Source organism: Melozone crissalis, unplaced genomic scaffold, assembly GCF_028551555.1.
Source record: "Melozone crissalis strain CALT ecotype California unplaced genomic scaffold, PUWL_Pcris_2 ptg000042l_1, whole genome shotgun sequence".
In the NCBI taxonomy this organism is placed as follows: domain Eukaryota; kingdom Metazoa; phylum Chordata; class Aves; order Passeriformes; family Passerellidae; genus Melozone; species Melozone crissalis.
Window position 1 is genome coordinate 64,802,501 of NW_026535820.1, and position 64,877 is coordinate 64,867,377.

The window sequence follows — 64,877 nt, forward strand, 5'->3', positions numbered from 1 at the left end:
ACTGGTCCAAAACCACATGCTACTGAAAAAGCTCTGACATGACCAGGATCCCCTCAGAAAGTAAAATGATGCCACATTTTTCTTAAATCCAAATTGTCGTGCGGCGAATGTCCGTGTGTTTGGGCAGGGCCCTTTGCGGAGCGAAGGGAGTGTGCTGTGGTTGAACACACGTCGTGTCTCGTTTGAGATGTGCCGCGTTGCTTTGCGGCAGTTCTCAGCATGTCTACGCCTTGCAATTGGAAAGGTGCTTACAACACTGGGGAACTTACCCTAATTAGCATTAATTTGCCTAATCTGTGTATCAACAGCTAGATACCTGCATGATAAGGCAGTGCCAGCTTCCTAGCGAGAGTCGAATCGTTTTCCTGTGCTGGGGCTGGTCGGGTTTCGCCGCCAGGCTGCGGCCAAGGCAGGGCTTTGCCGCTGCCTCGGATGTGTCTCCGGGCAAGCCGAGAGGAGCGTGGGAGCACACCTGGGGCTGTCCCGAGCAAGCTGCGAGCTAGTAAGTCAGGTTGCTGGCTGTTTCTTCGGCCTAAGCACGCACACGCATTTCCACAACAAAGCCTCCTTCGAAGAGATTTTTTTCTTAAACAGGCAAACCTTCTTGTTCAGGCAAAGCTTAGCAATTTTATATTTTCTCTGTTAGATCTCAGCCAGCATTTTCCACCTGACTTTCCAAATAACTAATATGAATAAGAAGATTATTTTCAAATTACTTTTTTTTAAATTTTGATTTTTTAACCCAGAACACTAGACTTATATTAATAGGGAAAATGTTAATACAAAAGGTGGGTTTGATGGCTGCTATTACACACATCAGAAGCAGTGTGAATTTATGCTGATAAAGAATGCTGTATATAAAGCAACACAGATGTGAAATTAAAACCAGTTAAAGATGTACATTAATGCCAAATACAATGTCTGCAATTAATTTTGAGCAAGTTGAACATGTGGTGCATATTAGAGTTCATAAAATCTTGCCATAGGCAAATAATTAATGTTGCATACATCAAGTCTGGAGGGATAGTCAACTGAAAGTGATTAAATAATTGAAGAAGATATAATTAATTCAAATTTCTGTGAAGGTAATAAAGAAGTAAATAAGATTATGTCATCGTCAGTGAGCGCAAGTTGAGAAACTATTGTTTCAGAAAGGAATTTGAAATGGATCTCAAATTTGCTCAGAGACAGTTTTGATGTTCATAAAGATACTATAAGAAACCTGGCTTTGCTTCATGTTGCATAACTTTTCTCAGCAGAGCAAACCACCTGAAACTAAAGTTACCTGTCAGTCTAAATTTTAACCTGAAATTAGTTACGGGGTTAGTCCCCTATCTGCTTCTCTTCAAATGAGAATGCTGAGTGAAGTAAAATACACTTCTTGGTAACAGAACTTATGAAATGGATAATTTAAAACCAGGTTGTGCACTGGTGGGAGCATCAAGACCATTCATTCTCTTTGACAGAGAAGAACTTCATCAGTGAAGTGTAATTACTATGTCCTTCCATGCTAAAGAAGGTGATGCTAAAAATAATGCCCAAAGAAATCACTAAGATACCTGTCTGCTATTTGGTCAGATGCTTTTATCTCTCTCTCTGCTTTGTATGCTCTGCAGCCTCTGTGCTGTGTACTCTTTGTAATGGAAATATGTATTAATGGATCTGTGTTAATTTGCTGCCTTCCAGACCACTGCATGAGGGCCAGGGTTGCTAGAAAGTGTCTGGAGTACCTTCATGTAAAAGACCCTCTAATTGGACAGGTAATTTCAAAATTATTTCTAGAATAACATTGAGAGATTGAGAGAAAAAAAAAGAAGGTGATTTTCAGTTTGAGAAGTTGGAAATGAGGGAGATTACACTGGCAGATCCTGGAGTTTCGAAATGTGGGAAAAGAGTGTTTCAAATGGAATCATGTTCGGTCCAGTCAAGTCCTTCAGCCATCCTAATTATCTAAATCTGAATCTAAACTCCAGCCTGGCACACCTGTACCATAGCAGAGATGGGTTGTTGTTATGCCAGTTGAAATTCTATCTTCTTGCTGGCCTTGGCTCACCATCTAAGGGGACAAATAACAGCATTTAGCTGGTGATGACACATCCATGTGTCATCTGTGTCTTTGGATACAGATAAAATGGATATTCATTTTGCTTTTCAACTCAGGCTTCTGTAGCAGCAATGCATCTGCCAGCATTTCATAAACATGGGCTGGAGATAGAAAAGGATGTGTTGAAGAGCACTGAGAATGCCATCTGGAAATTCTTCTGTGGATTATCCCACTGAATCATCTAGTTGTGTATAGGATTAGTTACTTCTCCATATGGTGTTTAAGCACCAAATTGCTTCTGGAATGTTTTCCAAAGGTTATTTTTATGTTTTTCTGTACTATGGAATTGAGTTCAAAATTACATCATAACCTGCACCTACAGTGAAATATTTTAAAGAATCCAAAGAGCCTTATTCATTTTATTCCATGTTTTAACAGCTATAATTCTCTCTCAATTAGTAACCTTTGAAGGACTGTATATAATTCATTCGCTGCTATACATTTATTTCAGTGTGAACAGTCTGTAAGCTTTGCAGAAAGGGGTGTGGGCGGTATGAAATCATTTATGCTGCTAATTGACAATAGTGCAGTTGCTTCTACTTTGAAACAGGAAAAAAAATCAATGTAGACTGGCAGGTTAAATAAAAAAGGAAGGGGAAGGCAGAAAATTCCATTTTTTGCAACCAGTTTGTGTCATACTATTTAAATCAGTCTTAGTTAAACTTGCTAAAACTAATCAGTTTAGCTACAATTAAATTGTTTTATTCTTGCTATTCCATAAATTAGCTATCAAGTTCTGTCAAGATGACATTATAATTACATGAATTACAGATCAGTGCCTATTCCCATTTGTACCTACGCTTGAGTGACATGAGTAAATTAGGGTAGAACTTTGGTAGTATGCATTAATCTTGAATACTTCTCAAAATGCTTTAATAAAAATTTTGAAAGGTGCCTTATTTATCCCATCTTATGTAGCTGTTTGTAATAAAAACATATTTAGAGATGGGTAGTTTACATATAAAGAGTGAAGGAAGTTATTTAGAGAACTCTGATGTCTTTGCTAGGAAAGGAGAAGCAACGTGTCTCTGAGAAGAGTGGAGAGAGGGATTGAGCATAGGGACAAGGCAGTGAGAGCAAGAGCTGTATAAGGAAACATAAAATTGAAACTGACTGCTTGGAAACACTGCATACACTTCATGCTTCAGCTGCCTGAGTTCCTTCACCAGACACTTCTTCCTACATTCTTAGCTGTGCTGATGGATTGCCATCCTCTAAAGCTCAGCTCTTCCAATGTAGCTGAGGCAGATGTGGCTATCAACATCCCAAAAGCTGTGAGCTCTCATCCTTCTGTGTGGCCACATTCTTCTCATGGAAAGCCTGAGAATAAGCAGCCTCTCAAAAAAATCTTAGAAGAATAAAATTAAAGCATCTTAAAAGAATAAAATTAAAGAGTGGCTTAGTTTAAAAGTGTTCTTACTAGTGCCAAAAAGGAAAATCAAGTAATAATTTATTGATGTCACCAATTAAATAAGTAATGTCCTTTATGCATACCTGCATACCTTACATGCACTATTTGTTATGTTTTAATTCAGTAGGCAGCACAAATGGAAGATACATTAATGAAATGAAACCTGGGGAGGAGGGAAGTGTTCTTTATCAAGCGGTACTTAGATCTTGTACATTTAGAAGTGTCAGAGCATTTTCAAAAACAGAACCAAAGTTTTATCTTTAAAACCACTTACAGGGTCTGAAAGCTCTCTGGTGTGTTTTTTGCTGTTCTGTCCCTCCTAGATTTGAAGATATGGGAAAAATAGTGAAACACAATCCTAAGTGGTACTTAAAGTTCTTCTGCAATTCCTAAAGAAAGAGCTGTTGTTAAATGAAAGTGTATTTATAGTAGCTAGAAATGGAGTTTCATGATGGAACAGAACAGAATGTGGGAGTGCAGCAGAGAGTGCAGCCTTAATGTAATGACCAAAGTATAATGATCTTCAGTGTAATGGCAGCCACCTGTTCTCACACAAGCAGCCCCTTTTATCCCCTTTCCCCTCTCTTTTCCTATGCTTGTTCCTTCCCTTCCTCCCTTTCCCCACCTTTGGTTCCTCCTCTAAATGTGCAGTGGCAAGTCCAGCCAGAGGCCAGATGCAGAGAACCTCTCCAGCAGCAGGGTCATCCACAGGGACTCACAGCTGAACAGCAAGGCCAATGGCTTTCCCAGGGAAGCTTTGGGACAAGTGTTTCATTCCTGTTACTGGGCTACAGGGATTCCCCATCCTGCCTCTGTGCTTCTTGTATTTGTGGGGATGAACTGACCCTCACAGCAGCCACCATTGGACCAAATAATACAATCCACTCTTTGATCTCTCAGTGTGTTACCTGCAGGCCCAAGAAAACCAGGACACAAAATCACGTCGTTGTCTCTGCTTCACCAGCCTTTTGGTAACCAGGCTGACATCTTGTTCTTTGTAAAGGACATGGGGGACTTTATAGTTATGCTGGGAAACCAAAATGGGGAAAAAATTATCATACCTATTAAAAGCTGCTCAGTGTGTAACTTGAAGGACATATGCAACAATGGAAGTAAAACAAGTTAAGACCCTCAGTGAACAGAAAAACCCAACAGCTGAAAGCAGACCACATGTCTAGAGCTAGTACACTTGCAGGGATTCTGCATTCCTTAACCTTCCTCCTGCATTCCCTGAATTTTTCTCTAAGGAGCATATTATCAGTCATGTATCCCTGTGAAGCATGACCAGCTTCTGAATATCTTACCTATGAGCAGAACACTGTGTGTTAAAGAACATGTGAGACTTTGAAGGTACTATTTCTACAAAAGCCCTAAAGACTCCATCTTGGTCCTAAAAAGATGCAAAAGCAGCAAACAAAGCAAACTTATTCTTTCCAGAAGGCACCAAGGGCATGCTTCCAGATGCAGTGCAGGTAAGGGAGCAGAGGACTCAGGCACGTGGGTTTTCTGGCTGGTTAAGTTAATGTTTGCTATTTTTATCCTGTTTATTATTGTGACACACGATTTTTATGTTAGTACTGCAATTCTAGTATTGCTACTTAGTCACTAGAGCACTGCCAAGTGGCAAGGCATCCTTAGTTCTACTTACAGATTTAGAAAAACTCTAATTTTCCTTTTCTTTTTGACTCACCATTACTAAATGTTCTTGTTACTGCTCATAGAATAACAGCAAATGCTCACATGCCAATGCACTCATGTGCATTAAAGTCATCAGCCAAAATTGAGTTGTCCAGAAGTTTTGCCATGTACCATTTTCTGCAAAGTCTAGGATTGTTTCCAACATCTGATCAGTTCTTTTTCCAGGAATGGGTAAATGCAAGGCCTAAAATTAAGGTAAATGTACTTCAAAATGAAAGTTGAATTCATATATATTTGAAGTTAGCATTATCACATTCAGTTGATCAGTATTATGTGTTTAATACCAAATCAGAGACATAGAAAGGCTGAAGTGCTACAGCAAAGCAGAAATGCTCTCACAGGAAGTGGCAGATTATTTCATCTGTGTTAATTAAACCTTGACATTATCACAGATTGGCTTGGGCTGAAAAGGACCCTAAGAATTATGTAGCTCTAACTCCCAAATTACTGGAAGCAATTAATTCCAAACTGTTGAAAGTAATTAATTCCAAACTTCTAGAAGTTGATAGCTGTCTGACTGTATTGTTCAGTGAGTAAAAGTGAGACAAGTAGAGTGCTGTCTTCTGATTAGTTCAGGGTGGGTTGCTCATCACAGGAATTAAAAAGCCCAGCTGAAGCAATGTTGAGACTTGGTGTTATTTTGGTAGCTTGTGAAGGATTGGGAATGTACTGAAAGATTGGGATAGTGGGCAGTGATTCTTTTGAAGAGGAGCAAAGGAAAGAAATAGGAATTTTTATACCAATCATTTTATTTTGATTGTTTGGGGAAAAATAAAACACCCTGAATCAGTCATCTGACATTATTTTTGAGTAGCACCATGACAGCAAGCAAGAGTCAACAATAATTTTTTGCAAATGCGTGGTGGCATACATATGTTATTTTCCTTCACCAGAGCAGAGACAAAGAAAATTTGAGTTGGACAAAAAAGACTTTTCTAAAGATAAGACTAGTGAAGTTTTGGAATTTATTGCCTAGGGAAGTTGAAGAATATCCACCAGAAACAATCTGGCAAATCTTTCAGAAATAGTCTATGAAAATGTTTTCCAAGCACATGGGTAAGGATTCTCTCCCTTGGGAGGAGTGTGAAAGCTTTGATGATTTCCAGAACCTTTTTCAGGCTTTTTTTCCCCCTGAATCTCCACACAGTCCTACAGGCTTTGTATGGGGCCTTCACAAACAGGGCAGAGACTGCTCTAAGGGGCTTTTTTTGGAGTCTGAAGTACTCATGGACAAATCTGGAGCAGCTGGAAGCACCCTTCTTCTGGCTGATCCTTTGCCAGTGACCACTTGTAAGTGTCTGCTGGAAGAGAAACCTAACAAATCAAGCTGCTGAGATTTTTCAGCCTTGCTAGGCATTAAAACCCAAAAGTTTCATTTTCAATCTCTGAATAAGACCTGATCACCTCAAAAGACAGCACAAACAAAACTATTTCACCTCTAGGAAATGGTCTACATTTGAAAGCATTTTCTAAATGTCAAGACCCATCTCCCACATTCAAAACCTCCTAGTTTTCATCCCTTTCTAGCACAAACTCCTTACTGCCTATCCAATTTTCTGCGTGACAACTTCTTGTATTTTAAGATGTAGTAGAAACAAACTGGGATTACATATCATAGGTATTATGGCCTCAAATGCTTCCAAGGACACAGACACTGAGGATGGTTTTTACCACGTATTTGCAGGAGAAATTCTGTTTGCTCTTGCCTTGGGCACGCTCCCCCTGTGCTGCAGTGCTGTATCCACAACCACTGCAGCGACCTCCTGACATCACCATTCTGCTCCACAAGGGTTTTTTTCAAGAAGAGCTAATGAAAACAGTCTGTTCTAGCAATGCGACGCAGAGGAATTAGAGATACTATGAAAAAGGTGACAAATAACAGCGTATAATTCATTTCAAGAAAATTAGTTATATATCCCTTCCTTTCTCTGTTGCGACTGCAGCTGCTTGAGTGTATGACTGACAGCAGTAAATCTTGGCAAAAATCTGTGCTTTGAGTATAGTTATAGAACTGTTTTCTTCAGAAGAACATATAACACAGGTCTGAGAAAGCACAGTGCAGAAAGTACATTGTTGAATAAAATTATCTCAGTCTCAAAAAACATAATCTGATTAGCTTTCCACACTTATGCAGTGGTTTATGTGTTTTAATGTAGGACATGGCAAAATTAAATAATATTCCATTTACAACTTACATTAATTATTTTAAACAACTATTAAATTGCTTAAATTAAATAAAATAAATTTAAATACTTTTGTAACAATTTAAATTATTCTTAAAATGATTGTTCAATGATTTTATTATGTAATCTTAAATGTCAAGAGGCGAAAATCAGGAAGGTTTTGAAAAAGCATCATGACTAAAGGCAGTTTAGATTAAGAGTCTTTTCTAGTAATATTTATTATTTACTGAGAAGTTATCCTTGCTGGGTTTCTGCTTTGTTTCTGCATCATGGTTTTTATAATCACCTCAGCCATCAGCAATTGTAATTAAAAACCTTACATTCTTTTGGGAAGTACAATGCAACAGAACAGACATTGAGGACTTCATCACAGTCTTTTTATCCTGTTTAGCCTTTTCCATGTACAAGGGAATGAATCATTAGCCACGTCTTATCAATTGTGAGGTATTAGAGTTAAGGTAGTAGGACTCCTGATGAGATTGGTATGTTATTCCTGAAATGAAATACCATTGAGTGTTTTGTACACAACGTGAGATGTCCAATAAATGCTACACATTCCTCACAGCAGATTTATTAACTTTGAGAGGTTATTTTTAATTCAGAATTTGTCATCAAAAGGATTATTTTTCAAACGATGAACATTCCTTACTGAGGTCAGCAATGCAGTGGCACAATTAAGGAATATATTTTTATTTTTTGTGCCTATGTGCTGTTGCCAGTTTACCCTCTGGTCCAAATAATTTAATATGTGGATAGACAACAAAAAGTAAAAAACTTAAACAGTTATAAATTACCAACTGCATGGAGTTAAACAGTGACTCAGTTTCGTAGTAGTAAGGCTGAATTTCTACTGAAATTTCTTGATGTCATGTCTGCAATGAAACCTAAAAAAAAGGAAATTTTTCTCATTAACTTGTGTTACTATGCTTGTGTTTGAAAATAATTTGATATAGCAGGGCTGGATTGATAAGCCTATCAGTAGAGCTACTAACTAAATCTTGTATTGTTTTAAGAAAAAAAAATCAAAGCGCATTCCTTGTTCCTTGTCAAATGGTATTTTTTGTGCCAATGACTATGAACTCATTGACCAGTAAGAGTTGTATTCTATGAAATCAGTTCTTTCTTGGTGTTATTGCAAAGAGCACTTTTCTGTTTCAACAGCTCTCTTGGTTTGGCCCCAGCCAGCAGCCACGCCCTATGCAGCCACTTTCTCTCTGCCCTTGCAGCAGAACTGGGGAGAGACTTGGAAGGGTAAAAGCTGGAATACTCATGATTGAAAGGATGACAGTTTAACAGGAAAACCAAAAGCCATGTGCTCAAACAAAGCAAAACAAGGAATTGATTCAGTGCTTCCCATGGGCAGGCAGGTGTTCAGCCATCCCCAGGAGACCAGGACCCCATCACATGTCACAAATTGGGAATGCAAACACCATCACTCCAAATGTGCCCCCTTCCTCATTACTCCCTCCAGTATGTTTACTGACCATGATGTCCTGTGGTCTGGAATATCCCTCTGGTCAGCTGGGGTCGCTTCACCTTTCCTGGCTGTGTCTCCTCCCAAGCACCCCCACATTCATTGCCAGCATGGAAAGCAGAAAAGGCCTTGGCTCTGTGCAAGTCCTGCTCAACAATGACAAAAACATCTCTAAATTATCAGCCCTGTGCTCAGCACAAATCTAAAACAGTCACACACCAGCCACTGTGAAGAAAATGAACTCTATCCCAGCCAAACCAGCACAACAACTTATTATGTAAAATTTTTCTTAATTAGGATTTAAGTAAGTGAATACACAATGTAAATAATATTAGACAGATTTGTAATAGGTACACTTCTCCAGTTCCATAATATATAAGGTAACCTGAATATTTGTTGTTTTAATTTGAAAAAAGAAAATTAAAAGCCTCTGTATCATATCACATGTTCTTTTCTGGCCTCTCCTTAAGCAACAGCAAGCAAAACCAGAGATAACTATCTGAAAAGTTACAGGCATGTAAAAAAAAATGTTTCAAAGCCATATAATTCAGATACTTCAAAAATTATTTTCTCTATCAGAAATATCAAGTGAATTATAAACCTGAACAAAAATGAAGTACAACTGAACTCCCTTTCCCCCCTAGAGAGAACCTTAAAAGGACGTGACTAAGATTTTCTCATTAAGAGATAATGATCTGAAAAGTCAGCCTTTTAAACTTGGAATTAATGATACCAGGATACACTCATGTTGAAGTAGTCTGGCACTAAAAATATCAACTTCTTTAAATTATGAGTTTTTGGATCTCTTGTAGAAAAGAATCTCACAGCAACATTGTTCACTTGCCACTGAGCTTTTCAGCTTCTGCATTGTGGCCTCTTCTCAAAAAAGAAAAATAAAAGGAAAAAAAAGTGTTTAATGATGACATATATTTCTTTTCAGGCCTGGGCACATTTTAAAGTAGATATGTATTAAGGGCTTTGGTTATTATTGTCTACATTTTTTTAGCATTTTTAACAAGATTAAAGGCAGGAGATATTGTCAGGATTTTAAAGTGAGTGCTCTGTACAGTAGATCATCTGGCTGCAGAATTGCAATGGGTTTTATAAACAAATTTACTGCTGTTCAGTTCTTAAAAAACAACATGTCTCTGATACCTAAAGCAAAAATGTTTAATTTTGGAGAAGAATAAGACTCATAAGAGGTAGAGTTCCACTCTCAGTTAAAAGATTTATTGCTATCTGGAGTCTTTGATCTTCAGTATGGAAAGTAGAGCTGGCAACTGTTTTTTCTCATTCTCTCTGTTCCAACAGTGCTGATCTTATCCAAAAGATTTAATTCAATTGCAACAGAATAATTTATTAAAGTTGCAGGAAATATTATTTTCATAGGTCTGAACAGGAAGCTCATAGAGTTGAATGGTTCCCTAAACTGACTCATAAGAATGAAAAAAATGAAATGTGGTGTTTGTTATTGAGAAAAGCAAGCAAAGAACCTGAAAGTCCAACAGAAAAACTCTTTCATTCTGTGGAAAGCACAGTATCACTCAGACTAGGGCCACCTTCTACTTCCATGAATTAAGTACAATAAATCAATCACACAATTATGTTCAGTAATCCCCTCTAGTCTGTTGACAATACTTTGCTAAATACTTGAAAACTGAAGATGACTTGAGAAACTGAGATGGCTTCTAATACTGAATTGCAATTGTACATCATCTGTGGTATAGATGCAGGCAATACGAAAGACAGGAGACCTTACAGCACCTTCCATTACCTGAAGGGAGCCTGCAGGAGAGTTCCTCCCTGGAGAGGGACTTTTTTAGTGACAGGACAAGGGGGAAATGGCTTTAAGGTGAAAGAAAACAGGTTTAGTTCAGGTATTGGGAAGAAAACACTTCCTGTGAGGGTGGTGAGGCACTGGCACAGGCTGTCCAGAGAACCTTGTCCAGGATGTTCCATCCCTGGAAGTGTTCAAGGCCAGGCTGGGTGGGGCTCTGAGTGACCTGGTCCAGTGCAAGGTGTCCGTGCCCACAGCAGGGGTTGGAACAAGGTGATCCTTAGGGTTCCTTCCAACCCAAGCCATGCTGACTCCAACTACAAATACATATGTGTACTGGCATGGCTGTTTTGGTACCATACATAGGCAGATCACTAAAACCAGCTGAGGAACTATCAAATCCAACCTTCCTTTCCGCAGATTAAAAGAATCAAAGCATTTAAAGGCAGAATGATCTCACATAACAAGATCTGTAAAATTTATAAATTCAGGTGTGAATTTAAGTTTTGACAAAGTGTTTTGATTTGATGCTTTTACATTTTGCTGTAAGACATGATTAACTCTCAACCTACCTAAATCTACTAGAATTTTGCAGTAAAAATAGCAGTGCTGAGCCATTTCCTGAGGTGCAAGAACAATCCTACAATTCCTAATAGTGAAGGGAGATTTTTTTTCCTCCAGTTAAAACAAAGAAATCACTGAAATAAAGAGCAGCCTTTAAAAATTCTTGACTGGTAGCTCTTAAAATTGCCCTCTCCTCCCCTCTCAGTATTAAGAAAATTTTATTTTCCAAAAATCAATGAAATTTTGCAGTGAGTATTAAATGCAATATTTAGAAAAGAAATACCTTATTTTAGATGTTCAGCATTAATGTGTACATATAATTGATGCATTTGAGTTTGATCCATTTTGTGACAGGCTTTGACAGCCAAAAATGACAGAATTAGCAGTGCTACAGTAGAGCTTATGACAAATAAGAAAAGCATCAGTAGTGGATTGTATTGTATCACACACAGAAATAAAAGAAAGCATATGGTCCACTTCCATACCTGCTTTTACTTCACCTAACTTAAATTTGCTCCAGCTCCATAGAGGTATTGAAGTTTTAGAAGCTTGAGGATTTATTGCAGAGAATTTAATTGCCTCTGGTTGCAGCTTACCATGAAGCAGCCACATAAAATGGAGACAGATATCATTACATAGCAGCCTGTCTTGTTTCTTCCAGGTACCTGGAAGAATCAATCTATGTGACCGTCAAGCTCATGACTTTGAAACTAAGGAAATAGAAAAATATGAGGACAGAATCAACAAATAAATGTTGCCTGAACATGACAGTCAAAGAAGAAAACTAAATTTGTGCCAATCTTTTACTATGTACATTGACAGAAAATGTCAGGTATTGCAGCCAGGAGAATAAAGGCATTACAAAAAAAAAAAAAAGTTCAGCCACGACCTGATTTCTTGATCTGTTCTTCTTCTCTATAAGCTTTTTAATTTATCAGTAAATAAGACACATACAAAACCAAGTGTGGGAGATGCCAAACTGCAAACTTGTAAAGTGCGACAAAGAACTAGACTAAGACTAATAAAAATATTTTACAAGAAATGAATGCATGTTATCACCTGCACAGAATGGTACTGTGTCTTTGTAGATAAGGGAATTTTTTTGGCATGGAAATATCCCATTTAGATCTAAATAGTACAGTCAATTGAAATAAAACCAGAATTGAAATACTGAAAAACCTCGAGAGCATGAAGACAAGAAATCATATGGCAGCCATGCCAAAACACTTGCTGCATCCAGACAGGTTTGTAATTACACAACAAACATATGGAAAGTAGCTTCATATTTATTCGTTTGTATATTAATTACATAAACAAGAATAATAGAAATTAAAACACCTGTACCTAAAAATAGGGGCTTTTCACTGTTCTTCCCATTATGGTGGTGGCCATAACAAAATGCAACAACCTGACTTATGGAGAATGCAGTCCTGGACGTCATTTGTCAACTGGACTCCTGGAACAGGACAGGAGAGGACTGCGCCGTAAACCCAGGGTAAACACCAGTAGTGAGAGACCTCCTGGCAGAACAAGCTTCCCCTTCCCAAGAGATCCAAGTGTAGCTTTGCTGCATTGCAGTCATGATAAGACCATGCATGCACAAAAATGTACCTGACTGGAAACCCACTTTTTCCAGCCAGGAACACATAAATGTTGCAGTGGGGAGTCTGGAATCATTAGCAATGCTGGCATTGTCCTACTTGCAGCGAGGGTGCTCACATTCCCTGATACACTACTTGGCTACACTTTCCCTGTGCATTTGTCCCACATAAATTAATGTGGTCCTTTCCTGAGTAGCCGCAGGGCTAATCAGAGCGTGCAGTGGGAGGCTAAAACATGGACTGTGTCTGCAGACAGAAAAGTTAAAGCTGCCCAGCATTACTTGCTATAAGATAAAGTTATGATGTGCTGTGAAAGCAAGGGAAGAAGCCCTGTCACAGTCCAGGATGCCAAAGCTCACTGCTTTTTCTGGCTCCTATAAGCCATCAGCAAGACGCCTTTCACAGAATGGAATAATCTGGAGTAACTTTTCCCCCACATTCACAGCAGAAACATAATCTACTACATCAGTCCCTTCTAGCTTCTTTTATGTCCTTTCACTACAGATGTCTGGTATATAGAAAGAGTCGTGGCACTCCTCCTAGATATGGAGTATGTTCTCCTTCAGTGGCTATCATGTCACTCTTCTGTACTGGAGCGTTGAACTTGCTCTGTATCTCCATGTTCCAACTGTCCAGATTACAACAAGCCAAGTTTGCATGTGGTTTTGTTGCTGTAGTTCAGAGCCCATATAAAAACAAACTGATTCTGGGTCGATTTTCTGTATGAAAGATCAAAAATTACAGTACAGATAATGCACTGCTTGTGTTATCTTCAACATTGCTTTCAAAATAGGATGTGTCAGCAAAATTCTGTCTAGCACCTCCTCGTATACACAGATGGCATGAGAACTGTAGTGATACAGCTTTCTTTCTTTCTTTCTCACTTTCTTAGCCTTGAATTTTCATCCTTGATTTGTCATATCCATGTCTTTTGAATTTTTATTTCATCAGACCGTGTCTATGTGTTTGCATGGCCGTTTCTTTATTAGACCTTTAAAAATACCTGTCTTATGTTCCTTGCTATTATGATTTTCTCTATTTTTTAGCTTGTCAAATGACTCCCAAGCCTTCCTTAAGGAAGAGAGATGAGGCTTTTTCTCAGAGTGTGTGTTTCACTGTCTCACCTGTGAATACATGGATATTTGTCTACTTGAGTGGAGGTACTGGACCAGGTAAAAAACCATCAATCCACACTAAATTGTGCCTAAGCAACACCAAGTGATGGAAAACTATCTCATCTCTTATCTTCTCTGTGATCATCTCTGACTTCAGACAAACCTTCCTTGCTTTTTAGGAAACTTTCCAATGCATTTCTTTGAGAACAGCCTGACATGAAAATCTTTGCTTAAGAATCAGCTTTGTTTTTTTCTCTCAATCCTGCAAAGTCTGAGAAAACTTTGAGACAACTGAGATAAGCAATGTCCCTTCAGCCTGACCATCTTTTTCAGGCCCACAGTCACATGCTTTGCAACGACTTGTAGTTCCTACTTTCCGAATGCCAGGATTCATCTAGGGAGATAGTTTGAAAGAGGCTGACAGGGAGCCAGAAAAAGCACACAGGTCTGAATTTGAGGGATTCACAACCTCATCAGTCACTCATAAGTAAAATATCTGTAATAATTTATAAAGTTCCTGCACTCCAGCTTGGACACAGTAAACAACTCACTGGAGAGATGACACCTTCCTGAACTTTGGCCTATATACATCACCTCCAATTGTGCTCAAGACTTTAAGGAAAAACAACCACATGAAAACACACGGCCCCCCAGTGATCAGACCCCTGCCAGAGCAGTTTTGCCTCAGGAATCAGTCACACAGAGCTAGTCTTGAAAGCTCCTTCAACACCACTGCTTTTTCAGAAGTATGTCTTTGCCTTGAGCAGACCAGCTAATTTTTCCAGTATCACTTAGATAAGGCATGTGGCTGCAACTAAAACCTTCAGGAGTGCAGAAAAAATATTTTCAAATTTCTTCTAAATCTCTTTGCTTCCTGATCAAATATGAATCTTCAGGAGCTCAGTCACTATGTGTAAGAATTGTCATAACCAGGACTGTATGAACATGTAAATGAGAAATTCAAACCAACCCAGATCTATAAATATTTGAGTTTCTCATAAGTTTTATATTTATCTCAGGGTGTAGCTGCCTTAGTAATCATGTCTAACAGATGGACACTGAAGGAAACATGTTGGTTTATATTGAAGTTGACGAGCTTCAAAGTGACATCACTGGTCTTTTGATTTGATTCTATTTTTACCTCTGTTTTTTTAGTTTCCCGAAGGGCTGTTGTAAACAAAGAATTCTTTAAAGCACAGATTTTAAGAATTCCAACCAGAACAGATGTCTATCTTTTTACAGTTAAAATAGGGATAACATGGTAATGATCCTTTCACCCCAGATAACACCGAATGGTCTCTAGTCTTCTCTCTCCTTCCTTTTCCACCAAAGCAATTTCATTGGAAATGAAATTTTATCTAGGAATTTTATCTAGTTTGAGTTCAGATATTTTCCAGGATGGCATCATAAACAATACAGAGATCTACTTCTGTAAGTCACCCCATGAATCTTGTAATCACAACTTATTTTAAACAGAAAATTATACAGAAGAAATAGAGCATTACACTTTGCTGTATTTTACTGTACACTTTAGAACTGCTTAATGTGTAAAATTCTTGCAGAGGCTTTGAACATTAAGGATACTGGAGTCACAGTCCATACCAATAGAGATATTTTATTCTGCAAACTTCAAGCACACAACAGAGATGTTTCACCCTGTAAACCTGGAGGAGTAAGGGGACAAAGCAAAAGCAAAACAACCTCGTGTGAAGTATTCTGTGTGCAGGGGTGCGCAAGTTAGGGAGCTCATGTCAAGAGAGGTCTGTGAGAACTCTTCTCCCTTCATCCACAATCATGGTAGGACTTCAAGGAAAGGGAGATCCAACTGCTGGGTAAAATTTCTCAGTAAAGTCTCCAGCAAAGAGCCAGGCTGTACAAAAAGCAAGAAAACCTTGAGAAATTTCAGAGAAAAAGACCCTTTTCAAATCAACTAAACCAAAACAACTGCCTCCAGCTTTTCAAGTAGCTTTCTGACATGGAGTAGGAAATGGAACTGTGGGGATAAATGGAGAACTGAGTGCCAGTGACTCAGAACACATGACAGAAGGAAGAATTTTGCGTTAGCTAAAACAGAGGAGTGAAGTAAGCAAGTCAGCAAGATGAGTGCTGGAATTGTCTTTCTCCATACTACAACACTAAATACACAGAAAGTGCAACACAGAAATACTAAGATAATTATTCCCAACAGAGAAGATCCACTGGATGTAAAAAATCCCCAAGTTGTCATTCAGCTTCTACAAATGAGTGGCATGATGTGAAAAACGGTGATATCTAAACATTTATCATCAGTTGAACCACAAATAAGTTTCTTTAACTTCATCCAGGTTTAAAATGGTCTAAAGAAAACATCTGTTCTTAAATATACTGCCTTAGCATAAATTATTTCTTTTAAAAACAATTTAAAAGTATTTTCAGCTGCTGAACGCAACATCATTGGAAGAGGAGACAACAAAACACATGAAACTGCAAAAATGGCTGCAGCAACACATCATTTCGAAGGAAGACATCACTAAGAACCTAACCATTGCTTTTGAGCTAGAACTCAGACTAGCAGAATGATCAACGGAGACGAGTTACTTTCCTGGAAATGTTCTTTAAAATGGCTTACCTGTTTGTACATTTACACTGAGATTATCTGTATGGAAGCTCTCAGGTAAATTTTACCATACGAGTTTCCTCAGTATTGTACTTCAAGCCTCCTGCGACTGCAGCGACAGTAAAGACAGCAAAGCATCCACCTCTCCTTCTCAAGCACGTGCTTATTTGAAGAAGCAGAAGTGATGGACTTTAGGAGAGAGGCTGTGAGCATACTGCATATACTGATAACACAGCCTGAAGAAGTTAAAAAATTGTAATATGTTTTTCTTTGCAATATTCTGTTCTTCTTCTTGAAGTTCACAGAATCACAGAATAGATCTGAAGATCTCCTAGCCCAAGCCCCCCGCCAAGGCAGGGTCACTTAGAGCAGGTCACACAGGAATGTGTCCAGGTGGGTTTTGAGTGTCCCCAGCAAGGGAGAAGTTCAAAAATCTTCCAAGGGTTTTGAGAAAGGGCCATGCTTATCAGCATGCTCTACCAGCAAAGATATGAGGTTTAGGAGGCTGCATGCCTGCAATCATGAGAGCCTCGGCACAAGGAGCCTTTGAAAGAGATGGCAATTAGCAATTTGACAATATTACTGCAGTGAAGAGACCAACAGTACGTGAACCTTTCTGACTTGGATAGATGGAAATGAGGATCTCTGCAAGAGCTCAGGTCTCACAGTACATAAGTTAAAGCCTTCTATCATCTAGCATGGAAAAGAGTTATCTTTGCAAAAAAAAGCATAGGCAAAACATTTTCCTGAACAAAGGTAAGAAAAAGGTAGCTCGCTGCCATGAAGAATTGTCCAGAGCTGAGTCTCACTGGCCCTTCTGGTATTAACAACAAAACTGTCTTCATGGAAGATGTAGGTCAGAGAGTCCAAGCCACAGGAGGGCAAAAACCAAAAGAAACACAGCTTGATTCCACTCTTTGGAAACACATAAGAATTAGACAGCAACTGTAGTATCACAGAATTCTTGCCATTCTTTACCCCATTCCTGTACTAATTAAGAATCTGAACAGTGGGACTACACACACGTTTCCCACACCCAAAGTATAGAAGGAAATGGGAAAATTTCATTAATGCAAATTAGCAATAGTCCAGAGCAATAGATAAATTATTACAACACAGAGTCAACTTGGAATTTATCACTAACTCTTGTTCTACACCTTTTCTTAAGACAGATGCTTATTGCCTTTGCTTTCTAGGTTTTCAGATACTTAATTTAATACTGTGATAAAGTAGATGTTTTCTAGTCCCTGTGGATTGATGACCAATGCCAAGAATCAAAACAGTGATGCCCAGTTCTGGATGTACAAACTTCTGTTGCCCAAGCTGTAAGAGCCAGGCAGGAAATCTCAGGACTGGCCCAGTGCACTGGGGCACAAATCCCCACAGAAAACAAGTTAACTCCTTGTCCACATTAGCAGGTAATGCAGAGCCACCAAAACATAAGGACAGATCAGAACAGCCAACATTAAGAACCCCCACATCTTCAGAGGCAGATGCACACCCTGCAAGCAGCTGCCCCAATCCCAGTCCCACTGGTTCCGGGCCTGGGGCTCAGTCCCACTCCAGCCGCTGGTGCCTGGAGCCACACTGCTGGCACTATGGACACGCGGGCATCCGTGACCGGTGGTCACACTCCTGCTGCTGACACTCGAGTTTGCTCACTCTCCTCTTTCCCCTTGCTTCTCCACAGACCCACAGGACCTCCCTGCTGTGCTCTGGCTCCAGCTGCTGTGCTCAGACAGCCCTGCAGCCCCAGAACCAAGTTCCTTAGGCAGGAAGGGATTTAAAAATAAAGGAAGAGGCTGTGCTGGGCACAGACAGACTGGCACACTGATTGGTCTGCTATTTATAATGACCCACTCTTTTTATCTCTTTATTCCTCTATTTTCCCATGCTCACTCCTCTCCAGGTCACCTAAACCTCTCCCTTTTTCCCTTCACTGTGCATCCCACAAGTTCTGCATCTTGCAGATGCAGGATTTAAAGGCATATTCCTATCTTCTTCACTCCTCATTTTAAAATCTACACAAATATATCTGATATTCTATAAAATTGAGTATCATGTGCCTGATTCTTCAACTGTTTACACAGATTTTCTGCTACTGGCAGGTGGGAGAGCTCTTCTAATTTTCCTAATTGAGCCAATTAGAAACACATTGTGAGGATGCAGACTTCATCTCTACTGAGAAATCTTTTAATACCAATAAAACACTGCAATCATGCATAGGAGCATATCAGTATGGTTTGCTCTGGCTTTTTTTTTTTCTTCTTCTCAAGAGAGGTAATGGTTTCAGGTACCAATTCAGCTCAGAGACTAGGGATTTAAATCTTATTTTCAAGAAACTCTGAGGAAGACTTAAGGGGGTAGGTTTCTTGAGCACTACTGGATTTTATTTGCAGTCCAGGCAAGTTGACAAAGGAAATGCTATGCCAACATTTCTTTTTTTTTCAAACATAGAAGACATAGAACAACTCCAGTCACTCCAAGACAGAACTACAAGACTCAAAACCCCAGCAGCCCATCATGTTGGTAAGGAGGTTTGCAGTGTGAGATTTCAGTTACCCTTCTTCAGCAAAAAAATACACACTGTTTGTTCAAGTAAAAAACATTAGGGCTTAGCTGCATAGATAAAAAAAGCTAGTAAGAGCACCGAGTGAGAGATGTGGAATTTCTGATTTCCTATTTAAAAGGAATATATTTTCTGCCAGGACCACCCTTATGCTATTCTACAATTACTGGGTACATGACTGTGCATCAGTTACCAATGTCACAAAAATTGACAGAAGGAAATTACTAGAACGTACTTGGTACTGAAGAGAAGTGGTTTGTTTATATATGCTTAGTTATGCTGCACCTATAGAAAGTAGGTTTTGGATGCAGTGGGTATTAAAAACAATTTCTTTCAAAAGTCCCACACTTTAAAAATTAATTATACTGTGCAAAACAGCCAGCTGAAAGTCTGCCACTCCCTATGCTGACTTGCAATCCAAACCAGCACGCAGATCTGAATTCAGTGTCTCCTCTAAAATGATCCTAAAACATCCTCACATTTAAGTTACTTGTGGTAATTGTTTGTGGTTTATGAATTTTCAGTTGTTAGGCTCAGTCCCTCAAAGCTTGAAATAGAGAAAACTACGTCATGAAAACTAAGTTTGGTAGACAGCAACATTGTTATGTTAGTTCCAGGCCACCCATTTCCTCTACTACCAAATGCAGTAGAGGGATTCAGGATTTTACTGAGTTTTGGTTGCTTGCAGGGGTAGCAAAGGCTTTCCTTTAGCCACTCATGGGAGAGGGATGTGTTCTCACCAAAATAATCATAGCTCTTGTAAAAGCATTTGAAAGGAACACAGTATTTTGGTGTAGCTATAGGTTTTATCTGGACACCTTATAGCTTCCCATTGTGGAGAAAGTTTGCTGAAAGTAGTAATTTTTGGTAATTCTGTCTGAGCCAAAACTGAAGGATGAACCTAAACTCAGATGAGGGGAAGATGTTCTATTTTTGTTGTGTCTAAATAGCCACTTTCCTTCAGAAATGTGACACCAGCCTGAAACACTGTTTCTGTTTTGCACAGAAACACTCCACTCCAACACAAGCAGATTTTACTTTCAGTTATGGGATGCACTGAGGTGCTGAGCTGCCTAAACAGACTAAAATAGACTACCTGTTATTTTTATGCAAATATAGAGAGAGAACAATTTGTCATTACTAATTTTGTCCAGGAAATCAGAGACACAAGCAATGCTCCTGCACCAACATTACTGTAGGAGGCAAGGAAGAGCAGGTACTTTAGCACTATGTACATACTGCACAGATGAGGTGGAGTGCCTCAGCAGTAGCAAATTCTTTTAGCATTTTTTTACTAGAAGAAATTCCTTCTGAGGAAAGGAACTCACAATAAACACACATATTAGCAGGTAAGAACATCACACACAAACCTGTATCTGCCTGCAACTACTTGTTCTGAAAGACAATTCACGCATTTTGAAAAAAGTTATTTATTTTCACTGCTTTAATCTCTCTACTGTAGTGTTAGCACTTAACATAAGCATCCACTCTTCTACTGTCCTATTTACAATCCATTGAAATGTATACTCTACAAATACAATACATATTTTCAGAAATGTAAGGGAAATGCACAATTTGGTAAGGTTTAAAAAAGTGACACTCATCTGTACAGGATCCTCAAATCATCCAAAAAGTAAAATTTACAAGGCAGTATCCACACAGCTATGTAAGGGCAGGTGCTACAGTGACAAAGCAGCAAACTTGCTAATACAATAAAATACAGAAAATTAAGTGTTTTGGGGCACCAGATAATACACTTAGTACCACTGAAGTTGTAAATTTAGCAATACTCATATTTCTAGAAACATATAACTGCAAACCTGGAGAACATTCTTAAAAATATTAAACATTATATACACATGAGGTAAATGTACCTTGGTCTTTTAAGAGGTAATTTGAGTTTAAAGCAACAGATATAGTGAAGGGATTTTTTTTATTTGCTTGTTTTTTTAAACAAAATGATTAACATCTTGCAATCATTTCAATGGCACAATATAAACAAGGAACTAACTAAAAGGTGAATTTCATGGCAATCACACTCAGAGCCATTACTGAAAAAATAAAATAGCCTCTTACTTCATTTGACACCTTCATGTCCCCATACAGTCGATACCAATGTCTTTACTTATATACAAAGTCTTTCTTAGGATTACAAGCAGAACCATAGGAGGGTGACAGTGTGTCATACTTGGAGAGTCTGCTTGAGAAACATCCCAGAATTCCAGCTTTTAAGGCTGGAGGGTCCCTGAAGAATTCCAGCATTTCAAAAATGACATTTCAGGCTTTTCAGCATCAGACTACTTCCAATGCTCCTTGTTCTCCATGTCCATATCCATCTGGTCACAAGTCTGTAAACCAAACTGAGGCTTCAATGCTACTAAAATGTAAAGTTGATTAAATCCACAAAACTTAAGTGAATGTGTAATGCATGTAATATTTACAATAAACATTTGCATCAATATTAATCAGAAACTGTTTTGGTATATACTTGAAATGATACAAAATTAATATTTTGAATGCTAAAATATTTTGGTCCCCCTGGATTTCCAAGAGCAGATCTGGTGATATTACAATCTTAGTTTAAAAAATACTTATGTGTACCTGTGTCCATATATATAAGATATGATCTTACACAGGTAACATTTAAAGTTACATAATATATACAGACACAGCCTTTGTAAAAGGTGTTCAGTTCATATAACGGAAAAGAAGAACAAAGCTTGAAGTTGTGGTGTCAGAACTGAGGATACATATAGCTCTATTCACAATTTTCTTGTTCTGCAGCCTAATAGGAATTATAAGGTTGCTCTAAAACACTGTTCCTTAGGTCATAACACAGTGTCAAGCATCCTTCTGTGCTTTGTTTTTGCAAGCTTCTATTACAAAGCTAAATCTTGAACAAAGTAAGAGCAATTCAGGAGAGCGAAGATTTGCAGGTGGTTGATACAATATAACACACAGTTATATTGTTGACAGAACAGTTATTCTGTTGACAGAACCATCTGCATGCCATGAAGCTGTCCAGTCGCTGTATATTCTCTTTAAAATGCAACAGAACTGTTCTGTATATTTTAGGAAATTAAATGTTTCGCTGATAAGGTTTAGTGGGTGCTAAAAAGAGCCATGAAAATTTTTTGATTAATGATACTGTGAACATTCCTGTTACTACCAAAATTACTATAGAGATCTGAGGCACACCAGGAGCCTGATATTTCTGAAGTAGGACCTGTACCATTCGTATCTGTAGTAAGGACCCCAGGACACCTATGAAAACTTGAAATGTAACAAAGTTACAAAACAAAAAAAGTTGAATTGCTAACTAGGAAGCCTTTGAAATTAGATGGAGACCCTGATCTATTTTCATGATGACCTGTTTTTTAAAAGTATCTGTACAGATACATTGAACTTGCTAGAGAGGCTGCCAAGAAGAGAGGCTTGGAAGTTATGTTATATTCAATTTTTTTTTAACATTTAATTGAAAAACTCTGTGGTGCACAACTGTTCATGCACACAAAGGCATATTTTATTTAAAATACCTACATGAAGTAATTTTTAATCCGGCTTTGATTGACAGAGGCCTGAAGCACATAAGCCTCACTTGTCAGATAATGCCAAACATAAGTGTGACAGCTGCATGTATGTTTAAGCCTAATTGGTTTCTAAGAACCTCTCTTATTTTTCCCTTTTCTCCTGGATACTGTCTTCCAGTAAGAACAAACTCATCCATTTTGTTGTTGACAAAGCATTTCATTATTTGCAGTTTGACCTCTGAAGGCCTGTAATTCTGACATAGTTTAAACTCACCTCCAAGCAAGCAGTAAGAATACAGAAATAAAAATTAACGGTTAAGGCTTTTCTTGGGTAAGGCTCGTGTCACCTATGTAGCATCTCCTTCCTGGGCCTCATTCCTCTTCCTGCTTGAGCTGCCACACATCACCAGGGCACAGAACTCGACTGTGCTGCTGCCAGCAACCACCCTGCCACTGCCACCCTCTTGGTAACAAACTCTCAGTGGGTTCTATGCCAAGGGATGAACGGGAAGCTGAGTTAAAGGTTGCCACATGTGCTGCGTAATGAGATGGGCACTGATGTGTTCTGAAGAGTGGCAGGTTAGGCAGCATATTGATTACCAGGCACATTTACATACTGAAATACTACTGTTTTGGACATTAATGAAACCAAAGGCCAACCAGACTCTTGCTAAAATTGCAATTAAAAAAATATCCTGGTAACAACAGGTTTTTGTTGTACGTTGGGGCAGGACGCAATTTAATTTCTAAACAAGTTTGTGAAAATACTACGATACTCTTAAAAACTCAGGGAAATCTTGACTAAAGCCATGCATATTCTTCTGTGTTCTTATGACAACACAAGTCACCATAAGCTTTGTTCTTTTAACAATGAAGAGGATTGCTGGAATCCCCTGATATTTGTATCCAAAGACCTACAGCTCACCACCTTCTCTAGCTCACCACTTTGTGTATGAGGCACACACAACATACATGCACATAAAACTTATAAGCAGCTTTGAACTGTCTAGTACAAAAGCCCAAATAACTTCTCTAATGACAGGTGCACTTAATCATTGTGTAATTGCAAATATTGTTCTTTGAGCCTTAAGACTCAGCAGAACTGCACAGAAAATATGCTTTTCATACTTATTTAATGAAGCAAAATCTCCCTTAACATTTTACTTTTCTTGCTACTTTTCTGAAGTAGATAGGTACTTCAAGCATTTTAGAAGTACCACTTGATTAAAAAAAAAACCCAAATAATTATGACTCATAACTTGACAATTACAAAATATGACAGTGAATTTACTAGCTTACACTATTTAAAACTCCTACAGTGGTTTCAAGAGTCAGATTTTGGTAAAATTGCAGATATTTCATCAATTTTGTACTCACTGTTGCAATGAGTGAGATTTAGCACTTAGCTAGGCAAAGGAACAACTTTTAACTTGTATTTTTGAAACCAAAAGTACCATAGGCTTTGTACATCCCTACTATTTTGCATTAAAAGACTCAAAAGTGGCACTTACTGGTGTAATACAATCTATTTTGAAGGCAATGTAATGTTCTGAAAAAGTGGAAAAAACCCAGTAATCACGTATAAAGTATAGTTGCATAAGTTATGTTCCCACAACTGAATGAGGTCAATTTGTAAGTCAAGGTAAGAGTCCAAAAGATGCACCACCTTAATAGCTATCTCCAATAGTATATACTCCAATATTACTCCAATAGTACATTCACAATCTGAATCAAGGACTTGAGACAGTGGTTCAGAGTAGTCAATGTACCAGGCAGGAATAAAGTTGCTTTAAGAGCCATCAATGCACTGTAGAACAAAATAGCGAACCAGTTTCATTTTAGAAGTGACCTCCTACTTTTAGCACAGTTAACTAGCCAAGACCAGCTATCAATTTCCCAAATGAAAAAATTACAGATTAATGAAACTAGAGTAGATGATGTTTTGCAAATAACCTGGGAAAGAGGTTCATAGTGCACAGAAAGACCCAACACAATTGTTTAGCACATCCACAAAAATCCTAAGTGACGTTCCTATGAAGTACTAAAAGGCAGCAATATCCTTCTGTTCCCCCAGTGAGGTAGAACAATTAACCTTCTTAGCACGCCACTCTGGTGCAGATAGGGATTTTTACAGTGTTCTTCGGTAGCAAATCCAGGATTACATCTTGATCCCCTCCTGTTGACTAAGTTGTGATAATGTTTTCTTAATGCGCAAAGCTGTCAGCCGGGCAGCTCCGTTGGCATACCAGCATTCCCGCATAATTTTTGCCATCACTCGTAGTGCCTGCAAAGGAAACACAAGTCATTAGATGCACTGCTGTTCCAGTGTAGCCCATGTAACTGCTGCTCTGTCTTAGACTCTTCAGGCATTTCTGAAATCCATTACTAGTACTACAGGTGCATAGGAGAGTGTACTGTTAAAAAAACCCCAAAAAACTTACTTTATTTACAGAAAAGCAAAACTCTTTAAACACTGTAGAGCAAACCTGATATTTTTCAGTAGATTTTGGCCCATGAAAATAATATTTTAATGAAAAATTATTAGCTTGTCTGTAACTGTTTTCTGAATTTTCACATTGGACAAAAATACCCTTTTAAATTGTACTTGCAGTTAAGGAGTTACTTCAATGCATAGCAATTAAGTTCATGAGCTGTCTTCCACAGATTGAAGCTATGCAAGGATTCTAAAAATTTTTCAAGTATTTTTATCCTTCAGAGAGCCAGTCTTTGAAATCTGAGTCCTTCTACATGTTCTTTTTAACAAGGCAAATAACAAAAACGGCAGATTAAATACAGTAACAGCTCCAAAGTACCATGAAAGCTGTATTACCTTAGTCATTTTAATCCTGATAACTACCTGTCTCACAGTTTGTTAGTGCGTTAACCACCTTTCTCTCCTTCCTGTGCACTCTTGCCCAACTCTTAGCCATGCATTCATTCCACACATGCCACAACCCAGGTTCCCTCCTCTATTCAAAGCACCTCATCCTTATCAGTACCTCACTGCTCCAGCAGTGCACTGAAGCTGTTGCCCCAGTCTGTGAGTCACTGGTTGTGACAGAGCAATGCTATGGAATATTCCCTCTGAGCAGTTTGGGTCAGCTGTCCTGGCTCTGCTCCCTCTCATGCTCTTGTCCACCCCCAACCTACCTGAGAAATGGAAAATGCCTTGAAGCTGTGTAAGCACTGCTCAGCAACAGCTAAACCATCAGTGTGCTATCAGACTCTTTTGGCCACAAATCCAAAACACAGCCTTATGCAGCCTGCTATGAAGGACACTGACTCAATCCCAGCCAGACACAGTACAATGTATTTACAAGGATGCTTCCTGCATAATGTAATTCAGACTAGCTGTAATTTATAATAGCATCATCTATGCTTCACAGGAAGGGATCCTAGAATCCTCCATGCAGAGTTAGCTATTAATTTTTATGAAATTACATTTAAATACTTATGTATAACCAAGGAACAATGCTTTTAATAAAACCATAATGATTAGAATGAAATTAATTAAGTTCTCCTAAAAGCAGCTCTTCTCCCTTCAACAATAAGCATGATTTTTAAGCCACTGAAATCACTAAAAGCTCTAGTGTCCATTAAAGCAGCTTTAGCAAGGTTAGTTAATACCTCACAGCTCTGCCATCTGTTTGGAATATTGGGCCTTAACTTCTGTTCACACACAACTTTCCTCATTTCTTCAACAGAAGGATCTGAAGGAACGAGGTCATAGTATGGCAACTGGTAATCTTCGTGGATTCCTGTAACAGGATGAAAATAGCTTTATTTTAGCTAACACTGGATTATGTATTCTTCACTTTTTACTGTGTTCCTTATCAGTACCCTACCAGTTCTTGGTTTCATTTTTAAAAGCTACATCGCAACAACTGACAAATAAATAAACAAAAATCTTTAACCACACCTTAGAAGTGTTTACATTACCCTTAAAGGATCTAAAATTTATAAAATTGGAAGAGATAGAAGCTACATCAAATCTTTCACATGCTATACTAAAAACATGCTTCTTCAGAGCACATGATTGATAACAGCATGCTTCATTTTAAATAAGATATAGATTTATCTGAACACATTATAGCTAGATCTTGTGGTGTTTGCCTCTTGCTCACAAGAGTATTAAATTTTACCCTTTTCTCCCCTCTATGTAAATATTTGGAAAAAAAGAAGAATATTTCCTATTTTCTTCAACAAGTATGGTCTGTCAATTTAGAAAGAGGTTGAATAGACCAGTTATCATTTACAGGATTAACAACTAGAAAGTCTGAGATCAACTGGCTATTACTTTGCACTGTTTTTTGAGCAAACTGTATTCAGAACCTGAATAAGTTTAAGTAAGTTCCTCATAATTCCCTAATATGTCCCATTTTATAAAGATTGCCACATACCACCAATTGAACACCGCCGAGCTATTTCCCAAAACACTAATCCCATTGCATAGATGTCTGCTCGTTTGAATGACTCAAAATGTTTCATATTTATGGAATCATCTAAGACTTCAGGAGCCATGTACCTGTGTGGAAAAAGAAATTATTTCATAAACACTTAAGAATATAAAAAATTCAGCACTACTGATCAGCTCAAATACAAAATAATGTATTTTTGTGGAAAAGGAGATAAAAGAAAATTCTGCTTCATTAAGATTATCCAATCAGAGACAATTCAATGTAAAGGGATAAGTAAACTAAGAGAAACAAGCAGATAAATAGGGGGAATAAGTAAAGTGTAAAACAATAAACTAGAGCTATAAACCTGACAGAAAAGGCACAACTGAGACAGTGACAAAGACCAGAAGTCTCCAGTTCTTCATTGACAGGCTATTAAGAAACTCCAGGCCTAACTTTATAGAGGTGCAGTCTGGACCTTGTGACTGCTAATACATGGGAAAGAAGAACACCACAAGGATTGAGGATATTGAAGGAAGGCCTGTGCAACTACACTATGCTTATCAAGGAACGTTCAGGACACAGGGAACAGAAGTGTGGCAACAGATAGGAAAGGGTAGCAAAAGGGCCTGTGGCATAAAAGGTTGCCAGTCTGCACATGCTCATCAGTATATCCTATTTAATTAAATCCTAACTATTCTGTGCAATCTCACTCTCAAGCCCATGTGCACATGCTCTCTAAGAACTGTCAGCAGCTGGAGGCAGGCATGGGTCTGTCTGTTCAGGTCTAGCAACTGCAGCAGCACAAGGGATGAAGCTGAAACTACAGAGAAGGAAGGGTCCAACATCAGTAGCTGGAAGGGGAACTACAGGTCCTAGGAGCATGTCTGCAGATGGTAAGAGCACCTATCTTGGAGCTAGTGGTCATTCTGTGAATGAGTTCTGGGCCAGCAACTGTAGTCTGATAGAAGGTGAAGGAAATCCTGGTACCAGCAACTGGAACAAATAAGTGGGTCTGCTTCAGATACTGAAATAAAACCATGGATCACAGGCTTCATAGTCACAGCTTACAGGCACTAGCTAGAGCAGAGAAAGGGGATGAGAAAAACAGAGTAGGGGTGTTGGATTTTGGGTGCTGTTTAGATGGTCTGGGAAAAGCCCAAAGATGGCCTTGGGCCCCCGGGTTCGAAAGGACGAGAGGAAGCTTCAGATTTGTTCTCGGTCTCGGTGTTTATTAATTGCTTATCTAAAAGATTTTCTCTTGGCCTGACAGAGTTCTGCTCAGCAGTCAGCCACGGGCACACACTGCGAGCCCCTGGGGCGGTCGTCTATCTTTATACCCGGAGTTACGTATACAATATTTATCATTTTTCTCCAATACCCTCTACCCTTATTAACCAGTGTTCCCCTAGTAAGGTCCAATCCCGGAGTGCCAACATCACCACAGAAGATGGAGGCCTAGAGGAAGAAGAAGAAGGAGAAGGGCACGCCCCAATCCCTCCATCTTGCCTCTCTAGACCCCCCTGTACAGGGATCTTAAACCCTGTATCTCACACTCCAATTAACTTGTCCCTTCACCATTCACCCCAGTGAAATCCTCCCGTCCTCATACTGATGTCATCTCCCATGTGGGATCAAAGTCCAGCCACCAGACATTTCTGGCAGCATTCCAGGACTCCTGAGCCCCCCAGTTCTGAGAGACTGAGATCCCACATAGGGGTCTCTCAGCACCAGCAACTGGAGTGGGAGTCACAGACTGCAAGGTCTGTGTGCCTGGGCACCAGCTGCTGGGCTGAGAAAGAAGATTTGCATTTCTCCAACCCTGCACAGCTGGTGTGCAGGACTGTAATTAACTAGCAACCTTCAAGCTGGTCTAGCCAGCATCCAGGCAACCCAGGCAGGGATATCTGCCAGGACAAGAGCCCATGCGGATATTTGAGGGAATCTATACAGGTAGGCATGCATACAAATACATCAGCTGTTTGCTGCTATGCATTAACCCAGCTGGTGAGTATGAGATCCATGGAGTTCAGAGCATTAGACACAGCAAGCCTTGGATAGATGGTTGAGCAGCTCATAAACATGCATGGAGTTGTGAGGCTGCAGAAGGGAGTATGCACTTTCACTAATGAAGTTCAATCCTGATCAGCTGAAGAGAAGGCAGGAGACTTGGCTGTCTATAGTTATGTTGTATACAAGTTCTGACAGTGTTTCATGTGGGTGTTGAAGACAGCACATGGTGCACAGCAATCTGTATAATCAGCCCTATCAGTACAATACGTGTCAGTGTATGACTGGTTGGATCCCAAGGAAGAAAGCAGCAGCCATATCCATGGGCCTCAGATGAACAGAGTCCTGGCCCTTTGGAACACACCAGCTGGGCTCCAAGGGTCAGGCTAGAGGAAGCCCCACTTCCTGTAATCTGAAAAACTATAGCAGCCACTTAAAATATCCCTTAAGAAGCCTAAAGCAGGAGTAGACAAGAAGTGCTGGTTAAGAAATCAGCACTGTTAAAAATTTTTTGACAAAAGCCCACTATCATTGCAGTACCCAATTTTTCATCATACAGTTTGCAAATCCCACTGTAAACCATGCTTTTAAAAAAAATTAGTAAATTATGTGGGTTACAAATCAACAACTGTGCACATCAATTTGGTTTATCCACAATTCCTGCAAGGAGAAACAGCTCCTTGTAACCAAGTTTCTCTTAAGAAACAAGGCCTGAAAACCCATCATGGCATCCAAGTGATTGTTACCTTGTTTAGTAAGTCTGACATGGGAACACCAAGCAAAACATCAGTGCAGACCTTACTGCAAGAGCTACTGACAGCAGCATCCCTGCTGGCTGCTGGAAAGAGTGAATGTTATTTGCTGCATCAAGTCAACATCAGTGGCAGCACTGCTCTCTCATTCTGATTGGGTTCTGGCAGCTAAATCCAGTATGTGATGTTTAGCTGAGTTCAGTGTGTTTCTCCACATCACCACCCCAGCAGTCTCAGGCTGACATACCAATGAAGCAGGCCAACAGTCACACCTGGGCTTTGAAGAGCAGTGTTGAGAGGTAAAAAAGCAACAAGTGCAGAATACTGGAGTGGAATACAATGCCAGGCAATAGCTCTACCTCTGGAACAGTCACAGAAGCCTAGACATAGTTTCATTTAATCAACAGCATTTTCTTTTCCAGTATCAGGGATGGTAGGCAGAATGCAAGACACACTGCTTTTAAGAAATTTCAGAACTCCCTCAGTACTACAGATATTCTTACAGAAATTACATAGATAGAAGGAAGCAAGGACTATGAAGATATGTAAAAAATTGCAACAAATAGTTGCATTTGTTCTGAATTACCCAGAACTTCAACAAAGTTTGCTGAGATGAGAGTTCTCCTAAGGCATACAAATTCCTCACAAGTAATAAACACAGCACAAGCAGAGGACAACTGTCTGAGTTGAGTGTAAGGTTTACTTTGACAGTATTTATTGAATGGAAGTGGAGTATTAAGTATTGTTGCAATCTTTGATATGGGCGAGGTTCAAATTGTTCTGGTCCACCCAGATCAAAGATGTTTTAATCAAGAATGGAAGATTGTGGTGAACACCTTAATGCTCTCCAAGGATTCTGCATTACGGGATACTCTTATGGTACTTCATGTGCTTGACACTAAGTGATTATCTTGGAGCCTAGCAGAAAGAATATTTGATCTATCTTGAGATGCCATGAGGATGAAAAGAGTGATGGACCTGAAAAAACAGTAAGTAGAAACCCCAACCATGGTGCAAGATATCAGCCGGAAACACTAAAAACGCAGTAAAGGAGATTCTCTTGACTTCCATGAACCATCCAAAGAACAAGGTTTTTAACAGGAAAGACCACAAGAGGCCTGAATGTGGCAAAAAATCCCCCCTCTACGTGAGTTCCATTGGCAAATTGACTTACTGTGGTCCTCCATCAATGCATTTAGATTGGCTTTGGCTTCCATGACACAGAATGGTGAATGACTGCTGAGAGATTACTGCTGGAACAAGAGACGCGAAAGGCAAGGAGGTTGTGCAGTGAGGTCAGCAGCTCAGCCATTTCATGGCTGTTACACAAAAGGGAGAGAAGTAGGCATTTCCTTGTCAGATTATGTGTTGGAAATGCATTGCCTGGCAGAAGTGGTATTTCAGGTTCTGGAGAGAGCAACTCTGTTTCATAGAGTAACTGACCTTCTGAGCAAGGTCTGCAGCTCAATATCATCCAAGAACAAAATGATAAGTCTACAAAGAAGGGTATGAAGTGTGTTGAGCATGGTCTTGACAAACTTAGGGTGCCTGCTGACCTCTTTCTCCCATCTCTTTTAGTCCAAAAGCCCAGTACTAGTTGTCTGAATTTCTTGTACAACATATAGGGAGCTTTGTGTCATCAACTAGACCCATACACAAAATGTCATGTGGCATCTCCTTTCATCAATCCTATACTCTACAAGGTAGAATTCTGCCCATATTTTGTTTAGGTAAACTTCTAAGAAGCCCACATGGTAAGAATTTGCTGCCAAACTTCTTTTAAAACACAACATATCTGAACTATCAAAAGTAACAGCTGGGCCACACTTCTAAAAAAATAGGAGGAGAATAAGGGTTTTTTACTTGCCTCAGGGAGTGAGAGAGAGATTCTATTTCCTTCTCAGTTTAAAGCTCACATTCCCTGCTTTATGTTGCAGGCTGAGCTGTGAAAGCACACAGTTCACCCCTCTGGTAAAGCTAAGCCTCTGAACAGAAAAGAAATAAAGTCAGAGAATTCAGTCAGAAAGAGGGATCATCAGTTTGACTCAACACCCTGATCACTCACACAAGAGTAAGTCTGCTTGCTCCCTAGACATACATTTTTACAACAATCATTAGAAAAACAGACTTCACCAAATCTCCCTGAACTTGTACACAAAGCTTCCATGTGCAGAAGAGGTACCAGCAGTGGCAATCAGTAGGAGTTACAACTGTCACTGAACAGGTAAGACTTGAACTGTATTATGAAAAATTAATCAGAGGTGCAGTTACTTACCTAAGAACGCACAAGAGGAAGAAGAAGGGTCTAAGTCTTTTACAAGAATGAGTAATTTTCAGAGAGGTAGAAATGACTAATGTCTTTAAAAGGGGAAACAGATTTAGTTCTGCTGCCCACTGCAGCAAGCAAGAGTTCCTACAGCTTTCCCTTGTGAAGAAGCATAAGACAGATGAACAAGCAATTTAATAATGCCTATGCAAGAAAAGATCCGGTAAGTGGGAACTGCAAACACAGCTGAAAGGATGCTTTCTCCAGTGCCAAGACTAAAGAAAGTAACTGATTTGTACGTCATTTTCCTTTGCATGTAGGTGTAGTAGAAAATTCAAAAATCACACGTGGCCTGTGCCCTGCATACAGCTAAATTTGTAATGATGAATTCTGAAAAAAGCCCACTACTGGACACTTTGAGAAAGAATAATACTCAGTTCCTTATAATTTAGAAGTAGTTCAGAAAATAAATCTTGCCTGACCATTTGTGTGGTATTTTTAAAATTGGCAAAGGACTAGTATAGCAGAGCTTTAGAACAAAGTAACGTCACGGTGTACACATCAGTAAAATAAATTTTCAGTACATATTCTAAAAGCTTTAGTTAACTGAGCCTTCAAATAATGTTTAAGGGTTTTTTCCCTTCCACAAAGACATAGCTCAAGGGGCATCCCAGGTCACTGTAAAAACCTCAATCAACCTCCCACCTCGCAGTATCGCTTACTAAAGGGATATAGAAAAAAAAGTGGTTGTGATATATAAACTGGAGATTGGACAACATCAACACAATTTTTTCAAACACTGCTAAGCCATATGGGCTTGCTTAGCTGTCACACATTCAGTGCTGTGTCAAACTCCAGTTTGACACAGCACTGAACCTCTAGGCATTAGAAGAATGAAAAGCTGCCCACATCCAAAATGCTTGCTGTGGTTCACTGTTAGCGCTGCTACGTCTGTATGCCGTATAGCTACACGGATTACTAAGGGAAATTTATTTATAGCTTCCAGTTATTACTGCCTGAAGGTTCACCAATGATAAATTACTCACAGCAAGTTTTATTGCACTTGTGCTGACTCAGTTAAACAGCTCTGAATTCTTCTAGGGGAAGAAAAATCTCTATTTCCAAATTCAGAAAAAGCTTTTAAGACAGACTATATTGACTCATCCACTTAAGATTCTATTTATGCATTAAATGACAAAGATGACTGTTTTAACTTCTTGCATTTCCTTAAAAAATGTGATTTCAAGACAGCCCTGTGTCCAAGACTCTGCACCTTGTATGTTCTTCCACACAAGGCTTCACACTGACAACCACAGCTTTTTACTGTCACTACCAATATCCTGTTTTACACTCCTGATTTCCATGCAATACACGGCAAGAAGAAGAAAGAGAGCACTGAAGTCTCTAAAACCATCAGTCATGAAATCTCTTAATTGTTTGAGTTAATATTTGTGCCCTACAACACTTACCAAGTTTTCAGTATTTTACACAAGCCAACATTGAACGTGCCTTTTAAGCGCCTACCATCTAACTGAAATATCAGCTGACAAGGAAGTGCCTAAGAACTCTATCTGCCATTACATTTTCCTGCTATTTATATTTCTATCAACACAAATTTGTATGGGACAAGAAAAACCAAAGCATTTTATCATAAATGTTGCCAGATACATCACATAAATGATTTTACCTTTTTGTTCCCACTCTGTGGTTTGGGGCGATGTCAATTGTGTCTGTAGCTGAATCATGCCTAACCGCTAATCCTAGATCTGCAATGCAGCATGTTCCATTCTTTTTCACCAATATGTTTTTTGATTTTAAATCTCTGTGGGCAATTGCTGGTTTGCCTGTAAAGGAAAAAAAAAGAGAATTTGTAAAAAAATTCCAAACCAACCTCCTTTTATTCTGAGCCTGGTGCAAGCTTCTGTTTGAAGGAACAGAATTCCTTCCAGTTCTGACACTTTATGTGCATCAGGATACCTCCTGAAATCATTTACTGTAGATTGTCTGGGTGTTCAGGAAAGTGCCTTTCATGTTTACTGTACACCCCACTTGCTCCTTTCCCTCTTCCTGCAAGTATTTATTGCACACACATCCTACTCAAACATTATCTCAACTCAAAGTTAAGAAGATGCTACATGCACCATTTCTTGGTGCCTTTTAACAGGTATTTTGTACGAAGGATTGTTACATCACAATACCAGAGAAAAGAAGGCAAAAAGCCTTTCAAATTAAGAAGTTCTGTGAATTTGGAAATCATCACAGAGTAGAACGAGGTACTTATGTGTCATTTAAAAAAACCCAAAAAACCAACCAGTAATATCCACATGATAAGCAGAATAATTGTAAGATTACCTTGTGTGCCAACAATTTCCATGTGTAGATGAGCAAGACCACTGGCAGTGGACAAAGCTAATTTTATCATTCCTTCCACTGTTACTGTATACCTGTTCAGGTAATCAAAGAGTGATCCATGCTCGTGATAGTCTGACACTAACCACAGCTGAGTCCATGTACCATTGTCTGCAAAATAAAACTGGCATGAATACTACACATACATACACATATATGACAAATAAACAATATATTCTACTTCTATACAACACTTATGAAGTACAAATTATGGTCTGCAAGTAACCTCTATAAATTAGACTCTTACTATTAGTCTCAGGCTCTTCTATTCCTGTAACATTTTAATGCCTCTGCAAAGGTTGGTAACACCATGGGAGAGTTTCTGAAAAGCTTAGTGAGTATTCTTGTATTTAAATTAAAACACAAACCATAGAAAACGGGTGACACTATAATTCTGAGGTGTATATTCAGGGTGAACTGTTCAGGGTATTAGCCAGGCCTTGCCTTTCCCTAGGTTTCCAACTAGAGTGGGGCACAGGGAACAGTGCTGAATGCATGATCCAAAACTAATCCCATCACTATCAGTCTAGCACAATATTGTCCAGCTAATCACAAAAAAAAAAAAAAAAAAAAAGTGTTTCAAACTTTGCTCCCTGATTCCTTCACTCTTCCCATAACCTATCAGTCTCCTATCAGGAGACAATTCCCACAGTGAAATGTTTTTCCTCCTAGAGTAGAAGAGTAGAAGCTTACAAGCAGCAATCAGACACAAAGTTAAATCCCACCTCCGATGACCTCTAAATTACTGGCCAAAATTGAGGTTTCCAGGAGACACACAAGTAAAGAAAGCAAAAAACACAGAGGAAATCAGTTTGCTTTGATTTTTGATTGAACTATGACAAACAAGATGTGCCACAATACATTTGTAACTATCCCAAGGCATACAAATGACATATAAGAACTTAATTGTTCACATTATTAAAGCAGTGACACAAAATACCTTTAAGTTTAAGCCACAGAAAGAAGACTGTCAAAGGAATTCAAATCAAGATGGGAGGAAAAGTATTTTTTACCTAAGAAGTAGAAATAGGAAAGAACAATCCTGCCACTGAATAGGTTTCCCAGTTTTGTTGTGTTATAAAAGCACCTCTCCTGTGGCAGACTTGAAAAATGTTTTTATAGCCAGCTAGTTTTACAGAAGAATTTTTTATCTCTTTAGAAGAGCAGTTATCCCATAAAAGACATCTGTTGGACTTCTAGTCTGAATTATATAGCCCTTATTCTCTCAGAACAAGTGAGAACACTCAGCACAAATCAAAAAGATGTCTTATTATGTGAGAGTCCCTAAAGATTGCTCAAGAATATGAAGAACATGAAAAAAAGGAAAGAAGTTCAGAACTTACTTCCTATTGCAAACATACTGAAAAAAATTTACTTACCAAAGAACACTCTTGTCTACAAAAGCCAGAAGTACAAAATGCTTGCTCTAAAGATTGAAAGAAACCACCTTTATAGAAACACTTGTGCTTATCTTTAACTTAACTCTTTGGTGGGGGTGGGAAAACTTGCAAACATCCCTTTTATTTAGATGCTTTTAGGGAAGTCAGTGATGACATTTAAAAGATCTAAAAATAAAAGATAAAAATAAAAAAATCTACCAAAATTAAAAAGACTCCAAATACTTCAGGGTAGGAAAAATACATTCAAACAATTCCCATAATGGAAAGAAAACGCTGGCTTGCTACATGTACAAGACTGGTAAAATGCACTACTGCTGCAGGAAGAGTCTTTTGGGATGCCTAAGTGCTGTTTTTTAAAAAGGAACACAGATATTAAAGATTTTAAAAAAATAATCTTAAGTTATTTTTCAGTTAGAACTGCTGCATGTCTTGCTACTTGGCAATATCCAAGCACAAACTCATAGAACTCAGCCCAGTATTAAATGTGACTTTTTCCTAAGAGAATTATGGTCTCTGAAGAATCAATCCAAGAGTATTGGTTTCACTAAACAGTCTTACAGAATCACTAGAAACAGGTAGGAGTTCACAGGCACAGAAAAGATGCTCTTAAATATACAAAGAGCTGCAGAAGTTCCAAGTAAACTAACCTTATCACGTGAGAATATTTTCTTCACTCAGTTTTATTCTACTGCTTCATTAGTTATGATACTACACTGCCTGAAATAATCCTCTCCTGGGCATTAACATCATACACATTCATTACTTAGTCCTGTATTTTATTTCTTCTCCTGTTTCTTAGGGTTGGGATACCTCAGCAAGTGTCTGTACTTGACACCTAGCTGTATGGAAGGAAACAAAACTAATTTTAATTAGTCTACCAGACCTATTGTCTTTAAAAACCTCTATGAAAGATGTCAGTTTCTGAAGAATTATCACAGCTTTGATTCAAGACTATGGTGCCTTTGCATAAAGTTCCTCCCCTCTCAACACTACATTTCCTCCTAAAAGGGGAATATGCTGCTGGTTACAGACTCTTCTGTTCAGCTTTATCTTGTGTATTACCTGCAAGTTTTAATATTCAAGCTCTAACTTCCTTCCAAAGAAGGAATATAAACTGGGCTTACCATCCACTCTGAGAAGAACCATGACTCTTTCCTATTATGTGCCATATTTGTGACCCTTCAACCAGATTTTAACAAGGGACAGTGTTACATCAAAATCAATTATATAAATAATTACAGGCAAGCTGAAATGCAGCAATAGGTCCAGTGTCCAGCTATCAGAAGGGACCTACTATGTTTGCCTTGCCATATTTGACAAGCCATACATTTGTTTAGCACTCTAAGTAGAACATGTTACAATAAACTTAAGTCTTCTTATTCTGTTGACAGTAGTTGATTATTACCAAGTAATAATTAACCTGACCTGTAAAATAGCTGAGTATTTTTAGCTGCACAGTAAACAGCATCTGCCATAAAGCTTTCAATCACAGGATTTGCATTATCTGGTAGGAAAAAGTAATTACACTCAATAGTAATTACATACAGTAGCCCAGCTTTCCATGATTAGGCAATCTAATTTATTTTATGAACTCACAATGATCAAGAATCTCAAATAATTTCAGAATATTCAAAATTAACAAAAAAAATCAGATGTGTTATTTGAAACATATTTAAGAGATTTATTATGGTTATTTCAGCTATTTCAGGACACCTGAAAGTATTTTATACCACCAAGGACACTCAGAACTAAAAGATTTTAATTTTAAACTCCAAATAAACATCGAAATTCTGAGAAAAGAAGCTTTCAGATTTGTTGTCAGGAGACTGATTACAGTTCGGGGAAAACACTACTAATGTTCAAGCAAAATCCATCTTAGTAGAGCTGACTCATGAAGAAAGGAATTTATACAATTGCTATATCAAATATATAATTGTTTGAATTAATATTTGTTGAATTGTTTGAATTAATATTTGTGCCCTACAATATCAAGTTTCAATTAAAATCAATTGATTGGAATCACCTAAGTGAAAAATGTTTTGTTTTTCCACATCAACACTAGCGAAACAAAAATGTTTTCTGTGGTGTTATGTAGCAAAGTGTTTCAAAGCAGATATTTAGCCTTTTTTGGCACACTGATAATGTAATATTAGGAAAAAAAAACAGGAAAAAGCTCTGAAAAAAATCAGATTCAGATAAGATCTCCCACTAGAAATCTCTTAGAAAGGAGATATTCAGGGAGATAGCACTTTTGTCAGTGACTAGAGCATGACTGGTGTCTTGTTAGCATAACAGCTTGACTCTATCATGTTGACACAGTCATCTGACTCAATGATGAAAAGCACTTGAGCTGTGCAGATTCCCTCTACTCAGGCTAAAGCCAGTTAAGCTTACAGCCAGCTAATGCAGAGAAACCTTTAGTACTGTGAACTATGGTTGCTGACACTACTCTTTTGTTACTAGAATAGTACAGTTAAGTAGTCCCTGACACACTTTACCTTGAAGTAACTGGGTTAGAAAGAACAATACAAAAAACCATGCACAAAAACTGTGCGTTTAGATGGCACAAAACAAGACAACACATGGCCCTGAAAGTAACTTCCCTGACGCAGCAGAATTTGGAAGTTAGCACACACTTGCTATACAAAGAGCTACCCAGAACACAGAAGTTGTCAGGCAGACCACAACTGCAATTAAAATCATTCATTGCTTCTCAGCCCTCAAGCTGCCTTAACTGTAGCACCCATTTCCTAGTGGATTACAGGATGGGAAGCAGACAGATTGGACCAGCTCCTGTAGCCTTCTGAACATGACACAGGTCTGGGGAAGCAGAAAAGAAGAATATGCCATTAAGGCATATGGACAGTCTAAAGAGTGTAGTAGAAAAAGGAGTGAAAACAGCAGTTCAGTCACAAGCTCTAATCCAAACACACCCTCCTACCCAAAGGAACCCCTTCCACCAATTTTACACTAAATAGACAGCCAGATGTTCCTCAGCAGTTGTGAAAAACCACAGTTGAGGTAAGAGGAAAGACCTTATTAATGCCTTCAGCAGCAGCAAGAACTGAAGCATGCCTTGGTTCTACTAGCTCTTTTACTAGTCCTTTGCTAATTTTAAAATTACTAGTACTCCTGTATCTCAGCAGTATACTCTACTGTATCTTTGCAGTACCTCAGACACACAGATTCTTGCAGTCTAATGACTTTGTGCATTCCAGCCAGACTGCAGTAACTTCTGAATACATTCAAAAGTCAGCCCTACAGAGAAATGGATGCCAACCCTCTGCAGACATTGCTGCTGTGAATGAATACATAATCTTGCACCTGGCATCACATGAACATTCTTCAGTTAGCACCAGCATCTACAATGGAGGACTGTTCCTTAAACCACTGGAACACTTGGTGTTCTTAAGCCATTGTTCTCTACAGCCATGCTGCGATACATCTTCTCCTTTTGGAGTACCATGATGGTGCACCTGCTAAACTGGGAGAACTACTCCCATAATGGTCACTCTATGTTCTCTCATTTAATGGGATACAGGCGGCCTGAAGTATTCCAAACAAGAATTGAAGTTTTAACCTCCTTCAATATTCAGGACTGAATTCTTAGTCCAGGGAGTAAATTGTGTGTGAATTATTTCCTCACTGAGAGAATATAGATGGTTATACTATGAATTAGTTCTGCACTGATGGGTGAAAAACAACAACACAGATTTCTGCTCAGACAGCAATACTGTTAGAAAACAGTCAAGAATAGTGGCATTTTCAAAACACATTTTTATCTACTTTTAAAAACCAGACACCAACTAGTTCTCTTTAAAGAACAAGAGCCTTACTCTGAAGACCCAAAACCTCAAATAGTGCCATGACCTATCAGTTAAGGATTTCTTCTTTGTACATAAAGCATATTAACAGAAAAAAATTTCATATCACATTATATTATATTACAAGAAAACTAAAGATGACCAAATCAAATGCTATAGCATCTGAAACACAAACCAGCAAGCAAGAAATTATCTTAAAAACCCACCCATTTAGGAAACCTTTCTCATACCTCCTCTTTACAGCAGTCAAATGTATTTTTGGGACAAACTATCTGGAGGTTTCAGGCAAAATGAGACACTGGTATACTTACAGAGGATTTTGTGAAAAGTTACATCCAAGATATTGCAATATACCCTTTATGCTTTTAAATGAGAAATAGAAGCTAAAGCTTCTGCAGAGATAGCTCTTCATTTATAGCTTTAATGCAGCTGATCTAATTTTAAACCCAGGCTCCAGATACTCACTCCCCTAGGCCAATCAGAGCAAGCTCCAGCTCTCACAGGTGCTGGTATTACCAAATACAATTCTAGGCATGAAAATAAGACAGTTTCTATTGGTAAGCACAGTAAGCTGCAGGAAAAAGTTGCCTGGTATTGTGTTGATCTGCAAGCTCTTGAAGGATAAGAAGTTGCACAAACATCTGTCAGGAGCAAGTTAACTTACATAACCCTTTCCTGGAGAAGGGCTCTGCACAATCTCTTGGATTCTTTTCCTATTCTACAGATTTATATAGAAACTTGAAATTCATCTAATGGTAATTAAAAAGAACTTTCACATATACTTGACCCTCACTGAAACCACTTAGGAATTTCCCACAAAACTGAAAGCCTTTTAAAAATCCAGGATGTGTGTGAGTTATTGACTCCTCTCTAATGTGACAGAATTTTCTGTTAATGCTTTCTCCACAAAGAAGTCAAATGCCATTTATGGTGAAACATGCAATTTCAGATGAAAATAACAGAATGAAACTGCATCTTAATATCTTAGCTCCCCTTAATGGAAGAAACCCAAAACTAGGTTTTGTCAGACTCTTGGCACTTTACTGGAATTGCAAGAAAATCCAAGAAACTTTAATCTGTCCAAAAATCACAGCAAATCAAAGTTGAAAAAATGGTTCCTCTAACTGGATGATTAAAGGCTCATCAGGAGAGCTTCAGGAAGCAGGTATAATTTTTTACTACTAGAAACAAATAATTCCATTTTTACAATTGATTTTCTAATTGGACTTCTAAACGAATAACATCTCATAACTCAGCCTTAAGAATAAATCTTCTACCTCCTACTTTATATGAGGACAACAGGATGAGAGATGATCTCTTTCAGTCCCACACATCTATATTATTAGGCTATGAGGTAATGACAGGTACAAGTATTCAGCAGATGTGTGGGCTCACATGATACGCATCTCCTTTTTGATACCAAAGCATTTTAAACAAATTTAAACAAAGCACATTCTTCCAAAAAAAGAGACAATGTACTTTTTCCTTCATTAAACCTATGAAAAATGTGCCAAAGCCTGAACTCCTGCAGTAACAAAACTATTTTTTGCTACTGTTACATGGATTCTCACATTTTTTTCCTTCATGCACTGCCTATTCTGACCAGATGCAGAATCAGCAAAACAAATTCATAGCGTCACCAACCTTTGTTGTCTGCAGCTATAAATCCAAGAATGTTTTCATGGCGTAGCATAACTGTCTGATAAATTTCTGCTTCTCGAAACCACGACCGTTCCTCTCTTGAAGAGAAGATCTTCACAGCAACTTCTTCTCCTCTCCACTTCCCCCGCCAGACTTCTCCAAAGCGACCCTTACCAATGCTTTCTTGAAGTACTATAGTTCTTGCAATTGTTCTTTGCACAAGTAAAGGTAAACCTAAAAAGAAGATTTTACATTTGCTTTAAATATGACTCTACAGAATTAGTATTTATCCCACACACTGAATATGAGATCTTATTTCTATTACGGCATTTCTCTTAAAATCTTAGAGAGTATGTTCATTCTAACTGCTTGTTGAGGACTGCTAGCAAGCACATAGTTAAGTTTCTGCCTTCACCCTTAAAAGGCCAGCTAACAAGTAAGTACTCATGGAGATTATGCTACAAACTATTATGGTGGTCAAAAGCACAACACAAACTTCCTTTCAGTTAGGAATGCTGTCACTTGCTGAGCCATAATGTTTTATTTAAATGCTAAAAAGAAGCAATGATGAGGCAGTCAGGACCAGGTTTAGGGTTTTCTTTTGGGTTGCTTGTTAGTGATGAAAGTGAGTTTTTTCTTTATTTTTGGAAAAAGGATCTGCCCACAACTCTCCTGGCACTTTTGCTACAGGTTAATTTACTTGGCTTATCACTAGATAGTCCATTTCTAAGTTAGTTAAATCACACTTATCAGCAACACCGACTGCTGAAAATCCACACCCATTTGGATTTTGGTGTGCCAATAGCATCTTAGTAATCCCGAGTCACTGTAAAATAGGAAAACATCCTTGTAATGCAAGCTTTCCGCTTTACAGGCCATTCTTGTGCATCTCACTGTAATTATAATTGAGAAAAATGTTTACATTCATCAAGGTCTTATAGCTTTGGAACATTTACATGCTTTCAACACAGATTACCTCTTCAGTACACTTCAGTAATTTTATACAACAAGCAGCACTGGCATCCCTCAACCAGGCTGGCTTTTTGTTTATTTTAAATCTTTCCTGTTGTAACTGCAGGGCTTGTCACTGGATTCCACACTGATACCACACTGCAGGATGAAAACATCAGCCAGGTTATCTGCTTATGATAAGCTCTTTTGGTATAGGATTATTTCACTTTAACCAAACACTTTACAAAGTAATCTGTTATTCCATAATCACTGTTCCAATATCTGACAGAACACCTGCATTTCCTTATGTTATAGAAAACAAATCCCAACTAATAGCTCAGATAATTAACTTTTGTCCACCTTCGGACAGTCTTTGCTAACAGCGGCACTAGAAGAACATCTGATCTAGTTGGAAGCATTGCCACACTTGTGTCTCAGTCTGAGAAGGGCAAATTAAAACACTGAGTGTTCAGAACAGCTCCTCAAAAATTCTAGACCTACAGGAATTCTCTGCATGGTCTATGCTGACAACATACCTACACGAAGACAGGAAGGAAAAAAAATGTACACTATACCAGCAATTTAATCATTGTCAGGTGTTGTAATAATGTCTATTGAGCAAGTTAAAACTTTTGCTGTAATAGTCCTCAGATGAATTGTGCTGCATGCCCAAACTATAGAGGCTCTTCTGAGAAGCCTAACCTTCATTCCTTATGGAGAGACTTTTGAAATGCAGAAGAGACCAGACAAAAACAACACAGGACCAAACTGAACCGTGATAATGTGAAATTTTACTTGATTGGCCAGAGAAGGCTTCTTCCTTAAAATTTATGCACTGCTGCAAAATCTATAAGCATATGTCAAGTACAAGCTGATTCTGTGCACCTGAAATGGGTGATAGGCCATAGAGTTGTATCAGAAAACTGTCTGTATATTCCCACTTTCAGATGCACTGCTCTCGACTTGCTGCACCTATTATAGACATCTCTCCTTATTTAACATATACGTCCAAGGATATCAGCTAAACATATACTAACCTCTAAACCTTCTAGACAGAATGCATTTCAATTTCACATTACAAACTCCCATTCAGCAAATCAACATGTCACTCTAGGATAAAAACCTTACTGTGATCTATCCACTTACTCCTATATTTATTTTTACAATATTTACAAGATCCAACTTGCTTCTGTATATCTGAAACTAATCTTTCCCTTACTACTGCTTCTTCTAGAAGACTGGAATCCATATTTACCTTGCATTCATAGCAATTCATTACAGACTTTCTGTTGGAACTGAGCAATTCCCTCATTTTGCTACAGAAGACACACAAGTCTGTATCACCAGGACCTTGAGCAACTGCTGTGCTGTGAACCAGACTGCCTGAAAAGTATCTCACAGGAGACAGCTACAGCCTCAGCCTTTCACATACACATTGGGCACAACTGTACTCCATGCTCTCAGATACACCTCCTTTTAACTGTGTATGAAGAAAGATGATAGCCAGTTTGCCAATCAGAAGAACAAGAAAATTTGAGCCCATATTAAATTAAACAGCAGCTCAGTGTCTGACACCTTGAATTTAGGTCATCCTTGACACCATGGTCACCTGACTTATTCCTGAAACCTTCATCATAATTTTCTTATATCATACAGTATCCTCAATCCTTCTGGAAATCTGACAAAAAAAGAAAGTTAGTTTTCTTTTTCATATATTAAGTGTACTCTGATTAGTTTAGTGACTTTCTAATGCATAAGGAGTTTGTAACTGAATTGGATAATTCAGGAAGTAAGTTCTAGAGCACGGCAGGAAGCCAACAAAAGTAGCAGCTAGAATTTTGTTCTTGTTCGTAAGTCTCCACGCGTAAGACTTCCTCTGATGAGTAATAAAAAAAACAACATTCCATGAACTGTGAAAATCTTATTCCCTACAAGTTTATGAATTGCAAAATAGTTTTTAAGGAGCTTTATAGTCACTTCAGCTGACTCAACTTTGCATTGATTTCTGTGACCCTTTAGATTTCTAAATAGCTTAAGTTCCTGCTGGAAGTTGCCTACCAATACTATCCAAAGCTTCTCCTTGTTGTAGGTAATTCTTCCTACTCCCTTGTAACTAAGTGACTTCGTCATTTGGAAGTTAAGACAGTAACAGATGGGCATCCCCATCTGTCATTACAATATGTAGTTGATATTTAGAGATCTGCATCATGATCTGAAAATCATTCTCAGCTCCAAGAGGCTTTGAAATCCTTCTCTTAGAAGCTGTAGCTTTGCCAGAATGGTCTATTTTAGATGTTTCATTAATGCCTTTCATGGAGTATCTCCTTATTTCAGGTCTTGTTCATCATGGAACAGCATGGCAACACTAATGTTAAGTCAAGACCAAATAATTAATAGCAGCTTACTATTCATCATTGCAACAAATGAATCCTCCTCCCTTTTGGTCTGAATAGGAAGCTCATTTTTAGAGCTCTGATTATTTCTCTCTTTTATACACTTCTCATCAGAGAATACTGAATTAACAAAATTGGTAGAATCCTTTTTATTTTACTATGAGCTCTTCTGGTCTCTCAGCATGAATTTAAGAGTAGAATGTGGCTTTTGCGTCACCAAACAAAACACGTTCTTAGCTGTGCCTCTTGGGTCTGGATTATTTTGCCTGTTTTGTACACTTCCATTGTGTTTTGGCAATCTCTTGTCCCAACACCATCCCTTTCAGACAGTTCAGTTTCTGACAGGGCTAAGCACTGTTTTAACCAGCAGCTCTAACTCTTCTCCCTTTGGAGACCCTTTTCTCTACCTCCAGTTTATTCCATAAATGTACAGTCTTCTCAACTTTAAATGTGCTATACCCAAAGTCTGGATAAAAATACACATTTAAATGAGATTCAAATGCTGTAGGCATACTTCAGGGGACACAAAAGTTATCAATTCAAGTACTAAGGCACCATGAATATGTATAGTCATTGATTGACTAATTCTGAGACAAAGTGACACAAGTCATTGCAAATACACACAATGTCAACAAACAGTACAGAAAGTAAGTAGCTGAACCATCTCCTATTTCACTGCCATAATCAAAGCAAACTAGAGAACACTAAATAAGGCTAATTCTGGTTTTACAAACAGCTCAACAACATGGAACTCACTGCAGCTGAAGTTAAAAGATTGCTTTTAAGGAAACATTCAGCCTTGTTTTACAGCCTTTCAAGCATAAAAGCAAATTAGTGAAGAGGTTCCCTTAGGGATAAGTCAAATTCAACCACATTTGCTGGTTTTGCTCCTTGGATGCACTCACCAGTAGCCAATGCTCAAATACCATAGTAGGTCAGATGCTCTGGGAGTCTACACCAGCCTGAGTGCCCTGGATTCAGCTGTGAAAGCTTAGCAATTCCCTAGCATGCTCCTTTTACTTAAAAAGTAATTTGCACATAGGCAAGGGAAGGGTCAGTAGTTTCTAGCCATGTGCTCCAGAGGAATAATCATAAGTTTCTTCTAACTTGGAGTCTCTGCTTTTCAAGAGCTTATTCTGAAGGAGTACTTCCAGAGTTCTCAAACAAAAAGAGAGGTTCAGAATCACCACAGGTAAGAAGGCCAGAAGAAAAAACAGAGGATTATTCCTGATAATGAATGAAAAGACCAATTAACAACTAAGTTTGAATTTTAATTAGAAATTGTTTTCAGCCTTCCTTAGGAAAAGTCTAGATCTGCAGACATTAAGTACGAGTGTCACACTTCTAATAGTGTAACAATTACATATATCACATTTTCCTGGATTCCATGATATGTAAATCTCTGACTCCTAGATATTATCTCTATCCCTGACTACTGTCTATCCTTCCTAGAACAAACAAAACTGGAGACCTCAGTCCAGCACTTGCGTTTATCAAGCTCTAGCCCAATACATTGGAAGTTCTACTAACCACTGTCATTATCTGACTTAGCTACTTCTGCAAGTAAATGAGAAAACTGATATGAACACAAATTACTAAAACTCCAGTTCTAACCAGAAAACAACTTACCCTTACCAGGATCAAATCTTATTGAACACACAAAAGCTTTCTCAGCTGAAACAATGACCTACACATCTAGTGCAAACTCACCTTCTTTAGAAAAGATATGACTAAAATGAACTTTTGATCTAGATTTTAAACATGTTCAGGAAGTTACAATAATTTTATTTGACAAAGCAACGGACTCTAAACAGTTTTACCAGTTACTGTCCTTGGAAAAGAAAAACAACCTAGATAGCTGGGTTTTGTTGTTTAATTTTTTTCCAGTTCTGAGGAAACAAAAAAAAGGATGCAGCAATTGAGAATCAGAGTCTTTCTTTGTAGAAAGTGTTCTGAAAGGGCATCATTGTTTCAACACACAGGTTTGAAAGTAGTAGGAAATATTTTCAGTATTAAGTTACTTAAATTTTATATAGTAGAAGGTTGGTAAAAGGTTGCAGTACACAAACTGATGTCTCTCTCCCTAACATAGACCAAAGATCCATTAATTTATGCAATGATTTACCCGGCATATCATCCCCTAACACCTATTAAACTACATTTTTATTTCAGAGACCACCATAATCCTATAAGCAATTAATGGTCAGTTACAATAGCTGAAACTCTATGCAGTGAACAGAGTAATGCTTCATCTTCCCAGAGCAACACCTCTTCAAGTCAGAATTAAAACAAAAAACCGCAAAATAAAGGGACAGACATTCATCAGACATGATCGGCATACTGCATCCATTCTACACACAGAAATGCTATTTGCAACTGAAAAATATCTTCTGTAAGGGAAGAACTGGCTAAAATATTAACTCACAATATTCTTCATACACCAATAGCTACAATTTCTTGTTTTCAATTGAAAGCTAAAAAATACCCTTCACAAAATTATCTAAAAACCACAGAAAATGGTTGTGTAGATAGGCTGTACAGAACAAAAAAGGTAAGTGACAGCCTTACAGAACACAAAACATTTACGATAGATGACTGTGATATTTCCTGAATTATATAATTTATATAAATCAGCCTACTTTGAGAATAAGGAAGGGCAGTAACAATTCAGTGTTTCTTTTTCTTCACTTATTTCCATACATTGAATCTTCACTGATGTTGACTGAATGTACAGGAAATTGCTTTTCTAGTATTTTCACCAGTTAATTAGAAGTTTAAGTATATTTGACAATATTAAAAAAACTAGATGTCTTACAAGGCTCTTAAGCACAAAGTAATTACTACTAGAAGTGTCCCATTACCTGACCCAGAACCTGAAGTTGTCATATCATAAATTAAATCCTTTAAAGTGGTTCCTTCTGATATAAAGGGACGATCCAATGAAGGGTCTTCTTCACTTGGCACACGATGATGAATTACACTACGATTATGACAAAGGTATAGAATCAACATCAGCGAAATGCAGACAAAACAGACTGGTCCAGCAATGACAGCAGCCAGTTCCACAGGTCCTAGGTTAGAAGCTGGTTTTTCTGGAGTAGGGCCTGAAAGTGAAAATAAAAGAAAATGATAAAACCGATTAATTTTCGTTTTTTCTACTAAACTTATAGTATCCCACAGCAATACTCAAATTATTTCAATGCATTTGTTAAAGCTTTTGCACAGTAACTTTTTTCAGAATCAAAGCACTAAAAAGGACAAAAGCAATGTGCTTATTTACACTTTATTTAAGTCTTCAAAACTGTCCCTAACATCCATATCCAGAAGATAACTCTTGTTCAAATATCATGAAATTGTCTTTACAGAATCTAAGGTGTACTTTAGGCCTTCAAATTTACCTACACTTCCACTCTTACAGAATGTTGTTTGAAAAAATGAAAAAAAAAAAAAAATCAAACAAACAAAAGAGCAAAAATCCCAAATCCCCTACCTGGTGTTGGAATTGGAAGTTCTACTTTATTGCAGAGAGGTGTGTTACAGCAATGAGACACAGTATGGACTCCATCTCTGGTGGAGGGTGAGCAAACAAAAGGCCTGTCTCGGGGAATCAGATCAATTTCTGCTATACACATACTGTTGCGCATTATTTTGTCTGCAGTTCGTGTTACTGAGGCAAAACACACTCCATCTGTCATACACGTAAAGTTGTCTTTTGTACATAGCTGGCAGTAACACTCCAATTCTGTATTGAGAAAAAAGCATTAATGTTAGTATTGGTACATGTTCCGAGCTGAGAAGCAATTTAAATGACTAAAGAGATACAAATTCAGAGTGCTAGGAGGCTCTTTTGGTTACATAAACGCAGAAGAGCAACACTAAAAAAACAACAACGCTACATGACCTTTTCGTGGGACAATAAAATTGGGAGATGAGCGGAAGAAAGTAAATTTTAGATCTGAAGTCCTCTCTCTTTACATAGTAATGTATTAAAAGACAAAGGCTAAAATCCTAGCTGTTCCTCCAGGTAAAGAAGCACCACTACAGTTCCTCCTACAAAAATTCTAGACTTTCAAAACAACACTGCATGAAAGTCTGCTATTTTCAAACCAAATACAAATAATGCCTTTTTTTTTTGACAGTAACCACAGGTGCAGCTCAAGTAAGCGACAAATGGGATGCTGCCAGTCACCCAGGATTATTATGTTATGCATTACTTGATGGTTTCCATTTTGTGCCAAAAGGGCAAATACCAGCTTAATCCTCATTAAAAACCAAACCCTGCATGATCCTTTCACAGAAGCAGAGTGTGGTTTAGATTTGCTATTTATGAAGCCACAGGAAAACACTCTTACATTACCGAAGGTGGTGATTTACTAAAGCTATCAATTGCAGTAGTAAAGGAGAGGGCATGGGGAAGGAAGCAGCAATGACAGGCTAATCACCCTATGATGATCAGGTTTCATTCTTCACATTGCAGAAGTTCTTGGAGAAGGAAGACTACTACTTCTAAGCTCTTTCTGCACTCCTTCTTGCATTTACACCAAAGCCATGCAGAAAATAGTGCAGGAGCCACAATGAAAGTATCAATACATCTTGAGTCCACCTGTTCAACACTGAAGAGCAAAAGCTGGCCTAGAACTTGTGTACATGCACACAGAAACATTAAAATAGAGAACTTAGACAAATTTAAAATCTTCAACATTTATGATCAAAACCCCAAAAATGTCCTGAGCCATAAAAATAGACTCTTTCAAGGCTACATACAAAAACTCACACCAAAAGAATGAGGATTAACAGGTGTCAATCAAAAGGTCCCCCAAATCTGAAATCTGGCATTTCATCTAAATTAAAGAGTTTAATATAATCACATGGATTGCCTTAGATTTTGCCTCGCTGTCACTGGTTATCATGGATTTAAATAAATGGCAGTCGGATCTCAAGTACATATGCATGTTTCTCAGGATTCAAACTTTGAGATTACATTCTCTTAAAACATCCCCTTCCCCCAAGATTTTGAATCAAACCATATCACTGCCAATCATCTTCTGCTATTACTGAAGAGATTTGATCAAATTCTTAGGACCCACTATAGAAAGATAACCCTGTTTCAGAGAGATTCACCAGCACACAGACCAGTGAGAAAAAGGGAGGAAGAAAACCCTACAAATGGGATTAGAATTTTTTTTTTTTTTTTTTTTTACTATGAAGACTGTTGAAAAAAATAATTAGAAGGCAGATGAAATGAAAACTAGCATTCAGGAAGGTAAAGCTTAACAGCACCACTTTTTGCACATCTTTCCCTGCCTCATCAGGGAAGTAAGGAAAGTCTTATTATTCAGTTTAACAACAAGAAAATTTAACATTTTCATGTTGCTGGCCCTTTGGTAATTTTTGCCTGAACAAATGTTTTTCAATCTATCCAAACCATTAAAAATTTCCTAAAATATTTACACACACTATTTCTTTCAACTCTTGAAGTGAGCACACCTTTATCTCACTTGCTTAATCCATGACTTTTTTCTACTTAAACAGTAATTGTCGCTCATCACAACAGCACATGCATCTGAATGCCTACAGCAAGAGACATACATTCGGTCAGACATTTTTACACTGAGTCACTGCGCAGAGGCCAAGTTACTTGAAGTGAAAAATTACATTTGGGTTGCCCTTGTTACACTTACTCATCTTCCTCATCTTGTGAAGCTGTAGAGACACACTGTTCCAGCCATGACTAAAGAATGCATTTTGTGCCCTATCTTCCTCATTCACTTTGTTCCCACCTCTCTATTGCTATAGAATACCCACTTAGTGCAATTTGATAAAATTTACACTTTTGTTCTGGTTTGAGGTCACTATCTTCTCGTCTCCTGACAAGACACAATCCACTGTCACACACATTGGAATTATTTCCTCGGCATAAATAAATCACTACTCCCTGCTGAAGCTACTCTCCGCCTCCCATAAGAGGGGAAAACAATGCCTAATCAGCTGAATAGCAAAGCTTCTAGGAACACAGGTTTTTGCTGCTCTCTAGTGGACACACTCTTAAAAAAACCCAGTAAACCAACTCGTTAAAAATGCTTCAGGCCCCTTCCTACTCTGGCCACTTAACAGTTCTTCATGCCTTCCAACTCGAGCAAGTAACAGTAGATCTTCCACGTTTTAGTACAAGTTAGACTAATTCAGCATCTTCAGCAACAATCCGTACCAGGAGGCAAAAATAAGGAGTTGGAATATCCTTGCCCATGTCTCATTCTCCAGTTATCTGTGTGTAAAGAACAAACTACAACTACATGAACACATAATAGATGTTATTAAACATCAGCATGAGGAGTCAAAGATCAACTGTAGTTAAATCATTTAATTCCTCTAAACAAGCGCTTTCACTAATAACTGATAGAAAAGAAAAAAGAATCCCATATCGTTGTCCTCTTGGAGATAGAATGTTTTGCTTTTCATCCAAGTAGTCTCTGTTATTCTCAAAGAAACTTACAGTAACTTTAAAAACTCAGATAGAAACCAGTCAGATCTCCATACTCACTTTAATGAATACATACATTTCTAGTATGGAATGATAACAGAAAGGGATGAGAAACTGAGAACTCTGATGAAAGCTGATCTTCCAGAGCCAGTAATCTCTCAGGTAAAACACATTTCAGTGCACTTGGTAAACACCGTTTAAATCTACTACCACAAAGAGCACTTTCACAACTACTGAAGGAGCATAAAAAAGTTTTTAATCAAGCCTGTCCTCGGCACAGAACTTTTTTTTTTTAATTATTATAACAGTTTTTGGATGGAACTACTAGCATGAAACTCCACTACCAACTAGTGAAAGTTCATGTTTGTTTAAATGATACAAGGTTGGGGAAATGACAGTACAAACAGCTAAACAAATGCACTGGAAGTCATACAGACAATCAGGGACATAGCCAAGAGCAGAAATTGGGTCAACAGCAATGCAGTTCTTTGTACATTGCATTTTGGTCACTGCACCATTACCACTCTACATAGTAATGTCTGCTTTTTGAGACTGACTATCCTAAAAGAAACAGTGAGACAACACTTCTGAAAGTGGGGGTGTGTGCATTATGACAGTATCATGTCATACAAGTGATCAACAGCATATTTCTCGTATCTCATACCACAAGATTAATATCTTGTGTTGAATACCATTACCTGTGTAGTTGCTCAGACTCTGAGTTTGACAGTTTTGCCTTTCCTTTACCAAGTCTCTCTTACATGAATGTTATAGTCTGGAAAGCCCCCAGTGAGGGTAAAGCAAGCTGGCTGCATAAATGAAACACTGAAATTATGCAGCTTGACAAGACCTAAAATCAGCTGGCTCCCAGGAGCTCAGGTATTAATACTATATACAAAATGTGAACAGAGAATTAAGTACACTCTATCCACTTAACTTTTACAAATCTGTATCAAAACCAGACAGTTACCTACTGAAATAGTCTTTTTTTTGTATCTGCCACCTTTCTGAAGACAGAAAATTGCAGAAAAACCTTTTTTAGTTACATAAAACACATTGAATCCCTATGCAACACTTGTTTACATCCTGCATCACTACTTCAACCAAACAGTTTAGCACAGAACAGCACCTTCAGCCAAAGAATTCCTAGTTGGAAATTGTAAGTTGACACATCGCCTTCCAAAAGATGCTAACATGGAGCAGTACAGAAGTTAAAACTTGTGAGGTGATCTAAAACCCCTCAAACTCACATCTTATTGCAAAAATTTAACAATTTCACAGTTAATACTTTAATAATATATATCTTTGCTTTACAAATTTAAAAAAAGACAAATAGTTGCAACACCCAAAAGCAACATTTTGCTGAAAAGACACTTCTCTTGGGATATTATAAATGTTCCTACATGCAAAATACAAATTTTGAAGCAAAAACTTCACCAGAAAGTAGAACTTCATCAGAGGAGCAATCACAATTCTTGGTTCCACAAGATGCAGAAGCTCAAGGGATAAAGGAGCAAGGCTATGATGTGCAAGAGACAAAACCAGAGTTTTAGGGATATGAGCAAGAGGGCTGTAGTGCTCACTGGTTGGTCTTTCCCTGTCCAATAAAACTTTCCAAAGGAAAAAAAGCATAATACATAACAGTGCAACAGTCAGCTTCTGAGTCCGTAATTCAGACAATCCTATCAAACAATACACCTGACTCATCTACGAACTCTTTTAGCTCAAGATACAAAAAGGTTTGGTTCTTAAAATATCTGAGGCATAGGTACAGTTTTCAAAACCACAATAGTTCATGACCTTCACTAACACATTTTTCTCACAGAGGCACTAATTAAGTTTCACTGCTGTAAAGTAACAGCACTGGGTACCAAGTTTTCAGGAAAACTTTCACATAGATTTCATCCACGTTTGTTAAACAGAACTTCCTTCCTGCAAACAGCAGGTCTTGTTAAACAAAGTGATGCACTCAGACAAACTACTATTAAGTACCCACAACTCGCAAGTAATGACAGAGCCTTGTGTAAAATCCCAACTTCAAAAAAGTGGCATTTTATTCCCTGTAAAAATGTAGGTGCCAAATGGCACTTTTAGTTTTCTTGTCCTCTCTCCAAAATACTACCCAGAGGTATGTTCATCCCTCTTAGAGCATGACACAGTAACAATTTGTTTCTTCTTCGGTAGAAGAATGCACTTAAAACAACCAAACTAACTGGATAAAGCTAAAATTAAAAGCTCAGATAATAATTTCACAAGCATTATGAAAACAGAAAGATCTTTACTTGTACTTTTAAATTTATTCCACCGTATCAATTAGATTGCTATCTTTGTTTGCAGTTAGAAGCAATTGTCTGAATACAAGAGTTTCCAAGTGGTGACTTCCCAGAAGTTCAAAAGACTAAAGACTATGGCCTACACAGCGAAAACCAGAAAGCTTAGTTTCAGACTCTCTTAAAAATTAAGGCTGCTCTACTGTTCAGCTAGCTGCTGGGATTCATTACATGCCTGACCTCTGTATAAACTGTTTCGCAAGTCGACTCATCCACACAGTAACATCAGCACATTGCAGAACAGCCCCAGCAGAGGCAATCAGAAAATGCCCAACTTCTGTCAACCCACAATAAGAAGTACCAGTAGCCAAATCATACCCTGAATTACTTTATCAACTCAGACCACAATGTTCAGGCAAATTAACTGCCTAACCCATACCAGGGTCTCTGGATGAGTTATGGATCAGGAACCCTGGATTTCTCCCAATTCCATTGAACATAGAGGATTTCTCCCAATTCCATTGGACATAGAGGATTTCTCTTTTTTTTTTTAAACAAAAGGTAGTATGCCATCACTTCCACCCATAAGGTTTTGTATGGAAGTCTGTTGCCTTGTTTTCACACAAAGCTTTTAGACCTTAATTTCATGCCTCAGATTAAGGGAAAACTGTTGATTGATGGGAGGCAGTAAAAGGGACAAAGCTCAAAGCTCAAATTTAGCTAAATTTTCCTTCAACATCTAAACTGAATGTGTTATGTAAGAAAGCTTTAAATTATTAAAGCCTGCCGCACCTTTTCAAGAACACAAGAGCAACCCATGGGTAACTTAAGCTTATTTCACTGTTTCCACATCAGAGAACTTGCACTGTCTTCAGTAAGAATATGAGTGATTAACACTACATCTCAGTACAGCAAGTGATGCTTTAAGTAACTTTTTTTCCCAGCATGAGTACCATTTTAGATTGAATTATGTACAGCATGGTATAGATCCAGACTGAGGGATGTCTCAAAGCTGTAACTGAAAAAGTTGTGGTGCTTCTCCACTTCCTCTTTAAAACCCATAGCAATATACAGTCTATTAGGCCCTATGTCCCAAACTGCTAACCGCAGAATAACCTGCACATTTAAAAAAGCCAAAACGAAAAAAGAAAACTAGCCAAATCTTGTATTTATGAATACTGTTAAGCACTCCAATGTTTCATGCATTAGCTCTGCAACAGCACAGCTCTGACATCAAATCTCTCACGCAAAAAACCACAGGTACAAGAAACAGGAGGAACACAACCGTTTCGCCGTCAATATTCACCCAAAGATTTAATTTCCACACGGCTCGATCCTCGCCGAGCACACAGGCAAGGGCGTGCTGGACCAAAAGTTCACCTGTCCCCCCCCCGCCACCACCGCGCCAGCGGCACACGGAGATGCGGCGTGCAGCACAGCGGGGGCAGCCCCTTGTCACCTCCTCCGCGACGTGGGACACTCAACACGTCTCTGCGCCGGCCGCTCCTCCCGGGCACGGCTGCGAGCGCCCTGCGGCGGCCCGGGGCTGCCGCTCCTGCCGCTACATCTCGCCCGGGAGCCGGGGGGCTCTCAGGGGCTGGCGGACAGACAGACGGCGGACGTCCACCAGCTCCAGGTATCCAAGTTGCCTTCGCGGGCCAAGGCCACACGCACCCACCCGGGCAGACTCGGGATAGAAAGTTACCGAGGGCTGACACCGCCCGAAGCGCTGCTCAGCGGGGGCGAAGAAATAGCGGCGGGGGCCGAGGGAGCCATCCCCGCCGCCCCTCCAGCGGAGCCGCCGCCGCTCTCGGCCAACAAAGGGCCGACCGGTCCCCGCCGGGCTCGGACACCGGGGGTGGGGGGGAGATGACTCCGCCCCAGCCGGCCCCTCCGCCATGTTGTTGAAAGGAACCGGCGGGGACCCGCCGCCCCCCGCCGCTCTCCTCACGCACCCCCAACACCCCACCCCGGGCGCCACCGCCACACCCGCTGCCTCCCTCCGCTCCCGCGCCCCCCCCGCGCACTCACCGCCCGCCGCGGGGCAGAGCAGCGCGGCCACAGCCAGGCACAGCAGGGCCCAGGCACGCCGCCGCGGCCGCCGAGCGGCCGCCGCCATGTCCTGGCCGCGGCTCCCCGGAGCCAGGATCCGCCTCACGACGCGCGCCCGCTCCGCCCGCCCAGGGACCGGCGCGGCGTTCTCGCTGCGTACGCCCTCCCGCTCCGCTCCAGCCGCGAATGCCGCCGACGCGGCGGCGGCGCCGCCGCCTGATTGGTCGCCGCGCCCCGGCCCCGCCCCCCGGCGGCCGCGGGCAGCCCCGACAACAACAGGCGGCGGGAGTGGGGCGCGACCCGCGCGGCCGCGGGGCGGGGCGGTGGCGCCCCCTTCCGGCGGGGCGGGGCGGGGCGGGGCCGGGCCGGGGCGGGCCGGGCCGGGCCGGGCCGGGCCGGGCCGGGCGGGGCCGGGGGCGTCCCCGTAGGGTCCTGGTGAGGTGCCGGTGGCAGAGCGGTCGCTCCGTTCCCTCGGCGCGGATGCCGAAGGGACTCGGATGGCGGGCTTGGAACTGCCCTGTCTCTGGGCGTTCCGAGAGCGCTCGGGCGAGCGGCTTAGGCGCTGCCAGCAGCGGCGGGGGACCCGCTGGCAGCACTGCCTTGCGGAGCCCCGGGAGCACCGGCCCCGCTGGAGGGCAGGTGGAGGGAGAGTGCCTGTGGGCAGCCCTCGAGTTGTCTCCGGAGCGGAGAGAGGAGCGGTAGCGGAGGAATTTCTCCTCCCGGGAGACACTACGGGTGGGCAGGCGGAGCGTGCGGAGCCCCGGGCCGGTCGCTGCGCGGCCGCGGCACAGGGGGCAGCGGCCGCTCCTTCCTTCCCCGCGCTCCCGGCGGCTCCCGGCGGCACGGGACAGCCCGGCGCTCCCGCGGCCAGTCCTGCGGCCGCTCCGCCATCCCGGAGCGGAGGGTTTGCCCTCCCGCAGCAGCCGGAGCCGCAACGCTGAGCCCACAGGCTTTGTCCCCGTGCGAGGGGAGAGCGGTGCCGGGCGACAGGTGTAGCTGCCAGCTTACGGCACAGTCTGCACGTAACTTCAGGAGTTACCTGGGAATTGGAAGCAAACTCACGCAGTCCAAATACCCAAATACAGAGTTACACCTTGAATCTTGAAACATGAGGCAACTAGGATGTACCTCGTGAAGAAAATGACCGTGACTGATGTTGGCACTTCTATCCACAGCTTTATTAGCTTTGCATGGGTGGCAGAGCAGGAGGAGAGGCTTTCCTCTTCCCTCTTGGGATCAGGTAACCACTCTCCCAGCAGTTACCTCTTGCTCTGGGAATCCACCCGCCACGCCAGCTCCAATATCTGACTGTGGTATTCAGATCCTGAATCAGTGTCTCAGCATATGCTTTTATACTCCCTTTGTGGCTTGTTTTGCATGCAGTGTGACCCTCCCGTCATAGGCCAAGTCACGAAGATCAGAGATGTTTTTCCACATTACTTGCAGTTGCTGTTGCAAGCACTGTGCACTATCTCTGCCCGATGGTGCGTTCCCAGCTCACAGTGTTCAGGACAGCAGTCTCCCTGCTCTCTAGAACCATATTCACTGCCATGGCACTCTGATCTCCTGCCTCCCTTTTACTAGCAGTTGTTCAGCCAACACTCCTTTTACAAGAAGCCTTGTTTCTCCTACAGTACACTTCACCTGGATAAGAATCTTGATAATATCATAGTCCAAATTGAGGCAAATATTTATTAATTCATTCTCTTCCCCTTTCTCTCTGAACAACGACCAGTGTAATACATAAACACATTCTAGTTATATTTTCTCTCACAAAATAACATTTTAATGACATGCACTTCATGACAGATGAACCAAATGTCTGGATTTGATATAGATTCATGCTGTAATGAATTACTGAAGCCAACAATACCTGGCAAACATGTTCTTAGTTATCCATATGTAGAAATACTTAGAGGGCTCATCCTCAAATAAATATATTAGCATCAGAAAGAAACACTGAAGCACTCAGTTAAATAGCTCAAATCCCAAGACCCCTTTTAAATTCATATAGAGCATTGAAACTATAAATTAAGGAAGTTATATGTTCAGGGGAAAACAATTCCACTATTCATTTCCTCATTGCAGATCTGGGTTTAAGGGTGGATCACAGACTATATCTCTGAAGGAAGGCAGGGAGCAGTAAGCAGAACGTGGTGAAGGATTTTTTTTCAGGGCTCCAAGTTCAGTCCTACGGGGAACATTTTGAATTAACATCCTGAGTGACATTTGGCTGACAGACACAGAAAAATTAAATTAAATAAATAAATCAATAACTTGCAGGTAGCAACTCACCAGCTAAGATGGATTCGGGTCACCTCCAATAGTGCCACTACAAAGGAAATATTTTTTGCCAGGCCTCGCTCTTCTTTCATATCACTCATGAGGTAAAGACAACTACAGAAGAAATATCTAAAATTAAGTCATTGCTGTCCTGATCCCTGGGTTCCTCTCTCTGATATTATGTAAGTTAGATTTAAAAGCCAAAGTAAATGTGGGCCAGAAGCAAAGCTACCAAAATGGGTTCTGCATGTCCAGAACCTCCCGTTTTCTTGCTATGCTTCCATGTGTCCAGATTCTTAGGACTGCAGCTTCTGGTCTTGGTTAAAGTGAGGTGTAAGAACTTCTGATTATGATACAGACTCTTGATATTCAATGGGCTCTGGTAGACATCTGGGTCTTGTTCTTGTTGGCACCTTCCCCTGTTAGCTCCCCCTTATCACTGGAATATTCATCCTGGTGTTTTTCTATCGTCTTTATTCCACTGTTCTTCTGCTGTCAGTTCCCCTTTTCAACATTTAGTCATCCTCCTTCCTTCATAACTGCATTTGGTGCAGCAGGGGGTTTGCTCATCTGGGCAGTACCTGGCATCTTTAGGAGGGCTATAGGAGAGGTTGGATTCATTGGTTGAGGTGCAAAGTAATTCATGTTACATGTCCTGTTTGGTAACAATAAAATCTGCCTTTGGTTTTGCTATACAAAATGGAGCAGTTAAATAAAAATTACAAAATAAAAATTATGGCCTGAAAAGATTTAAATCATTATTTCTGCAAACAAATTGAATGCCAATCCAAAAAAGTGAGATTTTGATGCTTGCATCTGATTATTTTCATCCTCTAAACATGCTAGTTAGTCAAGTGAAGCTAAGTCAGACAATGACACAGTCAGTAAAACAGTTTCCAAGATATGCCTTTCTGTAAAGAGACATTTTGTTTAAGAAGAAAATAACTGTTCTGTGATCACAGATTCTTCAAAATTGCAATAATTGCTTGGCCTTTTCCTGCCAAAATAGCATGAAAAAACAATTTCACAGTACAAATTTGCCAAGTTCAGTAGAAAACAATGCATGACCATTGTATGTTTATGACATTTTAACTGGATGAATTAAATATAATTTTTCAGTATTTCCTGTAAAGGAACCCTTAAAAGCACTTCTTACGGACTGCTCACTGAGGATGGAAATAATGTCATCAGTGGACATAAATTTAAAGAACAGGCAAACCCCCCATTTTTCCTAGCTTCACTTTTCTAATAAACTAATGGATTTGTGACATAATTATATTCCAATTATAGAAATATGCAACAAAAGCAGTAATTTTTTTTAATGCAAGGTAGAGGACAAAGCAAGATGACACAGAAAAGACAAACAATCTGGATTTATGAGATTTGTTTAAATAATCAAATTGGTAGGACAGATTTGAAAAATCCTTCCTTTTTAGATTGAGTAAATCAGGTTATTACACAGGGAATATCTGCAATTTAAACACTGATTAATTTCTTTCTTCTGTACTAGAATGTGACGGTCATACACATATGCAGCACCCACAGGGAGAGAGAATGAAATAATTAATCTTTACCTAATGCTACTTTTATTTCCTGCAAGAGTTATTGTCAGTGTATGAACACTACTTCTGCTTTTCTTTTCTCTTCTGGAGGATGTAAAACTAAAGAATTGCAACTGCATGAAAGTTTCAAATGGAACTCTATACTACTGGAACTCTGTGTTCCACAAAGTAAGAAACTATGTAGGGCATTGAAATAAAAGACGTTTTAGAAAGGGACAAGTGGATAGAGAGACAATTATATAAACCAACTTGTTCTATAGGTTAGTCTTTGAGACAGATCAAAGATATTAATATTCTTGTATTATAAGCTGATTTAGTTCCAAAAATGGACACAATTTTTTTTTCCTTAGATTTTAAATTAAAAGTGTATGGAAGTGTGATAGGAAATAGTATTAATGGTGATGACTAAAAGTTTTATTTGTCTTTTGGTGTAAGAGGTACTGTATCATGGTAATAAAGAATCTTTCTCTCACAAACAATGTATGCACAATTAGTGCTAAAGCAATAAAAATAAAACCACCTTTATTTCTATTGCTTTAGCACTAAACTCAATTTTTACAGTTTTCTATCCATGCTAAGTAGCTAAATGTTATGCTTGTTTGGAACAACTGGACATGAGTCCATCAGTGCATCATGATACTTACAAATTACTTTCACCAAGGAACTCAGCAAGAGGAAAAGTACTGAATGTGTAACATTTACCAAAACAGAATAAGTTATTGAGGAAACCCCAACATTGCCCTCCCCACCTAGCCCTTGATTTTTCCAAACAGTTTTACTCAAACTGAGACAGAAAATATCAAAGTGCTTATTAGTGTGCAGTTTCTGTATGTACACAAACCAGACACTTTCACAAAGGCCTGTGATCTAAATCAGAGACAAGCAAAAGGAATCACCTTTTTGAAGTCACTGCTTTATAAAACATTCAGAATTACTCATTTTATAGCCCTTATAAACATTGCCTGATTTGACTCATCAATGTTTCCAGAACTAAATGCTGTGAGGTCCTAGTTATTGAACACCCAGTTAATCATCTCCTTTAACTGAAGGCCAGTTACAGCTTAAGATGTTTGAAGCCCTTTTTGCTTTTAATTCACTGTGGAAAACTTTTCATCCCAGAGCTATGAGCTGGGCAGCCTTGCAATGCACCACATAGGGACACAGCTGCTTGATCCCTGCCCTTATTTCACAGATAATGGATCAGTGGACATGGCATAGCGTCCTGAGTTGTTTAAGCAGATCTCAGTGATAAGAATTAAACTCCTTAAACTTGGTGTTTCATTCCAGCTTGTAGAGTCCATCAGCTGCTGAGCTGGTTTATTACATGTGTCCTAGTGCAGCTTCACTTGAAATTAGGTATGATCTATTCAAAGAGAGTGGTATTGACTGTAAGTGTCCTTACAGAGAGGTCTGATTTATGCTGGAAGTAGGGAAGAAGTGTATAGTCCAAGACATGCTGCTAAACACAGCAGTGACTAGGGAGACTGGTAGCTTAGGGAGTGGTTGCCAAAAGCAAAAAAAATACTGGAAATTACTTGAGACTGTTTGTTATTATCTGTTTGAAGTCCTTACATTGCTGAAGTAACTCTGTAACTCTGGTAACTCCGAAATGGCAGGAGCATCTCACCTAGAACTGCAGCAAAGATATATGTGTTAAAGTAGCTTGCCTCTAATTAAGAAAGGATATTTCCTTTCCTGGGGAGGTAAAGCTGTTGCCTGCTTGGACACTACCCATTCCAATTTGATGGTGCAAGTAATAACGTATATCATTCTGCTTATCAAGGAAAGCCATTTTCCTCCAGAGACTGGACTCAATTTTGCCTAGAGTGGGGAAGGAGCACCCTTTGGAACATACCAAAAAGTTAATGTCTTTCTGGCAATGCACAGATCATGATGTTTTCTTACTGTAATTCTCTGTGTACCCATTAGCAGGCAGGCATACTGTGGTGTTGACAAGCTTGATTTTTTCTTCCATGGAACAAAGGCTCATAGCAGACAAGAAATTTCCTAGAGTGGGAAGTGGGAATCGTGGTGACAAGCTGCTAAGACCTCAAAATTAGTTTTGGGGATCTAGATCACAAATTGGATTAAATATCAATTATCCTGAAAAAAATTTCAAAAAATGAAGTTTTTAAAAAAATCTTTCACTTTGTTGTTCAAACATTTTGTTCAGTAGAGTATAAACTCAGAATAAAAATAAAATAAAAAAGAAAGAGATGAGAAAATAACATTTAATTAATTAACTAATTAAAATTAATAAAATAATATTTAAAATATAATTAAAATTAATAAAATAAAATAATATAAAACTGATTTATTAACCCTGCAAACTGAAAATCAGAGAAAAGATAGGTTCTTCTATCAGGTGCTATAGGAACTGTTTGCTTTGCTGCAGCTTTTCTAGATTGATACATATTCCCCATCCACTCTCATTCTTCAGTGCATGTGGCTGTAGGCTGCCTGAGGTGATAGCATTAAACTTTCTATCAAGTTCTATCTATAACCTATCTGTTAAGGTTATACAAGGTTGCTTCAAAATCCACTTGATGTAGTCTCTCTAAGCAGTATTTTCTGTAAGTTTTCACTTGTTTATTTGCAATCAATACCTAGAGTTCACTCTAAAAGTGCTGCACCTTGAGCAGTCCCAAGAAAATTGTATGCAATTTTTTTTAATGTGTTCTAAAAAGCTGCTTTTTCCTTAAAATCAGGTAATGGAGTTTGTACGTACTCAGAAATAAAAACTGAAGAAAACAAAAATGGGCTAAAGATTTATTTGAATAAAATGACAAATTATGCAATGATGAGAAAGATGGTGGAAATAATTTGTAGAACTTCATTCTTTACCAGCTATTAAGTTTCTAACTATTTTCCAAGAATGTGTAGTTTTGAGATTGTGCAAGTCTTTGGTTATTTTTACATTTCCAAGTGACATTATTAAGAGGGAAGATTTTGATATTGGACTGATATAAAAATAAAAATTCATGCTGTTTTCAGGACTGAATTAGCATGGGAATTCTGCTGAACGACTTTTTTCTGGTTGCAGATAACAATCACTTCATTCTGTTTCTCAGAATTCTGTTTCTCTAGTACAGTGATAATTTTCCATCAGCCATATCCCTTGGGGGTAATTCTAAAGGCTGACTTTTACCCAAGAAGTCTTAATAGTCTTGATACTAGATTGCTGAAGAAACTGACTCTCTTGAGAGTTTAAGCATGTTAAATTGAGATCCTAAATAAACTAATATCCTAGAACTTCTGCAATAGTAGTGGCAAAAATACTTTCATCACACCCACACAACACAACTGCCTGTTGTCAGTGATATTTAAAAGCAACCACTGCCAGAAAACAAGAGAAATGCATTCCTAATTTAAAGACAGGATAATATTAAAGGGAAGAAAGAACATTTTAAATTAAGATCATGAGGATGTCCATCATGGCACTGGATTATTCTGCCAAAAGAGTACAGGAAATTATGGTAGTTAGTATATATATTTATTTGATCTAAAGAAGAATAAAAGATGGGAAAGGAAAAGCCCTCTTTGGCAAGGATATAATTTCAGTTCAACTGAAATAGTCATGGGACTATTTTGCCAATATTAATGATTGTATTAAAGACAGAAAATGCAGAGCCCAAATAACATTCAAAATTCAGTAGAGCAAAAGACTAGAGTATATCTGTGTATCATTCTGTTGCAGTTTAGTTTTATAGAGGAGGTTACTCCTTCTGTAGCTGTAGTTGAAGCCATGAGAACTCCAGATTTTCTTGAGAGGCTGAACACTATGTCTTTTTCCAGGATACATATTTTCTCAGAACTTTGCTGAAGGTCAAAGGACTGCATAAATATTACATTTTAGAGACTGGCTGGGACTCTTTTTTAAATACAGTTTTAGTTTCCACTTGAATCAACTCTCAGAAATGGCTTGGCCCACAAACACACCAGTTTGTTCTTACAGCCTGGCTAAGAAGAGATGTATCCTAGCATTTGTAGGACAATTGTTCTCTGAGCCTGAGAGGCTGTGGGATTTTGCCATCCCTTCTGCTGATGCTTGCCCATGTCTTAGCCACAGGAACCAAATCAAAGACCAAAATCAGAAAGGAACAAGTATATTTTAGTGTGCAGGGTGTTTTTGATATACTGTGCTCTCCGTGGGGTTTGATGATTTTGAGGGTGGGCATAAGGAAGAATGCAGAACGTGGAACACAAAGATGTTTGTGTCTGGTTGAATTGTCTTTATTTTAGCCTGGTACTGCATGTTGATCTACTCCACACTATCTGTCACCTACTCTAAAATGGACATATTTATGTGGAGCTTTTCCTCCATGAGTGAATCAGGGACAGAATTGCATTCCTTTGGGCACTGTTCTGTTGCCAGAAACATGAGATCATCCTTTCTCTTGGGCCACACCATGTCTTAGTCATGCCTTGATGAGTAATCCTAATTCTCTGGATATTGCTTTCCTGTGAGCAAAATGAGGAAGAAATCCTGTGAAAAAGACACTGCCATAGACCACTTGAGCCTGAAATGCAGTGTGTATTTGAACATTGCTATCAAAAGCTATAAAGGAATAATTGGGTCTCATCAGGTTCCTGTCCTGTTCAGTACTATTCTAACTTCATCCTGTAGTTAACTTCTCTGTATGGTTCCAAGTTGGCTTGAAAGGGACAGTCACAGCTGCCACGGCACTTTACTGATAATAATGAAGGACGCTGACATTTTCCCAGAAGTAGTGGAGTAGGTCGGTTGTTATCCTATTCTTCTCTTGCTTATGAACTAGGACTAACTTTGAAGCAGGCTCTAATTTTGTAAAAACAAAAGTCACTGCTCTACTTCTTATCTTGACCAGCCTTTGATTAAAATACATTTCAGTAGTTTAGAAGTAACTTAATTTAGATTAAGCAGCTAAAGTCTTGGCACTGCAGCTTTTTTACGGTTGAGTGCTTAAGTTCTCTGCACAATGGAGAGAGAGATACTTAAAAATTAACAGAACATTTTGAAGCAAGGCTGCCTAAACTTCAATCCCTCCACATAGTTCACAGATTCTATATAGAATCAGGGTATTCCTGCAGAAGTATTCCTGGGAGCTGTTACATTTTTGACACATTATTCTAGTGGAAAATACAGGTTTAATGCCCAAGTAATTTGTGCTCACAGACCTTATTTGCAAGACTAAGGATAGTTGGAGTGCTACTCAGGGTCTTTTCTACTGGAGCTACTTCAACAGCACTGGATTCCTATTCATGAACTACGGAAAGATTCTTCCTCTTTAATAGCCTGAAGTGTCAATGACAGCACAGTTGCCCATGGATGCCTTACCTGTGGCCAAGGAGAAATTAGAGGACCATGAATCTTGGACATGGATACATAAATCCTTTTCATCACTGCGTATGACATCTATCAGATTCAATTGGGCTGCCCTTTACAACCACCTCCTCTTAGTTTAGTCTCCCCTTTATAGCTATGATCGTAGCCAGTGTTGTTTACTGCCTTCATATTTGCTTTAATAGAGCCTATACAGAGCTGATAATTCCATATCTTCTTCTAGCTTCTCATTCATAGAGTT

The 64,877-nt window shown here is 39.2% G+C and overlaps 1 protein-coding gene across 1 annotated transcript; it reads right to left on the reverse strand.

Annotated features, from left to right (window-relative positions):
• Positions 1-22,075: 22,075 nt before the first annotated feature.
• Positions 22,076-55,534, reverse strand: TGFBR1 (transforming growth factor beta receptor 1). The gene is made up of 9 exons (XM_054284559.1): positions 55,448-55,534; positions 48,156-48,407; positions 47,527-47,769; positions 41,325-41,555; positions 34,400-34,567; positions 33,735-33,891; positions 27,023-27,147; positions 26,250-26,380; positions 22,076-24,906 (listed from the first exon to the last, which is right to left on the reverse strand). The coding sequence occupies exons 2-9, from the start codon at positions 48,358-48,360 to the stop codon at positions 24,781-24,783; spliced, it is 1,386 nt and encodes a 461-aa protein (XP_054140534.1). The 5' UTR covers positions 48,361-48,407; positions 55,448-55,534; the 3' UTR covers positions 22,076-24,780.
• Positions 55,535-64,877: the final 9,343 nt, after the last annotated feature.

What these genes read in the sequence shown, in the direction of transcription:
- TGFBR1 (XM_054284559.1), bottom strand. Translation starts at nt 48,360, where the DNA reads ATGACAGATGGAGTGTGTTTTGCCTCAGTAACACGAACTGCAGACAAA. An exon ending in ACTTCCAATTCCAACACCAG is followed by an intron (nt 47,770 to 48,155) that starts GTAGGGGATTTG and finishes TTTCACTTTCAG; the next exon opens with GCCCTACTCCAGAAAAACCA. An exon ending in TCGGCGGTGTTCAATTGGTG is followed by an intron (nt 26,381 to 27,022) that starts GTATGTGGCAAT and finishes ATCCTGTTACAG; the next exon opens with GAATCCACGAAGATTACCAG.